At 42.1% G+C, this 60,948-nt stretch overlaps 1 protein-coding gene and 1 pseudogene across 2 annotated transcripts; both read right to left on the minus strand.

Annotated features, from left to right (window-relative positions):
• Positions 1-21,981: 21,981 nt before the first annotated feature.
• On the minus strand, positions 21,982-23,630 carry LOC115900727 (annotated as a pseudogene).
• Positions 23,631-38,548: 14,918 nt separating this feature from the next.
• LOC104676314 (pregnancy-specific beta-1-glycoprotein 8-like) lies at positions 38,549-60,467 on the minus strand. Of its 2 annotated transcripts, XM_030912986.1 has the most exons (6): positions 60,356-60,467; positions 58,781-59,140; positions 44,429-44,707; positions 42,669-42,947; positions 42,015-42,273; positions 38,549-38,615 (listed from the first exon to the last, which is right to left on the minus strand). In XM_030912986.1, the coding sequence occupies exons 1-6, from the start codon at positions 60,417-60,419 to the stop codon at positions 38,549-38,551; spliced, it is 1,308 nt and encodes a 435-aa protein (XP_030768846.1). In that variant the 5' UTR covers positions 60,420-60,467. The 2 variants fall into 2 exon arrangements, with proteins under 2 accessions (XP_030768846.1, XP_010379389.2); XM_010381087.2 differs by lacking the exon at positions 38,549-38,615 and having other exon boundaries at positions 41,981-42,273.
• Positions 60,468-60,948: the final 481 nt, after the last annotated feature.

The raw sequence follows: 60,948 nt of genomic DNA on the forward strand, positions 1-60,948 counted from the left end.
TTTTTTCTTCTCTTCCTTTGCCTCCAACCCTCCACTCTCAAATAGGTCCTGGTGTGTGCTGCTCCCGTTGCGTCCATGTATTCTCTCTATTTAGTGCCCACTTGTACATGCAATATTTCGTTTTCTGATTCCTACATTAGTTTGCTAAGTGTATTATTCTCTAGCTCCATTTATGTTCCTGCAATAGACAAGATCTCATTTTTTTTTTCATGGATGCATAGTATTCCATGGTGTATATGTACCACATTTTTAAAAATCGAGGTTCCATTGACTTGCATTTAGGTTGATTCCATGTCTTTTCTGTAGCAAATAGTGCTGCAATGAAAATTTGTGTGCATGTGTCTTTATGGTAGAATGATTTATATTCCTTTGGGTATATAACCTGTCATGAGATTGCTGGATCAAATGGTAGTTCTGTTTTTAGCTCTTTGAGGAATTGTCCCACTGCTTTCCACAATGGTTGAACTAATTGATACTGCCACCAACAGTATATAAGCATTCCCTTTTTTCTGCAACTTTGCCAGCATGTTATCTTTTATTTTTTGATAATAGCCATTCTGACTGGTGTGAGATGGTGTCTTATTGTGGTTTTGATTTATATTTCTCTAATGATAAGTGATATTGGTCTTTTTCATGTGCTGTAGGCCACATGTATAACTTCTTTTGAAACGTGTCTCTCCATGTCCTTTGCCCACTTTTTAATGGTTTATTTTCTTGTCAATTTATTTAAGTTTTGTATAGATGCTGGATATCAAACCTTTGTCCAATGCATAGTTTCTAAATATTTTCTCTCATTTCTTAGGTTGTCTATTCCCTCGGTTGATAGTTTCTTTTACTGGAAGCATGAGTTTTAGATTCAGAAATGTGAGTCTGAGACCTGGTTCCACCTTTAATGGGCTCTGAGATAAGGGACAAGTTTATCGATGTTTTGGGATAGAGGGATAATAGTAACTGATTAAAGGCTCATTGTGAGCATTATATGAGGTACAAACATAAAGGTCCCCAGTGTATAGCAAGGTTTTTCCTCTTCATTTTCATCTTCATCTTAAGCTGTATTTTCTCTCATCAAACAAGATCACATCAATTGTAACTTTAAGTGTGCAATCCAAGTCTAGCTCCTAAAACTGAAGTCTGTTAGGCTTTACACTGATAATGTTTTCTTTTCCTCTATATAGAATAAGGAGAAGATGAGACCCAATATTCTTCCCCCTACTTGTTTCTTCCTACCTGCCTTCCCTCCTTTAAGATGATGTATAAATGTCAGACCTCCTGAAAACCTCCTCAAAGACGTAACAAGCAACAGAGGTTTCTACAACTTGTATTTTTCCAGAGTTTGCCCTCAAGCTCTGGTCCAATAAACCTCAATTGATTCAGAAACTTGAATCAGGCACTCAATTTGGTTAATATTTTGCCAACCATGAAGGGATCCTCTTAATGGAGTTAGAACCTTTGACCTGCATTGCTTCTTTTTTTGTTCATGCTCAGTACCAATTATAGAGCTTTAGTTCTGACCAATCGTGTGACTTTCTGAGAATTGAATCCTACTTGCTCTTGAGGTCCCTGCTTTCTCTGATTTTTTTTTGTTTGTGATCTCAGTTTTGTTTTTTTCATGGAACTCCTCTTCTCATGGAGTCTTGCTCACTTCCTAAAAGGAACATGGGTTTCATGGTCCTGTGACAATGGAGAGCAGACTACAGCTTGGTCCCTGCTCAACTAAGGAGCTGGTTTGGGCTTTTGTTCTAGAATTTGGTAGCTGCAGGATAAAGCTTGTTACTACTTCATCCTAACCTCTCCTTATGCTTAGAATGTTCAACAGTATGTAAATAATGCAATCGCTAGTTGTGGTTTTGGTTTTTATCATTCTTCCTTTGGATTTGACCGACTCTTCACCCTGTCTAATGTCCAACACCCTTTCACTTGGTCAAATCCAAATCTAACAGGAGTTCTAAATCATGGTGAAGCAAGCCTTTAAATTGGCTAAAGTTCTGTAACTGCAGAACATCCAATTCCACCTCTAGAAACACCTGTTTGTTGAAGAACATAAGAATATTTTTAACCCACAACATATTTCTTTGACAAATTTTGACGTGTCTCTCAGAGGGCCAGCAAATAGAAGTGGCCCTGCACAGTTGCATTTTGTGGAAACAATCTACATCATAGAGAATCATTAGTAATGCAGGCATGTCTTCCCTTATCTGGATCTGGGAGAAATGGGCTGAATCTGATACCTTAAAGATAAAAAAATGTAGCGTTGATTTTTCTCTGAGGGCTGCTACGTGCAAGGTTTCACTGACACAAGACCAGCTTTCCTAACTGAACTTCCTTTCTTTCTCCCATGACCTGTATTACCACTAAAACCTGATTTACTGCCATAACCTTGTTTTGGACATGCAGAAATGCAGATAAATAATCAACCAGCTAAAGGGTAAAAATGTATCAGTCTCCAGGTCCTGGCATTCTTTCCAATAGGATGGTAAAAATCACTGTTTCCTCCACCAAATGTTGATCAATGGGAGAAGACTTGTATTGGACTAGTATTGGTGTAGTAATTCTGGTGTACTTTTTAGCGATGTTGGGGTATGAATATTTTGATTGTTTAATCCATTTCCTCCCAGAAATAGTCTTTTCCTTTACCTCTTTCCTTCAGTGTTGTTCATAAATGGAGGTACTGAATAAAGTTTTCTCTCATCTTGTCATATGTCCTTGAGGGCTTGATTTGTGATGGAGTCAGAGCACTCACTCTTGGTCTCCACCATCAGGGGGAGGAATCATTTTTGAGTCACATTAGTTGACTGCCTTAACATGATTGAGAACCTGAGGATTTTTTATTTTTTCTTTTGTTTTCCAAATGTGTGAATCTCCCAGGAGGGCTTGTCATAAGAAATCCCATCCATCTTGGACTTTTGCCATCCCAAGTCTTTTTGCTTGGATAGGGCTGTGGAAACACGAGTCTTTTGCTTTCCTAAGCCTATTCCTGAGAGTACATATTTTATTTTGTTGGGGTGGGGGAAAACATCATTGGGGTTGGTTTTTCACTGAAGAGGCTGTTGGATCGAGTCACTTAGAATCATTACATCACTGGAAATTCTAATTGTCCATGGCCAGAAGATGGATTCTTTAAATTGGGACTTCTAAGTTAAAATATATTTTAGAGCATTCTTATTCCAAACGGTTGATCAGAGGATTGAATTTCAAAGAAAGACACCTACCTAATAGTCTTAAAATTTCTTTTGACTAAATTGCAGACCAAAAATCTGATCTAAAACAAAGTTAATTTTTTTGTAAGCTCAAACTGCTTGCCTTAGAACCTCTGAGCAAATAACAATAAAATCCACTTTACCTTGTCATCGAATAGTTAAAAATTTTTATGCTTTTACTGCTGCATCCTGGATTTAATTTTGGATGAAGGAACCAGCCTTATTTGTTTTGATATTTATGTGATTTTTGAGTTTTTGAGGTGCTCCTTCACCTCTTTGGAGATGCCTCATAGATGCTTGGCTAAGCCATAATCTTGGTTAAGGCTTATTAGTTTCATTTGGGAACTAGTACTTTTGGTTAAAAAAAAAAATCAAAAGCCAGAAATATCAGCTGTTTGTCCTACCTAACATCAGATGATAAGAAATCTGAGGCCGGGCGCAGTGGCTCATGCCTGTAATCCCAGTACTTTGGGAGGCTGAGGTGGGCGGATCACTAGGTCTGGAGATTCAGACCATCCTGGCTAACACAGTGAAACCCCATCTCTGTTAAAAATACAAAAAATTAGCTGGACATGGTGGCGCAGGCGTGTAGTCCCAGCTGCACGGGAGGCTGAGGCAGGAGAATGGTATGAATCTGGGAGTAAGAGGTTGCAGTGAGCTGAGATTGTGCCACTGCATTCCAGCCTGGGTGACAGAGCGAGACTCTATCTTAAAAAAAAAAAAAAGAAAGAAAGAAAAAAAACCCTGAAAGTGTTACAGTAGGTATCTGGTCAGACATGAGCAGGGCAGGAGGAATCCTTCCACCTCCACACACTAGAAATGTCAAGTGTTCATCACCAGATGATGGTCAAGTCAAGTGGTTGTTAATTCTAAAGTAATATTGCTTGCAGTTAGGTACAGGGAGATACAGTCTCACAATAGATAGAAAACACCTGAAACAGGTGATCAGCAGCTTCCCAATAAGTTCTCAGAAGTTGAGGAAGTGGGCTCAAACATACGCATTAAGAGGTAACATAATAGAGTTTCTGGTATATGACCTTCAGGAACTTTTTTTTTTAATTTTAGAAGAATTTTTTAATAACTATGCTTTTAAATTTTTTTTTATTTTTTTATTTTTTATTTTTTTATTATACTTTAAGTTCTAGGGTACATGTGCATAATGTGCAGGTTTGTTACATATGTATACTTGTGCCATCTTGGTGTGCTGCACCCATCAACTCGTCAGCACCCATCAAGTCATCATTTATATCATGTATAACTCCCCAATGCAATCCCTCCCCCCTCCCCCATGATAGGCCCCAGTGTGTGATGTTCCCCTTCCCAAGTCCAAGTTTCCTCATTGTTCAGTTCCCACCTATGGGTGAGAACATGCGGTGTTTGGTTTTCTCTTCTTGTGATAGTTTAATAAGAATGATGGTTTCCAGCTGCATCCATGTCCCTACAAAGGACGCAAACTCATCCTTTTTTATGGCTGCATAGTATTCCATGGTGTATATGTGCCACATTTTCTTAATCCAGTCTGTCACAGATGGACATTTGGGTTGATTCCAAGTCTTTGCTGTTGTGAATAGTGCCACAATAAACATACGTGTGCATGTGTCTTTGTAGTAGAATAATTTATAATCCTTTGGGTATATACCCAGTAGTGGGATGGCTGGGTCATATGGTACATCTAGTTCTAGATCCTTGAGGAATTGCCATACTGTTTTCCATAATGGTTGAACTAGTTTACAATCCCACCAACAGTGTAAAAGTGTTCCTATTTCTCCACATCCTCTCCAGCACCTGTTGTTTCCTGACTTGTTAATGATTGCCATTCTAACTGGTGTGAGATGGTATCTCATTGTGGTTTTGATTTGCATTTCTCTGATGGCGAGTGATGATGAGCATTTTTTCAAACAGGAAGGACACCTATGAATTAAATTTTTTATTTTATTTTATTTTTAAATCTTTTCTTTCCATAGGTTTTTGGGGATTTGGTATTTAATTACATAAATTCTCTAATGGTGATTTGTGAGATTTTGGTGCACCCATCACCAGAGCAGTATACACTGAACTCAATTTGTATTCTTTTATTCCCTCTCCTCCTTCCCACCCTTTCCCCCAAGTCTATTTTATCATTCCCATGCCTTTGCATCCTCATAGCTTTGCTCCCACTTATGAGTGAGAATATACAGTCTTTGGTTTTCCATTCCTGAGTTACTTCACTTAGAATAATAGTATCCAGTTTCTTCCAGGTTGCTGCGATTGCCATTGATTCATTCCTTTTATGGCTGAGTAGTATTCAATCATATATATATATATACTACAATTGCTTTATCCACTCATTTATAGTTTATATTCCCACCAGCGGTGTAGACGTGTTCCCTTTTCACCGCTTCCACATCAACATCTACTATTTTTATTTATTTATTTTTGAGATGGATGGAGTCTTGCTCTTTCACCCAGGTTGGAGTGCAGTGGCATGATCTTGGCTCACTGTAACTTCTGCCTCCCAGGTTCAAGCCATTCTTCTGCCTCAGCCTCTGGAGTAGCTGGGATTACAGGCATGTGCCACCTCACCCAGGTAATTTTTTTGTATTTTTAGTAGAGACAGGGTTTCACCATGTTGTACACGCTGGTGTCAACTCCTGACCTTAAGTGATCCGCCCATCTTGGCCACTTTGGATTACAGGTGTAAGCCACCGTGCCTGTCCAACAACTATTATTTTTTCATTTTTTATTATGAACATTCTTGCAGGAGTAAGGTGGTATCACATTGTGGTTTTCATTTGCATTTCCCTGATCATTAGTGATATTGAGCATTGTTTCATATGTTTGTTAGCCATTTGTATATCTTCTTTTGAGAACTGTTTATTCACTTACTTAGCCCACTTTTTCATGGGATTGTTTGTTTGCTAATTTGTTTGAGTTTCTTGTAGATTCTGGCTATTGGTTATCTTTCAGATGTATAGATTGTGAAGATTTTCTTTCACTCTGTGGGTCATATGTTTAGTCTGCTGACTGTTGCTTTGCTCTGCAGAAACTCTTTAGTTTAACGAAGTCTCACCTATTTATTTTTGCTTTCGTTGCATTTGCTTTTGGGTTCTTGGTCACGAAGTTTTCGCCTAAGCCAATGTCTAGAAGGGATTTTCCAATGTCGTCTTCTAGAATGTTTATAGTTTCAGGTCTTAGATTTAAGTCCTTGATTCATCTTGGATTGATTTTTGTATAAGGTGAGATATGGGGATCCAGTTTTATTCTCCTACATTCGGCTTGCCAATTATTTCAGCACCATGTGTTGAATAAGGTGTCCTTTACCCATTTTATGTTTTTGTTTGCTTTGTCAAAGATAAGTTGCCTGTAAGTATTTAGGTTTATTTCTGGGATCTGTATTCTGTTCCATTGGTCTATGTGCCTATTTTTACACCAGTACCACGCTATTTGGTGACTATGGACTTAGAGAATTGTTTGAAGTCAGGTGATGTGACACTACCAGATTTGTTCTTTTTGCTTAGTCTTGCTTTGAGTATGTTGGCTCTTGTTTGGTTCCATATGAATTTTAGAATTGTTTTTTCTAGTTCTGTGAAGAATGATGGTGGCATTTTAATGGGCATGGCATTGAATTTGTAGATTGCTTTTGTCAGTGTGGTCATTTTCACAATAATTCTATTCATCCATGAGCAAGGGGTGCATTTTCATTTTATGCATCATCTATGATTTCTTTCAGCAGTGTTTTGTAGTTTTTCTTGAGGTCTTTCACCTCCTTGTTTAGATATATTTCTAGTTATTATTTCTTAATGACTGCTGTCATAAAAGGGGTTCAGTTCTTGATTTGATTCTCTGCTTGGTCATTGTTGGTTTGCAGCACAGCTACTGATTTGTGCACATTACTTTTGTATACTGAAATTTTGCTGAATTGGTTTATCAGTTCTAGCAGCTTTTTGGAGTAGTCCTTAGGGTGTTCTAGGTGTGTAATTATGTCATCAGCAAACAGCGACAGTTTTACTTCCTCTTTATCAATTTGGATGCCCTTTATTTCCCTTGTTTGATTGATTTGGCTAGGACTTTCAGTACTCTGTTGAATAAAAGTGGTGAGAGTGGCCATCCTTGTTTTGCTCCCCTGCTGAGAGTGAATGCTTTCAATTTTTTCTCATTCAGTATTATGTTGGCTGTAGATTTGTGTGCCAATTTTGCTGAGCGTTTTAATCATAAAAAGATGCTGGATGTTGTCAAGTACCTTTTCAGTGTCTATTGAGAGATTCAAGTGATTTTTAAATTCTGTTTATGTGGTGTACCACATTTATTGACTTGTGTATGTGGAACAATTCCTGGGTCCCTAATGTGAAACCTACTTGATCATGGTGCATTATATTTCTGATTCAGTTAGCTGGTATTTTGTTAAGAATTTCTGCATCTGTGTGCAAGAGGGATTTTGGTCTGCAGTTTTCTTTGTTATGTCCCTTTCTGGATTTGGTATTAGGGTGATACTTTCTTCATAGAATGATTTAGGGAGAATTCCATCTTTTTCTAGCATGTGGAATAGTGTCAAATGAATTGGTACCAACTCTTCTTTGAATGTTTGGTAGAATTCAGCTGTGAATCTGTCCAGTCCTGGAATTTGTTTTGTTGTTACTTTTCAAATTATCTTTTCCTTCTTGCTGCTTTTTGTTGGTCTGTTCAGGGTTTTGAATTCTTTCTGATTTAATCTAGGAAGGTTTTATATTTCCAGGAATTTATTCATCCGCTCTAGGTTTTCTAGTTTATGCACATAAATGTGTTCATAGTACCTTTGAATGATCTTTTGTATTTCTGTGGCATTGGTGGTAATGGCTCCCATTTCATTTCTGAATGAGCTTATTTGACTCTTCTCTCTTATTTTCTTGGTTATCTTGCCAATGGTCTATCAATTTTATTTATTTTTCCAAAAAGCCAGCTTTACATTTTATTTATAGTTTTTATTATTTTGTTTCAACTTCATTTAGATCTGCTCTGATCTTGGTTATTTTCTTTCTTCTGCTGGGTCTGGATTTGGTGTGTTCTTGTTTCTTGAATTTCTAGAAATGTAACCTTAGATTGTCTATTTGTGCTCTTTCAGTCATTTTGATGTAGGCATTTAAAGCTATGAACGTTTAGCACACTCTTTGCAGAATTCCAGGTGTTTTGATAGGATGCGTCACTATTGTTCAGTTCAAAGAGTTTTTAAATTTCCATCTTGATTTCATATTTGACCCAGTGATCGTTCAGGAGCAAGTTATTTAATTTCCATGTGTTTGCATGGTTTTGAAGGTTCCTTTTGGAGTTGATTTCCAGTTTTATTCTACTCTTGTCTGAGAGAGTACTTCATATAATTTCAATTTTCCTTTTTTTTTTATTATACTTTAAGTTCTAGGGTACATGTGCACAACGTGCAGGTTTGTTACATATGTATACTTGTGCCATGTTGGTGTGCTGCACCCATCAACTCGTCAGCATCCATCAACTTGTCATTTACATCAGTATAACTCCCAATGCCATCCCTAACCCCTCCACATAATAGGTTCCGGTGTGTGATGTTCCCCTTCCAGAATTCAGTGATCTCATTGTTCAATTCCCACCTATGAGCGAGAGCATGCGGTGTTTGGTTTTCTGTTCTTGCGATAGTTTGCTGAGAATGATGGTTTCCAGCTGCATCCGTGTCCCCACAAAGGACAAGAACTCATCCTTTTTTATGGCTGCATAATATTCCATGGTGTATGTGTGCCACATTTTCTTAATCCAGTCTGTCACTGATGGACATTTGGGTTGATTCCAATTCTTTGCTATTGTGAATAGTGCTGCAATAAATATACATGTGTATGTGTCTTTACAGTAGCATGATTTATAATCCTTTGGGTATATACCCAGTAATGGGATGGCTGGGTCATATGGTATTTCTAGTTCTAGATCCTTGAGGAATCGCCGTACTGTTTTCCACAATGGTTGAACCAGTTTACAATCCCACCAACAGTGTAAATGTGTTCAAATTTCTCCACATCCTCTCCAGCATCTGTTGTTTCCTGACTTTTTAATGATTGCCATTCTAACTGGTGTGAGATGGTATCTCATTGTGGTTTTGATTTGCATTTCTCTGATGGCCAGTGATGACAAGCCTTTTTTCATGTGCCTGCTTGCTGTATGCATGTCTTCTTTTGAGAAATGTCTGTTCATATCCTTTGCCCCCTTTTTGATGGGGTTGTTTGTTTTTTTCTTGTAAATTTGTTTGCGTTCTTAGTAAGTTCTGGATATTAGCCCTTTGTCAGATGAGTAGATTGCAAACATTTTCTCCATTCTGTAGGTTGCCTGTTCACTGTGATGGTAGTCTCTTTAGCTGTGCAAAAGCTCTTTAGTTTAATTAGATCCCTTTTGTCAATTTTGGCTTTTGTTGCCGTTGCTTTTGGTGTTTTTTTTATTTTATTTTATTTTATTTTTTTATACTTTAAGTTCTAGGGTATATGTGCATAACGTGCAGGTTTGTTACATATGTATACTTACGCCATGTTGGTGTGCTGCACCCATCAACTCGTCAGCACCCATCAATTCATAATTTATATCATGTGTAACTCCCCAATGCAATCCCTCCCTCCTCCCCACTCCCCATGATAGGCCCCAGTGTGTGATGTTCCCCTTCCCGAGTCCAAGTGATCTCATTGTTCAGTTCCCACCTATGAGTGAGAACATGTGGTGTTTCGTTTTCTCTTCTTGTGATAGTTTAATAAGAATGATGGTTTCCAGCTGCATCCATGTCCCTACAAAGGACGCAAACTCATCCTTCTTTATGGCTGCATAGTATTCCATGGTGTATATGTGCCACATTTTCTTAATCCAGTCTGTCACAGATGGACATTTGAGTTGATTCCAAGTCTTTGCTATTGTGAATAGTGCCGCAATAAACATACGTGTGCATGTGTCTTTGTAGTAGAATAATTTATAATCCTTTGGGTATATACCCAGTAGTGGGATGGCTGGGTCATATGGTACATCTAGTTCTAGATCCTTGAGGAATCGCCATACTGTTTTCCATAATGGTTGAACTAGTTTACAATCCCACCAACAGTGTAAAAGTGTTCCTATTTCTCCACACCCTCTCCAACACCTGTTGTTTCCTGATTTTTTAATGATTGCCATTCTAACTGGTGTGAGATGGTATCTCATTGTGGTTTTGATTTGCATTTCTCTGATGGCGAGTGATGATGAGCATTTTTTCATGTGTCTGTTGGCTGTATGAATGTCTTCTTTTGAGAAATGTCTGTTCATATCCTTTCCCCACCTTTTGATGGGGTTGTTTGTTTTTTTCTTGTATATTTGTTTGAGTTCTTTGTAGATTCTGGATATTAGCCCTTTGTCAGATGAGTAGGTTGCAAAAATTTTCTCCCATTCTGTAGGTTGCCTGTTCACTCTGATGGTAGTTTCTTTTGCTGTGCAGAAGCTCTTTAGTTTAATTAGATGCCATTTGTCAATTTTGGCTTTTGCTGCCATTGCTTATGGTGTTTTAGACATGAAGTCCTTGCCCATGCCTATGTCCTGAATGGTACCACCTAGATTTTCTTCTAGGGTTTTTATGGTATTAGGTGTAACATTTAAGTCTCTAATCCATCTTGAATTAATCTTCATATAAGGGGTAAGGAAAGGATCCAGTTTCAGCTTTCTACTTATGGCTACCCAATTTTCCCAGCACCATTTATTAAATAGGGAATCCTTTCCCCATTTCTTGTTTCTCTCAGGTTTGTCAAAGATCAGATGGCTGTAGATGTGCGGTATTATTTCTGAGGACTCTGTTCTGTTCCATTGGTCTATAGCTCTGTTTTGGTACCAGTACCATGCTGTTTTGGTTACTGTAGCCTTGTAGTATAGTTTGAAGTCAGGTAGTGTGACGCCTCCAGCTTTGTCCTTTTGACTTAGGATTGTCTTGGCAATGAGGGCTCTTTTTTTGGTTCCATATGAACTTTAAAGCAGTTTTTTCCAAGTCTGTGAAGAAAGTCATTGGTAGCTTGATGGGGATGGCATTGGATCTATAAATAACCTTGGGCAGTATGGCCATTTTCACGATATTGATTCTTCCTATCCATGAGCATGGTATGTTCTTCCATTTGTTTGTGTCCTCTTTGATTTCACTGAGCAGTGGTTTGTAGTTCTCCTTCAAGAGGTCCTTTACATCCCTTGTAAGTTGGATTCCTAGGTATTTTATTCTCTTTGAAGCAATTGTGAATGGAAGTTCATTCCTGATTTGGATCTCTGTTTGTCTGTTACTGGTGTAAAAGAATGCTTGTGATTTTTGCACATTAATTGTGTATCCTGAGACTTTGCTGAAGTTGCTTATCAGCTTAAGGAGATTTTTGACTGAGACAATGGGGTTTTCTAAATATACAATCGTGTCATCTGCAAACAGGGACAATTTGACTTATTCTTTTCATAACTGAATACCCTTGATTTCTTTCTCTTGCCTGATTGCCCTAGCCAGAACTTCCAAGACTATGTTGAATAGGAGTGGTGAGTGAGGGCATCCCTGTCTTGTGCCAGTTTTCAAAGGGAATTTTTCCAGTTTTTGCCCATTCAGTATGATATTAGCTGTGGGTCTGTCATAAATAGCTCTTATTATTTTGAGGTACGTTACGTCAATACCGAATTTATTGAGCGTTTTTAGCATGAAGGGCTGTTGAATTTTGTCAAAAGCCTTTTCTGCATCTATTGAGATAATCATGTGGTTCTTGACTTTGGTTCTGTTTATATGCTGGATTACGTTTATTGATTTGTGAATGTTGAACCAGCCATGCATCCCAGGGATGAAGCCCACTTGATCATGGTGGATAAGCTTTTTGATGTGCTGCTGAATCCGGTTTGCCAGTATTTTATTGAGAATTTTTGCATCGATGTTCATCAGGGATATTGGTCTAAAATTCTCTTTTTTTGTTGTGTCTCTGCCAGGCTTTGGTATCAGGATGATGTTGGCCTCATAAAATGAGTTAGGGAGGATTCCCTCTTTTTCTATGGATTGGAATGGTTTCAGAAGGAATGGTACCAGCTCCTCCTTGTACCTCTGGTAGAATTCAGCTGTGAATCCACCTGGTCCTGGACTTTTTTTGGTGGGTAGGCTATTAATTGTTGCCTCAATTTCAGAGCCTGCTTTTGGTCTATTTAGGGATTCAACTTCTTCCTGGTTTAGCCTTGGAAGAGTGTAAGTGTCCAGGAAATTATCCATTTCTTCTAGATTTTCTAGTTGATTTGCATAGAGGTGTTTATAGTATTCTCTGATGGTAGTTTGTATTTCTGTGGGGTCGGTGGTGATATCCCCTTTATCATTTTTTATTGCGTCTATTTGATTCCTCTCTCTTTTCTTCTTTATTAGTCTTGCTAGCGGTCTGTCAATTTTGTTGATCTTTTCAAAAAACCAACTCCTGGATTCATTGATTTTTTGGAGGGTTTTTTGTGTCTCTCTCTCCTTCAGTTCTGCTCTGATCTTAGTTATTTCTTGCCTTCTGCTCGCTTTTGAATGTGTTTGCTCTTGCCTCTCTAGTTCTTTTAATTGTGATGTTAGAGTGTCAATTTTAGATCTTTCCAGCTTTCTCTTGTGGGCATTTAGTGCTATAAATTTCCCTCTACACACTACTTTAAATGTGTCCCAGAGATTCTGGTATGTTGTATCTTTGTTCTCATTGGTTTCAAAGAACATCTTTATTTCCGCTTTCATTTCGTTATGTACCCAGTAGTCATTCAGGAGCAGGTTGTTCAGTTTCCATGTAGTTGAGCGGTTTTGATTGAGTTTCTTAGTCCTGAGTTCTAGTTTGATTGCACTGTGGTCTGAGAGACAGTTTGTTATAATTTCTGTTCTTGTACATTTGCTGAGGAGTGCTTTACTTCCAATTATGTGGTCCATTTTGGAATAAGTGCGATGTGGTGCTGAGAAGAATGTATATTCTGTTGATTTGGGGTGGAGAGTTCTATAGATGTCTATTAGGTCTGCTTGGTGCAGAGATGAGTTCAATTCCTGGATATCCTTGTTAACTTTCTGTCTCGTTGATGTGTCTAATGTTGACAGTGGAGTGTGGAAGTCTCCCATTATTATTGTATGGGAGTCTAAGTCCCTTTGTAAGTCCCTAAGGACTTGCTTTATGAATCTGGGTGCTCCTGTATTGGGTGCATATATATTTAGGAGAGTTAGCTCTTCCTGTTGAATTGATCCCTTTACCATTATGTAATGGCCTTCTTTGTCTCTTTTGATCTTTCATGGTTTAAAGTCTGTTTTATCAGAGACTAGGATTGCAACCCCTGCTTTTTTTTGTTCTCCATTTGCTTGGTAGACCTTCCTCCATCCCTTTACTTTGAGCCTATGTATGTCTCTGCATGTGAGATGGGTCTCTGAATACAGCAGACTGATGGGTCTTGACTCTTTATCCAGTTTGCCAGTCTGTGTCTTTTAATTGGAGCAATTAGTCCATTAACATTTAAGGTTAATATTGTTATGTGTGAACTTGATCCTGCCATTATGATATTAACTGGTTATTTTGCTTTTAGTTGATGCAGTTTCTTCCTAGCCTCGATGGTCTTTACATTTTGGCATGTTTTCGCAATGGCTGGTACCAGTTGTTCCTTTCCATGTTTAGGGCTTCCTTCAGGGTCTCTTGTAAGGCAGGCCTGGTGGTGACAAAATCTCTAAGCATTTGCTTATTCGTAAAGGATTTTATTTCTCCTTCACTTATGAAACTTAGTTTGGCTGGATATGAAATTCTGGGTTGAAAATTCTTTTCTTTAAGAACGTTGAATATTGGCCCCCACTCTCTTCTGGCTTGTAGAGTTTCTGCCGAGAGATCTGCTGTTAGTCTGATGGGCTTCCCTTGTGGGTAACCAGACCTTTCTCTCTGGCTGCCCTTAGGATTTTTTCCTTCATTTCAACTTTGGTGAATCTGGCAGTTATGTGTCTTGGAGTTGCTCTTCTCGAGGAGTATCTTTGTGGCGTTCTCTGTATTTCCTGAATTTGAATGTTGGCCTGCCCTACTAGGTTGGGGAAGTCCTCCTGGATGATATCCTGAAGAGTGTTTTCCAACTTGGTAGTTTGTATTTCTGTGGGGTCGGTGGTGATATCCCCTTTATCATTTTTTATTGCGTCTATTTGATTCCTCTCTCTTTTCTTCTTTATTAGTCTTGCTAGCGGTCTGTCAATTTTGTTGATCTTTTCAAAAAACCAACTCCTGGATTCATTGATTTTTTGGAGGGTTTTTTGTGTCTCTCTCTCCTTCAGTTCTGCTCTGATCTTAGTTATTTCTTGCCTTCTGCTCGCTTTTGAATGTGTTTGCTCTTGCCTCTCTAGTTCTTTTAATTGTGATGTTAGAGTGTCAATTTTAGATCTTTCCAGCTTTCTCTTGTGGGCATTTAGTGCTATAAATTTCCCTCTACACACTACTTTAAATGTGTCCCAGAGATTCTGGTATGTTGTATCTTTGTTCTCATTGGTTTCAAAGAACATCTTTATTTCCGCTTTCATTTCGTTATGTACCCAGTAGTCATTCAGGAGCAGGTTGTTCAGTTTCCATGTAGTTGAGCGGTTTTGATTGAGTTTCTTAGTCCTGAGTTCTAGTTTGATTGCACTGTGGTCTGAGAGACAGTTTGTTATAATTTCTGTTCTTGTACATTTGCTGAGGAGTGCTTTACTTCCAATTATGTGGTCCATTTTGGAATAAGTGCGATGTGGTGCTGAGAAGAATGTATATTCTGTTGATTTGGGGTGGAGAGTTCTATAGATGTCTATTAGGTCTGCTTGGTGCAGAGATGAGTTCAATTCCTGGATATCCTTGTTAACTTTCTGTCTCGTTGATGTGTCTAATGTTGACAGTGGAGTGTGGAAGTCTCCCATTATTATTGTATGGGAGTCTAAGTCCCTTTGTAAGTCCCTAAGGACTTGCTTTATGAATCTGGGTGCTCCTGTATTGGGTGCATATATATTTAGGAGAGTTAGCTCTTCCTGTTGAATTGATCCCTTTACCATTATGTAATGGCCTTCTTTGTCTCTTTTGATCTTTCATGGTTTAAAGTCTGTTTTATCAGAGACTAGGATTGCAACCCCTGCTTTTTTTTGTTCTCCATTTGCTTGGTAGACCTTCCTCCATCCCTTTACTTTGAGCCTATGTATGTCTCTGCATGTGAGATGGGTCTCTGAATACAGCAGACTGATGGGTCTTGACTCTTTATCCAGTTTGCCAGTCTGTGTCTTTTAATTGGAGCAATTAGTCCATTAACATTTAAGGTTAATATTGTTATGTGTGAACTTGATCCTGCCATTATGATATTAACTGGTTATTTTGCTTTTAGTTGATGCAGTTTCTTCCTAGCCTCGATGGTCTTTACATTTTGGCATGTTTTCGCAATGGCTGGTACCAGTTGTTCCTTTCCATGTTTAGGGCTTCCTTCAGGGTCTCTTGTAAGGCAGGCCTGGTGGTGACAAAATCTCTAAGCATTTGCTTATTCGTAAAGGATTTTATTTCTCCTTCACTTATGAAACTTAGTTTGGCTGGATATGAAATTCTGGGTTGAAAATTCTTTTCTTTAAGAACGTTGAATATTGGCCCCCACTCTCTTCTGGCTTGTAGAGTTTCTGCCGAGAGATCTGCTGTTAGTCTGATGGGCTTCCCTTGTGGGTAACCAGACCTTTCTCTCTGGCTGCCCTTAGGATTTTTTCCTTCATTTCAACTTTGGTGAATCTGGCAGTTATGTGTCTTGGAGTTGCTCTTCTCGAGGAGTATCTTTGTGGCGTTCTCTGTATTTCCTGAATTTGAATGTTGGCCTGCCCTACTAGGTTGGGGAAGTTCTCCTGGATGATATCCTGAAGAGTGTTTTCCAACTTGGTTCCATTTTCCCCCTCACTTTCAGGCACCCCAATCAGACGTAGATTTGGTCTTTTTACCTAATCCCATACTTCTTGCAGGCTTTGTTCATTTCTTTTTCTTCTTTTTTCTTTTGGTTTCTCTTCTCGCTTCATTTCATTCATTTGATCTTCAATCGCTGATACTCTTTCTTCCAGTTGATCGAGTCGGTTACTGAAGCTTGTGCATTTGTCACGTATTTCTCGTGTCATGGTTTTTATCTCTGTCATTTCATTTGTGATCTTCTCTGCATTAATTAGTCTAGCTGTCAATTCTTCCACTCTTTTTTCAAGATTTTTAGTTTCTTTGTGCTGGGTACGTAATTCCTCCTTTAGCTCTGAGAAGTTTGATGAACTGAAGCCTTCTTCTCTCCTCTCGTCAAAGTCATTCTCTGACCAGCTTCGATCCGTTGCTGGCGATGGGCTGCGCTCCTTTGCAGGGGGAGATGCGCTCTTATTTTTTGAATTTCCAGCTTTTCTGCCCTGCTTCTTCCACATCTTTGTGGTTTTATCTGTCTCTGGTCTTTGATGACGGTGACGTACTGATGGGGTTTTGGTATAGGTGTCCTTCCTGTTTGATAGTTTTCCTTCTGGCAGTCAGAAGGACTGTCTGTTGGTCTGTTGGAGATTGTTTGAGGTCCACTCCAGACCCTGTTTTCCTGGGTATCAGCAGCAGAGGTTGCCGAAGATAGAATATTGCTGAACAGCGAGTGTACCTGTCTGATTCTTCCTTTGGAAGTTTCCTCTCAGGGGTGTACTCCACCCTGTGAGGTGTGGGGTGTCAGACTGCCCCTAGTGGGGGATGTCTCCCAGCTAGGCTACTCATGGGTCAGGGACACACCTGAGCAGGCAGTCTGTCCGTTCTCAGATCTCAACCTCCGCGTTGGGAGATCCACGGCTCTCCCCAAAGCTGTCAGACAGAGTCGTTCGCGTCTGCACCAGCCCCCGCTGCTTCCCCTGTTGGTCTTCAGCTGTGCGCTGTCCCCAGAGGTGGAGTCTACAGAGACAGGCAGGCTTCCTTGAGCTGCTGTGAGCTCCACCCAGTTCGAGCTTCCCAGCGGCTTTGTTTACCTACTTAAGCCTCAGCAATGGCGGGCGCCCCTCCCCCAGCCTCGCTGCTGCCTTGCTGATAGATCGCGGCAGACTGCTGTGTTAGCAGTGAGGGAGGCTCCGTGGGCGAGGGACCCTCCCGGCCAGGTATGGGATATATTCTCCTGGTGTGCCTGTTTGCTTAAAGCGCGGTATTGGGGTGGGAGTTACCCGATTTTCCAGGTGTTGTGTGTCTCAGTTCCCCTGGCTAGGAAGACGGATTCCCTTCCCCTTTGCGCTTCCAGGTGAGGCATGCCTCGCCCTGCTTCAGCTCTCGCTGGTCAGGCTGCAGCAGCTGACCAGCACCGATTGTCCGGCACTCCCTAGTGAGATGACCCCAGTACCTCAGTTGAAAATGCAGAAATCACCGGTCTTCTGTGTCGCTCGCGCTGGGAGTTGGAGACTGGAGCTGTTCCTATTCAGCCATCTTGCTCCGCCCCCCTGGTAATGTTGTTCAGTGTTTTGGATTTCTAACTTCTTTTTTTATTTTGGAATGTTTGTAGTAGATGTACTGGTTTAGCATCCCAAATCTGAAAAATTAAAAATCCAAAATGCTCCAGTGAGCACTTCTTTTCAGCATCACATCAGGAGTCAGAAGTGTTGGATTCTGGAGCATTTCAGATTTTGGATTTCTGGATTTGGGATGCTCAATTTGTAATACTGTAATTTTCCCATAAAAAGCTCTCCGGAGTTTAGACCTCATGTTATGTTCTGACTCTAGTAAAAAGACAAAAAAAAATTTGGAGGAATCATTGAAATGTTGTCATAAGTGGAAATTTTTACTGATGGTCCAAATATCTAAGATCAATTGCTGGTAGTAGTATTTCTCTTGATACCCAATTAAGGTTGAGGTGTGGGGTGAATTCCAGCAGGATCAAATTCCAGCATGCTCGAAGAAGGATGCCAAAGGTGATTTGAAATTAACAAGTCCTTAAGTAGAGAGAGTCCCGTTAAAAGGACAGAACTGGTCAGTGTGTCAATTAAATAAAGGGAGGAATGATGCCAAATTAAAGGAAGTGAGTGTGTTATGTTAGTAAATATAGAAGGAACTCCCTGTTTTTAATTTCTGTGCTTAGTTAGGAAAAATGCGGAGGAGCCCAAAACAGGTATGTGAAATGCTTTCTTCATTTTCTCTTAACCTCAGGAAATACAACTAGAGTTTCAGTTTGTGTGAATTAGGAAGAGTCTAAGTGAGACGCCAATAGCTCATGTGTCCCCCACACGAAGAACCCCACCTTATGAAAATGTCATCATCATGAGGAAACAATTGTATGTGGCCCAGGCAGTAAAACCACCAGATAGCAATCCCTGGCCACCTCCAACAGGTTCCCAAAACCCCCAGTATTCCCGTTACGTGTGTGTCACAGCCTTGGTAGTTGTCCCACAACTACAACATTTAAAAATTGCTATTGTCAATACAAACTGTTAAATGTGAAGTAGAGTATGTTGTACCACTTTTTTCCCCCCACTCTTTTTGAACTTTCCTATTTCACTTTTGGAAGTTTCTATTGACACATCCTCAAGCTAAGGAGTCTTTACTCAGCTGTGTGCATTCTACCAGTAAGCATTAAAAGCATTCTTCATTTCTCTAACAGCACTTTATTTTATTTTATTTTATTTTATTTCTGAGATGGAGCCTCGCTCTGTTGCCCAGGCTGGAGTGCAGTGGTACGATCTTGGCTCACTGCAAGTTCACGCCATTTTCCTGACTCAGCCTCCCATGTAGCTGGGACTACAGGCGCCCGCCACCATGCCTGGCTCATTTGTTTGTATTTTTAGTAGAGGTGGGGTTTCACCGTGTTTGCCAGTATGGTCTCGATCTCCTGACCTTGTGATCCGCCTGCCTCGCCCTCCCAAAGTGCTGGGATTACAGGCATGAGTCACTGTGCCCAGCCATCTCTGAGGGATTTTAATGAGGTGTTGACTTTTGAGTTTGTTCAGGTGTCTCTAGGAGGTGACTGGAGAATGTGAGCTCCATAGTAGGCTGAGGATGGAGTCACTAGTGAAATGGGTGAAATGAGCCCATTACCTTTGAAGACCGCAGGCCTGTCCAGCCTCTGACACCTTGGTGAGTCAGTGCAAAGATTCCAACAGTGACAGCAAACTAGCATGGCTGACTCCATCTGGCATCTAGTCTCAGGCTGGCTGTCCTCACTCATTCCTGGACATGGGCCAGGCTAACCATAGGAGGAATGTAGTTTATGGTTTAACTTTGAAGAAACAATGATAATAGTTCCTCGATAAAACTAATACCCTTATTTTGCCCAGAGATTGCCTTTGTAAAACTGGTAAAAGACCATGGGAGTAAGATTATAGGAGGGAACTGAATTCTGCTAAAATGTAGGCACAGTTTCTATAATCCCTTACTGCTCAAATGTCATTTGGCCAGAGTTTACAAAATTTTTAAGTAATTGCTCCAACAGACAACATCACTATTGTAGAACCTGAGGTTGGTCTTTTGAGATGTTTCTCATTCTTTGCATTCTGGCAACCCGCTGACCTCATCCATACCCATGACTAATGGCTCAGCCAGTCACTTGGTCCCCACCTAGAGGCGGATTCAAGCACTAACAGATCATTTCCCTCTGCCCTCATGATCTCATCCCCAAACAGTCAGCAGTACCCATTTTTTAGTCCTGTGCCCCTGAAACTATCCTTGAAAATCTCTAACCCGTGATCCACTAGGGAGGCTGATTTGAGTAATAATAAACCTCTGTCCTCCTGTTTGGCAGATTTGGCATCATTAAAATCTTTCTTTACTGCCAATCACCATCTGGATCAATTGATTTTGTTTGTGCAGGAGGCCAGAAGAACTTGTCTGGGAATTATAAGAGTGGATGGAGGAGCTGCCTATCCCTGTCCTATGGTGTTGTCCACAGAACAGCCTAACAAAGGGACAGAGCCCTGGATGGGGATACAGTGGAAGCTCATTCTCTTAGTGACCTGGGGACATTGGCTCGAAATGAAGCCTGGCAGGAGTGGCAACTCCAGGTGATTTCTGTGCCTTTCCTATTTCCTGGGAGGTGGGCCAGGCCACAGTGTTAGCAGGAAGGGAACAGAACAGTCAGCCTAGTTAGAGGGAGTATCTGGGGAAGGCCTAGCGGTGAAAGAAGAAGCTGTGCAGGACAGGGCTTGCCAGTTAGAATGAAGTGGGAGGAAGATGAGGGACACAGAGAAGCAGAGAGGGGCAGAGGCAGCATGGCGGTGAACAGTGGGACCTACAGTGACTTCAGAGACCCCAGGGACCAGGTGCCCCAACTTCCAGTCCAGGACCAGGGAGCCCTCAAAACCCTCCAGTGGCCAAAGAGCTTAAGAGTGACACATGAGGTGGGATGGCTTTAGGGGCAAGAGGAAGTGGGGAGATGAATCATGAGTGTCAGCCTCTGAAGGACAAGGGACAGGTGTGGCTAAAACTTTGTAGGATTCTGCATCCAAGATCCAGTCTCTAAAGATGTTATGGATCATTCATTTCTTCATTCAATTCCTTCATTTGTTATGTGAGACCTCCTGAATGCGTGTCTCTCACTGTACTTGTGCTGTGTAGGGTGTGAATGGGGAAGGAAAACAAAGTCTTCTCTTTTATCCTGTCATGCCAGTGACATGGACACTTTGGGAAACACAGGATTTCAGGTTCAGTGATAGGGGTTAAGATCTGAGGGGGTGGCCTAGACATTTTTTGCACTGACTCTGATGGTTGAGGCAGGTGATTTAGTTCTGGAGTACAGACTAATCAGCTGAGCATTTGCTCTCACTCCTCTGAGGTTTGGATGCCTAAGAAGAGAGGATTTCAGCCAATTAATGACTACAGGGTCCTTGGAACTGAATAAGCCCTCAATTCTGGTGGAAGAGAGGATGGGCCTGTGACTAGAGACAGACCTCATGGGACCCTGATCTGCCTTTTGCATTTGTGTGACTCTGGTTCAGTGACTGTGCCTTCCTGTGCCCCAATTTTCTCTCAGTCAAATAAGCTAAATGACAAATGGACTGGGGCTTTTCATGCTATCTGTGAATAAACTGTAAATTATTCACAGTCACCTGACCTAATGCTTGGCACAGTGGAGGTGTTCACACAAACAGCATTTATTATTATTCACTTCCATGAGAGAACACCTTTAGGTCAGATCCCTGTGGAGAAGCTGCTGCCAGGTAAATTTTCTCTCTTCTCTTTCTGCTTCTGGGGACATTAGACTTCCTAGGGTGTGTCCTAAGCCTCGCAAGGCAGTTGGCCAATGGCCTACAAAGCTTGTCTTTCTGTCCTCTCCACTCTGAGTCTCAGGTGAAGAAAGTTCTGTCCTTGCCCAGATGAGGCTCTGAGGGCTGAGCCGTAGCAGTGAGCAGCTCCAGGAGACACAGTCCTCAGACAGCTGGTGAATCCTTGGTCCCAGTAAGCCCTGCCAAAACCCAGCCCTGGCACAGGCTCCTCAGCTTTATCTGGAGTAAGGATTTAGGGACAGGGGTCTGGGGTTGAGGCTTCTTGGGCTGAGTTTCTCTGAGAGTATCTCAGGGGTCCTCTTAGGCAAAGCCCTACTCAGTTCTCCAGGGTCTTTCTCAGGGTCAAGTTTATGAAGAGGACATGAGGTGCTTGGCTGAGACTGATCTCCTCCTGCTGAGCACCCCCCATCAGACTGTCCTTCCTGTGCAGCAAGTGTCTGCAGGGTCTGGAGGCAGGAAAGGAATTCTGATCTGCTGAAGTTTGTCTCTTCTGTGTGTGTCCTGCACTAAATGCCGAAACCCCAACCTGGGACATAACGCAGAGTGGGACACAGGCACAGTCTAGGCCTGACAATCCTGTGTGTGCAAAGTAGAAGTGACCCCCACCTCCCAACACCCAGGGATCATGTGGAATCACTCACGGTATAAGGTGAAATGTCCAGTTACTCCTTCAGTCCTATCACCTCGCTTTATGATTTCTACGGTGTAGGATCCTGCGTCCTTCTGGGTGACACTCTGGATCAGCAGGGAAGCATTGGAATATACTGTTTCTCGTCCACTGTATGCAGGCCCAAATATAACTCTTTCAGTGTCTATTGTATATGCTGAATGTAATGGTGGAGGTCCATTATTTGCCCTTTGTACCAGAAGTAGGCAGCAGGATTCTGGGGCAAATTGTGGATAAGTAGAAGAACATCCTTCCGTTCAGAAACTTTGGTTGGCTGAGCTTCAATCGTGACTTGGGCAGTGGTGGGTGGGTTCCAGAAGATTCAAAGTGATGCTAGGAGGTGGAGAGAGTGTCAGTCAGTATTGAGACCTATGTATTGGCGTGAAAAAATGGGGCCCTGGGTCCTGAGATGACCTCTTCAATCATCAGCCTTGAAGACACACACACACACACCCCTTTTTTGTGTGTTTGTGATTGTGTGTTTGTGTCCTGCTGTCCTACTGGGTCAAGGTCAGCAGCATGACCCCCATTCCTTCAACACTTCTGACCTCGGCATTTTTCTGTTTGGAATCCTCTTCCCCAGAGGTCTGCACAGCTTCCTCCAAAATGCCCTCAGGTCCTGCTCACATCAGGGCATCCTTAGACTTCTATCCGGACACCTCCTTCAGGGACCCTGGGTCTTCCCTTTCTAACCTTTCCCTGCTCTGCTCCCTCCGGAGCTCTTGTCAACACCTGACCTCACATTCCAGATCTCTTTGCATGTCTGTCTTCCTCCCCATGAGAGCATGAGCTCCATGAGGACAGGGACTTTTGTGATCTTGTTTGTACCCCAGTGCCTGGGACAGGCTTCAGACTCCTGTAGATGTGAGAGTTCCCAGGACCCTCCATGCCCGGGGGGGGGGGTGGGGGGGTATTTTTTTTCTTTACCCAATGGTTGAGGTTTTTTGCTGATGACAGTGTTTCATGCCCTGCTTATATTTTCATTTGAAGTGTCATTTGATAATAGTTTTTATTATCATATTTCAAAATGTAGTGGCCAGTGATGTTTAACCAGGAAAACAGAACACTTGAGATTTTCCTGCCTCTTACCACTTCCAGTTCAATGTGATTTTCCTGTTTTGACCCCTATTCCTCTCTGGTATATTTTCCCCTATCCAGGCTCCAACAGAGCCTTCTTTCCTGTACTTTTTTTTTTTTTTTTTTTTTTTGAGACGGAGTCTCTTACTGTTGGCTAGGTTGGTGTGCAGCGGACAGTCTCCGCTCACTGTAACCTCTGCCTCCTGGGTTCATGCAATTCTCCTGCCTCAGCCTCTTGAGTAGCTAGGATTACAGGAGCACACCACCACACCTAGTTAATTTTTTGTATTTCTAGTGGAGACGGGGCTTCCCTGTGTTGAGCAGACTGGTCTTGAACTCCTGACCTGATGATCCACCCACCTCAGCCTCCCAAAGTGCTGACTTTTACTTTTAAGGACCCCGTTCTCTCTAGGAAACCCCATCCAATCATTCTACTTCCTCCTCCTGTCCTCTCACAGGAAGTTATCTCCTCACCTGTGAGCAGTAGCTCCTTCCAGGTGATGTGTAGTGTATAGGGTGGGGCTGAGAGGGGCCCCATGGCCTGTGCTGCCTGTGTGTTCTCCTCTGTGGAGATGAGCCTGGGATCCAGAAACTTTCTGAGCACGGCTGTCAGCTGTGCTGTCCTTCCACCTTCTGTGCTGAGCCTCTTCCCGAGGGAGGAGCACTTCTCGGGCTCATGGGTGGGGTCTGTGCCCAGGACACCTCTCTGTCCCCTCCCCTCTCAGTCCTGCCTCCTTGTCCCTCCTTCTCTTTTTCTTTTGTCTGTGTGTCAGGTCCCTGGGAATTGTGGAGGCCTCTGCCTCTTTCCAGCAGTGATTCTGTCACCAAATCTCAATGCACACTATGTGTAGAAACACAAACACAAAAGAGACACAAACAGACACACACAGTCACACACATACCCTGTAGGTTGGGCAAGCACGGTCCTGGGCCTCAGCCTCCTGCTGTCCCCATGGCTCTGGATCAGGGTGCACATCTGCACCCTTTGCCCACTTTCATCCCCATCTGGCTCTCCCCTTCAGTGCAGGAAGCTGGAGCTGCACCAGGTCCCTGTCACAGGGATACCCCATAATGCTGTGGGTGAGCTGTGTGTTGCCTGGTGTGAGGGACCCTTCGTTTCTCTAATTGTGTCTAGCTTGGCTGCAGCTTCCAAGGATGGACATTCAGGACCTGGGTGTCCCAGAGGAAACTGTCCTTCCTGGAGGTGTGCAGGGTGAATCTCTCATGTCTCTTGGGAGGAGAGGCCTGTGCTGGTTGCTCAGTGGGGGCTGTGAGTCCCATGGTCAAAGGGACAGTTCTCAGTCACGCTATTGTTCCCTGGGGACTGGTGGCTGAGCTGGGGCTCAGGGTTTCTCATTTCTTCCTGACCATGCTTGGTGTCCTCTTTTCTCTGCACATCGGATTGTACTGTAGTCACCACAGTACACTTCCCCATGGTGGTGCAGGAGGAAGTGGGGCGTTACCCAGGAACCCCGTGGAACATGGCTCATGGAGACTCAGGAAGGAGAGCCTGGGACAGAGCAGGGTTCAGAGCTAGAGAGATTCATCCCGACTTACTGCGTGGCTGTGATGGGCGCAGCCCTCCATGTGCTGACATACCCAGGAGTCTGTCCTGAGGGTTTTGACCTGGCCAAGCTGCTCTCTGTAGAGAAGGAACAGGCAGTCGCCAGAGATCCTGTTTGGAGGGACGTTGCTCACCCCTGAGAAGGCAGGTGGGAGTGAGTTGTGTTCTGGGAGCAAAGAGCAATAATACCCCCTTCTCCCGGCAGGGACACAGGAGAGGTCTGTCTTCCCAAGGGACTGAAGGGGGTAGGTGGCCACATCCTGGATGGTGCCTGTATGTGACCATCACACGTGCTCTGAGCCCCATGGGGTGCAGCGGGCAGGCAGGTCAGGGTGTCTGACTGATTCTCGGGGAGGCTGTGGGCCCTCAGGCAGCCGCTGTTCTGTGTCAGCGCTAGCCTTGGCCTGGGATGCCTCTGAAAACAGGACAGATGGAGCAGGGGCAGGCATTTAGGGAGCAGTGACAGAAAGAGTTGATGAGGATGGAGGGAGGTCATCAGGGGAAAGCGGGCAGTGTGGTGTGGCCTGCACCATCGCTGCCCTGGGAGATGTCTTTTTAGCTGACCCCAGGGAAGGAGCAGGTGTGTGAGGCAGGAGCTGCCTGCAGAGGGAGTGGTATTAGGTTGGCGGCCGCCATGTCAGGGAGGAGCTGACAGAGTCCGTGTGGGGAGCATGGAGGACGTTGAGGACTTGGGCCGAGGTGACCTTGGTGAGGGTGGACCCTGCTTGGCTATGGGTTCTGCTGAGGGAGGTCTGCATCCCCTGGGAAAGCTTCAGGCTGGAAGGACTCTGCTGCCCTCTGGTGGACTGGAAGAGAAGTGTGGGTGACCAAAGTCCTGGGCCAGGCTGCGTGTTTTATTCCACAAGGATCTGCACATTTCACGCGAGGTCACACATATGTTATGTTACAGCTCCATCACCTTCCAGCCCCGTGAGTTCCAGTCTCTGTGGCTCCACGTTCACTGTTCTCCCTCTTTCACAATCAGATATTCCGAATGCAGATTTTTGTCGCCTTCTGTGACTGTATGTTTGCGTGCAGTAGGCGGCACTGTGAATACCCTGGTGGCAGTGATGTCTGGGGCTGAGCACTGCACATGGACTTGGGAGCAGAAAATGGAGCAGCAGGGCGGGAGGATCAATGCCGGGGAAGCAGGGACAAGTCACTTTCATTTTCTCACTCCCAGGGACCAGAACCCAGCACTCTGACTCCAGGACGCAGTACCACACCTTGCTGGTGTCCTGGGATGTCATGAGTGCTCATAGTGTCATGGTACCTTGGCATTCATTTTTTGTGGTGTAAATTTATTTGCCTACCATCAGAGGCAGGCCTTGCTTACCATGGCTGTTTTCAATACTGTATCTGGTTCAAGTGGCTCCAGTTGGTGGCCAGAGATAAGATCTTAGAGGCATCTTTCCTGCTTGGTGTACTGGGCTACTCTCTCTCTATCTGCTTTCTTTAAACTGGTAATTCTGACATTTGCCCTAACATTTAAATTGACCACTTGTCAGTCACAGCATTATCTCCTGGTCCCAGTGTTTGCTGCTTGCTTTAAACAAATTCAAAAAATTTTTTGCAATCTACTCATCTGACAAAGGGCTAATATCCAGAATCTACAAAGAACTCAAACAAATATACAAGAAAAAAACAAACAACCCCATCAAAAAGTGGGCAAAGGATATGAACAGACATTTCTCAAAAGAAGACATTCATACAGCCAACAGACACATGAAAAAATGCACATCATCACTCGCCATCAGAGAAATGCAAATCAAAACCACAATGAGATACCATCTCACACCAGTTAGAATGGCAATCATTAAAAAATGAGGAAACAACAGTTGATGGAGAGGATGTGGAGAAATAGGAACACTTTTACACTGTTGGTGGGATTGTAAACTAGTTGAACTATTATGGAAAACAGTATGGCAATTCCTCAAGGATCTAGAACTAGATGTACCATATGACCCAGTCATCCCACTACTTGGTATATACCCAAAGGATTATAAATTATTCTATTACAAAGACACATGCACACGTATGTTTATTGCAGGACTATTCACAATAGCAAAGACTTGGAATCAACCCAAATGTCCATCTGTGACAGACTGGATTAAGAAAATGTGGCACATATACACCATGGAATACTATGCAGCCATAAAAAAGGATGAGTTTGCGTCCTTTGTAGGGACATGGATGCAGATGGAAACCATCATTCTTAGCAAACTATCAGAAGAAGAGAAAACCAAACACCGCATGTTCTCACTCATAGGTGGGAACTGAACAATGAGATCACTTGGACTCGGGAAGGGGAACATCACACACTGGGGCCTATCATGGGGAGGGGGGAGGGGGGAGGGATTGCATTGGGGAGTTATACATGATATAAATGATGAATTGATGGGTGCTGACGAGTTGATGGGTGCAGCACACCAACATAGCACAAATATGCATATGTAACAAACCTGCACGTTATGCACATGTACCCTAGAACTTAAAGTATAATAAAAAAAAAAGAAAAAGAAAAAAAAAAAAAAAGCTCTTTGCTTGAAAGCTGTCAGATAATACCTGGACTTACTAAAGCCATTGGGTAATCTGTCTCTTTTCTCCTCTCTTCCTGGGCTCACTGACCTCTGTATCTGTGGTCTCCAGGTATGCCGAGTGCTCCCTAGTGTCTGTAAGTAGTAAAAACACTTACACTTTCACGTTGTGGTTGTATCATTATAGCCTCACATGTCATCCAGGGCCTGACATCGAGGCCATCTATGGGACCTGTGCTGGTTGAAAGCAAGACGAGGAAGGGCAGGTTGAGAAGGAAGTAAGAGGCCAACACCGTGGAACGTGGCAAGTGAGGCTGTCATTGTTCAAAGCAACACTCCCTGGATGAATTTTATGAGTTTTTCTGGATTTGGCATCTTTTCCCTGTGTGTCTATCTAGAAACTCACCCTCCTCCTACTTTCTTCTCTTTACACTTTCTTTTTCTAGAGCACTTGTTTATGGCCAGAGAATGGTCATGCAAAGAGTTGACAATAGAATAAAAAATGACTTTTTGTGTGACTTGGAACGTGGCCTTTCTTTTTTCCAAAAGTGATTGAGGTTTCTAAAAGCTAGCTTTTATTCAGGGCTGTGCAGTTGTGAAAACAGTGTTAGGGAACAGGTGCATAAGTGAAGGATGAGACAGAAAACAAAATGCTGGCTGTCAAATCTTGAAAGCAAATGGGACAAAAATCACTTTTGAAGGTGGGTGTCATTCAGGAGACCTTGTTAATTTTAGAGTGTCGTCTTAGCAGATGAAGTGGAGGATGAGGTTAAATTATGGAGTTAGGTGACAGTGGGTACATACTTCCTTGCCACAGTTTTTTTTTTTTTTAATCTCTAAAAATGGAGTGGTGGCACTGAGGGTATTTTTGTCAGGACTGTAGCTACATGAAAAGCTCTTAGGATAGTGCCTGGTCATAGTGAGTGCTGCATCAGTGTGTGAGCTATTATAATTATGGGAATAGGTGAAAGTGCCACCCTGGCCATCCAGAGTGGGGAGGTACTTTCCAGTCAGGGTCCAAGCAGGCCAGCTGGAGATGAGGCTGGTTAGTGGGGAAGCTTAACTTCCAGGAGTAGAAGAGTTTAGGAGGAGTAACTCATGCACAACCTTCTGTAAACATTTGTTTACCTAACAGTAGGAATGCTCAGAGTGGGTGTGGCTTCCGTGACAATCATTATCTCCTGGGAATCTAAGAACGTGTCCTAGAGTGGAGTGGCTGTGATGTAAGCCAAACCCAGAAATGGGCTTCAGGACTGCCTTGCAGATAGCATTCATCTTGAGAAAGGAAAGCTTTCATCTTGCTAAAGGAATACCCTCTTCTGGCCCAGGCCATTACTATTGCTTTTGTACTATCCTAATTTTTAAGGTGTAAGGAGAAAGTCTGAAGAATAAAATAATGAAGTGCATGTATGAAATAACAGGGTAGAACTGAGACTGGTATGTGTAAGTTAAAACAAATCGTGTATAAATTTTGTGTGAACATAAAAAGGATTTCTTGTTGCAAACAGACCTCTTCATATACATAATACCATTGCCTTGAGTGGATAACAGACTCTGTCACAAGAACATAACATCAGAATCATGAGAGAATGGGTTCTGTGGCTTCTTTAATTGGTAGGATAGACTGAGAAAGTTATTGAAGAGAAAGGAGTTGAAGGAAAAGATGAGTGAGGGCAAGAAAAATGGGATAGTGAAAGGAAAGGACTGAAAGGAATGTTCACCGACGGAGCATCAGGTACGAGGTTCTGTGACTAATGTCTTACACATGTTAATTTACTCTTCCACTGTCATTTTATGATGTAGTAAGTCAGCCTTAAACTGCAGATGAGGAAAGAGGCTTAGGGAGGTCAAATGAGGGACCTAGGGTCATCCAGCCACTTCATAGCAGAGCTAGTATGTTTCACTGTGGTTTGTGTAGACAGAAAGTGAGACATGGAAGGAAGGCAAAACCTATTTTTGTTGTGGGTAATGTTTATGAAAGTGACCTGTATGAGGCAGAATGATAGCCTCTTAAAAATGTCCACATCCGGGCTGGGTGCAGTGGCTCACGCCTGTAATCCTAGCACTTTGGGAGGTCGACACGGACAAATCATGAGGTCAGGAATTCGAGACCAGCCTGGCCAACATGGTGAAACCCTGTTATTACTAAAAATGCAAAACTTAGCTGGACGTGGTGGCGGGCACCTGTAATCCCAGCTACTTGTTAGGCTGAGGCAGGAGAATCATTTGAACCTGGGAGGTGGAGGTTGCAGTAAGCTGAGATCACCCCACCGCATTCCAGCTGGGGCAACATGAGTGAAACTCTGTCTCAAAAAAAACAAAAAATTCCCATCCTAACCCTTGGAACACATGCATTTACTTTTCTTGGAAAAAACACTGTTCAACGGTGATGCAGTTGAGTATCTTGAGATGGAAAGTTTATTATGGATTATCTGGGTGACTCCTAGTGTCATCATAAAGGTCCTTGTAAGTGAAAGAGAAAGGCAGGAAGGTCAGAGGGAGAATGATGCAGCCTGAGAGACTCCACTGGCCATTGCTTTCTGTGAACATGTGTGACAAGACAAAATTTCAATTAATTTAGTTATAGATGTAGTTGGGTTTTATTTGTGATTTATGATTTGGGGCAGCTCTCCCTCTACAGATACAGTGATAACTCCCCCTGGGCAATACAATAACAAAACAGTGGGTTTTGTCAAATGTGAATCAGTAAACAAAGCCATAGAAATAAATTGATTGATTAACATCAGGTACTTCAGGTCACTTATTTTGGTAAAAGTTAAAGCAGAGGGGACTTCCTTTTTATGCTCTCTCATGTAGACTGAAATCTTCTATTTACGGGAAAACATGATCTGTTTTGAGAGCTATCTGCTTCCTTAGAATTTCAGTGGGAGTGTATAACATCCAGCGTGTGAGGCTCTATTTTGAAGTGTCTGTACTCTCACTTAGGTGAGAATATGATCAAAACTTAAAGAATTATCATTAGTCTCAATAACCATAGTTTTGGGCTTCCATTATTTCTCTTCTTTTCTTTTTGATTTCCTTTGCCTTTATACAATTTTTTTTATACTTTATGTTCTAGGGTACATGTGCACAATGTGCAGGTTTGTTACATATGTATACACGTGCCATGTTGGTGTGCTGCACTCGTTAACTCGTCATTTACTTTAGGTATATCTTCTAATGCTATCCCCTCTCTCCCCCCATCCCACACAGACCCTGGTGTGTGATGTTCCCTGTCCTGTGTCCAAGTGTTGTCATTGTTCAATTCCCACCTATGAATGAGAACATGCGGTGTGTGGTTTCCTGTTCTTGTGATAGTATGCTGAGAATGATGGTTTCCGGCTGCATCCATGTCCCTACAAAGGACATGAACTCATCCCTCATCCCTTTTTTTATTATTATTATACTATAAGTTCTAGTGTACATGTGCACAACGTGCAGGTTTGTTACATATGTTTACATTTGCCATGTTGGTGTGCTGCACCCATTAACTCGTCATTTACATTAGGTATATCTCCTAATGCTATCCCTCACCCCACCTCCTCCCCACAATAGGACCCTGTGTATGATAATCCACTTCCTGTGTCCAAATCCCATTGTTCAATTCCCACCTATAAGTGAGAACATGTGGTATTTGGTTTTCTTTTCTTGCGATAGTTTGCTGAGAATGATGGTTTCCAGCTGCATCCATGTCCCTACAAAGGACATGATCTTATCCTTTTTTATGGCTGCATAGTATTCCATGGTGTATATGTGCCACATTTTCTTAATCCAGTCTGTCACTGATGGACATTTGGGTTGATTCCAAGTCTTTGCTATTATGAATAGTGCTGCAATAAACATATGTGTGCATGTGTCTTTATAACAGCATGACTTATAATATTTTGGGTATACCCCTGGTAATGGGATCTCTGGGTCAAATGGTATTTCTAGTTCTAGATCCTTGAGGAATCGCCACACTGTTTTCCACAATGTTTGAACTAGTTTAGAGTCCCACTAACAGTGTAAAAGTGTTCCTCTTTCTCCACATCCTCTCCAGCACCTGTTGTTTCCTGACTTTTTCATGATCACCATTCTAACTGGTGTGAGATGGTATCTCATTGTGCTTTTGATTTGTATTTCTTTGGTGGCCAGTGAGATGAGCATTTTTTCATGTGTCTGTTGGCTGTATGAATGTCTTCTTTTGAGAAGTGTCTGTTCATATCCTTTGCCCACTTTTTGATGGGGTTGTTTCTTTTTTCTTGTAATTTTGATTGAGTTCTTTATAGGTTCTGGATATTAGCCCTTTGTCAGATGAGTAGATTGCAAAAATTTTCTCCCATTCTATAGGTTGCCTCCTCACTCTGATGGTAGTTTCTTTTGCTGTGCAGAAGCTCTTTAGTTTAATTAGATCCCATTTGTCAATTCTGGCTTTTGTTGCTGTTGCTTTTGGTGTTTTAGACATGAAGTCCTTGTCCATGTGTATGTCCTGATTAGTATTACCTAGGTTTTCTTCTAGGGTTTTCATGGTATTAGGTCTAACATTTAAGTCCTAATCCATCTTGAATTAATTTTTGTATAAGGAGTAAGGAAAGGATCCAATTTCAGCTTTCTACTTATGACTAGCCAATTTTCCCAGCACCATTCATTAAATAGGGAATCCTTTCCCCATTTCTTGTTTTTGTCAGGTTTGTCAAAGTTCAGATGGTTGCAGATGTGTGGTATTATTTCTGAGGGCTCTGTTCTGTTCCATTGCTCTATATCTCTGTTTTGGTACCAGAGCTATGCTGTTTTGGTTACTGTAGCCTTGTAGTATAATTTGAAGGCAGGTAGCGTGATGCATCCAGCTCTGTTCTTTTGCTTTAGGATTGTCTTGGCAATGCGGGCTCTTTCTTGGTTCCATATGAACTTTAAAGCAGTTTTTTCCAATTCTGTGAAGAAAGTCATTGGTAGCTTGATGGGGATGGCATTGAATCTATAAATTACCTTGGGCAGTATGGCCATTTTCACGATATTGATTCTTCCTATCTATGAGCATGGTGTGTTCTTCCATTTGTTTATGTCCTCTTTTATTTCCCTCAGCAGTGGTTTGTAGTTCTCCTTGAAGAGGTCCTTTACATCCCTTGTAAGTTGTATTCCTAGGTATTTTATTCTCTTTGAAGCAATTGTGAATGGAAGTTCATTCCTGATTTGGCTCTCTGTTTGTCTGTTCCTGGTGTATAAGAATGCTTGTGATTTTTGCACATTAATTTTGTATCCTGAGACTTTGCTGAAGTTGCTTATCAGCTTAAGGAGATTTTGGGCTGAGATGATAGGATTTTCTAAATATACAATCATGTCATCTGCAAACAGGGACAATTTGACTTCTTCTTTTCCTAACTGAATACCCTTTATTTCTTTCTCTTCCCTGATTGCTCTAGCCAGAACTTCCAACACTATGTTGAATAGCAGTGGTGAGAGAGGGCATCCTTGTCTTGTGCCAGTTTTCAAAGGGAATGCTTCCAGCTTTTGCCCATTCAGTATGATATTGGCTGTGGGTTTGTCATAAATAGCTGTTATTATTTTGAGATATGTTCCATCAATACAGAATTTATTGAGAATTTTTAGCATGAAGGGCTGTTGAATTTTCTCAAAGGCCTCTTCTGCATCTATTGAGATAATCATATAGTTTTTGTCTTTGGTTCTCTTTATATGCGGTATTACATTTATTGATTTGCATATGTTGAACCAACCTTGCATCCCAGGGATGAAGCCTACTTGATCATGGTGGATAAGCATTTTGATGTGCTGCTGGATTCGGTTTGCCAGTATTTTATTGAGGATTTTTGCATCGATGTTCATCAGGGATATTGGTCTAAAATTCTCTTTTTTTGTTGTGTCTCTGCCAGGCTTTGGTATCAGGATGATGTTGGCCTCATCAAATGAGTTAGGGAGGATTCCCTCTTTTTCTATTGATTGCAAAGGTTTCAGAAGGAATGGTACCAGCTCCTCCTTGTACCTCTGGTAGAATTCGGCTGTGAATTCATCTGGTCCTGGACTTTTTTTGGTTGGTAGGCTATTAATTATTGCCTCAATTTCAGAGTCTGCTATTGGTCTATTCAGTGATTCAACTTCTTCCTGGTTTAGTCTTGGGAGAGTGTAAGTATCCAGGAAATTATCCATTTCTTCTAGATTTTCTAGTTTCTTTGCGTAGAGGTGTTTATAGTATTCTCTGATGGTAGTTTTATTTCTGTGGGGTCGGTGGTGATATCCCCTTTTTCGTTTTTTATTGCATCTATTTGATTCTTCTCTCTTTTCTTCTTTATTAGTCTTGCTAGCGGTCTATCAATTTTGTTGATCTTTTCAAAAAACCATCTCTTGGATTCATTGATTTTTTGGAGGATTTTTCGTGTCTCTATCTCCTTCAGTTATGCTCTGATCTTAGTTATTTTTTGCCTTTTGCTAGCTTTTGAATGTGTTTGCCCTTGTTTCTCTCATTATTTTAATTGTGATGTTAGGGTGTCAAATTTAGATCTTTCCAGCTTTCGCTTGTGGGTATTCAGTGCTATAAATTTCCATCTACACAGTGCTTTAAATGTGTCCCAGAGATTCTAGTATGTTGTATCTTTGTTCTCATTGGTTTCAAAGAACATCTTTGTTTCTGCCTTCATTTCGTTATGTACCCAGTAGTCATTCAGGAACAGGTTGTTCAGTTTCCATGTAGGTGAGCGGTTTTGATTGAGTTTCTTAGTCCTGAGTTGTAGTGTGATTCTACTGTGGTCTGAGAAACAGTTTGTTGTAATTTCTGTTTTTTTACATTTGCTGAGGAGTGCTTTACTTCCAAGTATGTGGTCAATATTGGAATAAGTGTAATGTTGTGCTGAGAAGAATGTATATTCTGTTGATTTGGGGTGGAGAGTTCTGTAGATGTCTATTAGGTCCACTTGGTGCAGAATTGAGTTCAATTCCTGGATATCCTTGTTAACTTTCTGTCTCGTTGATCTGTCTAATGTTGACAGTGGGGTGTTGAAGTCTCCTACTGTTATTCTATGGGAGTCTAAGTCTCTTTGTAAGTCTCTAAGGGCTTGCTTTATGAATCTGGGTGCTCCTGTATTGGGTGCATATATATTTAGGATAGTTAGCGCTCCCTGTTGAATTGATTCCTTAACCATTATGTAATGACCTTCTCTGTATCTTTTGATCTTTGATGGTTTAAAGTCTGTTTTATCTGAGACTAGGATTGCAACCCTGCTTTTTTTTTGTTCTCCATTTGCTTGGTAGATCTTCCTCCATCCTTTTATTTTGAGACTATGTGAGTCAAAAACCTCTTGAGACTAGGAAGCCAAACCAAGGCCAACTTCAGAGTTTGCGTGCATTCCCTATGGGTTTGTTCTACATATATTCTCAAATAGAACATCCAGTCAAAACCTTGGTAATATAACCAATGTTTTCAAATGTGTCCTGTTATAAAAAGAGAAAATTCTTACTGAACTTGTGCAAATAACTTTATTACCATAAACATATGAATACACATGAATAGTTTTCCAATTCTGAGTCACTCATATTGGGAGCAAAAGCAAATGTTTCTATTTTTGTTTACAAAAGTATACTTTACCAAATTGTTGTGAGTATGAATAGCTTAAAAGAAAAAGTTCATAAATCTGGAGAATAAAACATTCAAAGAATCAGCACATTTTCAAATAAAAAGTTATGAAAACATTATCCTTTTGATTGTTTAGTTCAATAAAACTGAGTTCTTGTCTTCTTCTTTGTCTTGAATTTCGTGAAGGTAGCATCCTGTTCATTAAAATTTTGAAAGTTCTCAGAGAGTCCAGTGGTATGATCTTGAAGTTATCAGAAACTTGTATTCAAGAGTCGTTGTCAGAGTGTTTTCCATATATCTCCTCGAAGAAAAAGCAATTTTGGACTGTAGCTGATTATAAACACTTCAAGGAATAACCAAAGCAACTATCTGGGAATGACAAAGATTTAAAATGACTATGGTTAAAAATCTAATGAGACTTTTATTAGGTTTATTATGGCAAAGACACAGCTCACATAGAAATCTAGTTACTTCTGTGGCATATGACACTATGACTGATAACGTATTCAATTTCCAGAAATGTTATATAGTTTTTAGAATACTCATTTTTTAAATTTTATTTATTTATTTATTTTTGACACAGAGTCTCACTCTGTCGCCCAGGCTGGAGTGCAGTGGCACAATCTCTGCTCACTGCAACCTCCGCCTCCCAGGTTCACACCATCATCCTGCCTCAGCCTCCGGAGTAGCTGGGGCTACAGGCGACTGCCACCACCCACAGCTAAGTTTGTTTTTGTATTTTTAGTAGAGACGGGGTTTCACCATGTTAGCCAGGGTGGTCTCGATCTCCTGACCTCATGATCTCCCCACTCGGCCTCCCAAAGTGCTGGGGTTACAGGTGTGAGCCACCGCTCCCAGCCTAGAATACTCATATTTTTAACATTCCCATAAATATTATTTAGAGAAGGTTTAGCATCACTTATCCCTCATTTGAAAGTGCTTTATATATTTTTTAATATATCAAAGTGCTTTTTCCATTCAGCTTCTGTTTCCCAACTGGATTACTGAGTTCTTGGTGTAGCCCATTAACAGGTAGGGCCAAAAAAGTGTAGTCTTACATATGTTGAAAACGGTCCTTAGGTAATTCCAGTACTTCTACCTGAAAATCATTGATTTAGTTTTAAGTTCTACCTATTACAACAAGAGTTTTCCATTTTCGTTACATGTTTGTAGTATCAGGGAAGACTTAAAAATTACCAGTGTCTCTGTCCCTCTCCAGACCTTTAAACTGGAACTCATGGGTGAGGCTTGAGCAGCCACTTTTAAAAATGTTTTCCAGTGATTCCAATGTGTAGCTATATTTCCCATCAGATTTCTCTGATTTCTTGTGGCCTCCACTTTTTTTTCTATTTTGGTATCATGATTATTCTCAGGTCTCATTTCCTGTCTTATGCTTTATGTCCCCTGAGTTAGGGACCTTGCCATTTTCATTTCTGTATCTTTTCTGAACACATGAATTGGTCATCAGGAAAGTGTCTCAACCACACACAGATTGTGTTTTGAGTCTTAGGTTCACAGGTAAATCCTAAAGTCTTTTTTCTCCATGAGGTCAGAGATTGCTTGTGATGAAGGGTGTGGTTAAGTCTGTAGTGCAGATGGTGGAGGGGAGTTCACCCTGTTTTTAGGCATAACATTGGAACTAAGAATTTTTTGTCTATGTGGGTGAAGGGGCAGGATGTGTAGGAAAACAGTTCTAGTTAGGATGGAGGCATTATACTAGGAAATAGAGGTAAAGGGAGTGAGAAGGATTAGTAAATAGAAGAAATGTGAACTTACCAAATAGGCTAGAGTAGACCCCTGGAGATTCTCGATTAAGTGAATTAACTAGATTTTAGAAAGTTAATGAGGCAATCATATGCAAGGTAGGTTTCAAAATCTGGAGACAAGAAGTCAAGCAGCACTTTGAGAAGTGGTTGAGCTTTATGGAATGGAGAGAATTACACTATTGAGAGATGTTAAAAATAATGAAAATGGTTTCACAATGTGAAATTGTGTTTCTCATTTGAATCTGAGAAACAAACAGGCAGAGGCTGAAGATAATTATGTCTAAAAGACAGTGGGGTACAGGGAGCATAAAGGCCAGGGAGAAAGGGAACTGCAGGAATTAGTGCTGAGAAGCAGGAGTTTGGTGGAGGAAGGAGGAGATCCAGTCCCAGATATAGGCCAATAAGTCTTTTCCCTCTCCCAAGCATGGCAGTCAGCCCTGGAGGACACAGGACAAGAGAAAAGCCCATCATACCTGCCAGTCTTCCTGAAATACAGAAATGACATCACGGTTGCTATATCGGATTAACCCAGGGTAGATGTCCTCTTCTTAAAGGAGCTGTCGTGGAAAGAATGGAAAAGAAGGAATGGAGGTGATGTCATTTTACTGGGGGAAGCCTCAGAGCAAGCATGCAACATGAGGTGCTGTATAATTGTTTCTTCAAGGAATATATTATTTCTGTTGGAAAGTTGATGGGAGATGATCATATTCTTGCAGTTGATTCCCCCTCTCACCAAGTTTCTCAGTTGGTGATCAGTCCTCTGTCAATTCTCTACTGCATTCAGATATTTCAGAAAGCTTTCAGATGTGAGAAAGGCTGATTGCTATTTTCTATGTCATTGGAAATTTCCGCTTTTCCACCTTTTCATGGTTGCATATTTTTCTCAGTGTCTCTGTGGTGGCAGCCGTGAATGAGACCCTGCCAGGTTTTCATGGCAGGGACATGATTGACAGAAGGCCCAGGTCAGTGCATTTCAAATTCCCCACCTCCTTTGCACAGAAAGCTTCCTTCCCACAGGCTCCCAGCAAGGGCATGAAAGTAAATCTAGTTCTCTGAGGCTGTCTTTTACTTTAATGTGTAACTGGTGGAGGACTCCCCATCAGCCTTGCAAATACTCTCTTAGAACTGCATTGATACCTAAAATTTCTTTCTCTTTCTTTTACACAGGAGTCAGCTTTGCATAGTGGTCTGTGAGTTCTCCCACACTACCTTCATGCCTGCCCCACATTCCCTCACAGGTGTCTTCCCTGATACATTATCTTATATGTCTAATCCCATCCTGGATGCATCTCAGCTGGTAAAAACTAACATACCAGGCTTGATTCTTTGCACTTAGGTTTTTTCCTTTCTCTCCTACAAGTTGTCAGTAACCATGTCCTAGAGTTTTATGTATTACCCCTTGTTCTATATATGTGTGTAAATAGGTACTGTTGAGGGGCATGTCCTATGTGCCAGGCCCTGTGCTAAATACTTTACCTGTACTTCATTTAATTCTCACACTACCCTGTCAGGTAGACATTATTTCCATTTTGCCAATGAAAAGACAGAAGCTTAGTGTAGTGTGAAATCTTTCCTGATGTCATATGGCTAGTAATAGCTGGATCTGAGAATTCATTCTAGGAGTATTTGACCTCAACGGTAATGACGATGGTAGTAATATAGCAGCTGACATTGGTTCGTCAGTGTGTGGCATCTTGTTTCACTGACTACATTAAACCTTTAAAAGAATGGTAAGAAGCAAGCTGTCTCATACTTCAGGGTATGAAAGAAGTAGAAACTAAACCCAAGCACAATGAATGAAGGAAACAATAAGGATTAGAGTGGATAAAAATAAAATGGAGAAAGGAAAAATAATAGAGAAAATTAATGAAACAAAAAGTTGATTCTTCAAACTGAAATCAAGAAAATTGATGACCATTTACTAGACTGACTAAAAAGAAAAGAGAGAAGATTAAAATTACTAAAATCAGAAATGAAAATGGAGTCTGAGCATGGTGGGTTATATTTTAATAGTAGCACTTTGGGAGGTCACAATGGGAGGATTTCTTGAGGCCAGGTGTTTGGACCAGCGTAGGTAACATGGGGAGACCTGTCTCTATAAAAAAAAAATTAAAAACCAATTAGCTGGGCATATTGGCATGCATCTGTAGTCATGGTATCTTGGGAGGTTGAAGAATGAGAATTGCTTGAGCCCAGGAGGTTGAGGCGGCGGTAAGTCATAATCACGCCACTATATTTCATCATTGGCTGGCCTACAGAGTAAGAGCCTGTCTCTCTCTCTTAAAAAAAAAAAAAAGACAAAAAAAATGAAATTATTATTACCAATTCTAATAAAATGATTTTGAAATTACTGTAAATAATTGTCTGCCAATAAATTGTATAACGTAGATGGAATAGACAAATTCCTAGAAAAACACAAAAATATGAAGAGAACTATAACCAGTAATAAGATTGAATCAATAAAAGCATTTGATGAAACTCAATGTTTTTTCATAATAAAAACGTTCTAACTAAGAATGGAAGGAAACCACCTCAACATAAAGGCAATATGTGAGAAACCCAATGTTAATATCATACTCAATGGAGAAAGACTGAAAGCTTTCCCTGTATGAGCAGGAACAAGACAAGGATGCTGCTTTTGACACTTCTATTCAATATAGCTTTGAAAGGTCTAGTCAGAAAAACTAGGTGAGAATTTAAAAAAAGACATTCAAATTGGAAGAAAGGAGTAAAATTATTTCTGTTAGCAGATAACTTGAACTTATATGTAGAAAATCCTAAAGATGGAACAAACTTATTAGAATTAATATATGAATTCAGTAATGTTGCACAATACAAAATCAACATTCAAACATCAGTTGTATCTCAATACACTAACCATGAACAATCTGAAGGGAAATTAAGAAAAAAAATTTAATTTGTATTAATATCAAAAAGAATAAACTATTTAGGAATAAGTTTAACCAAAGAGCTGAAATGATTATACCTGAAATCCATAAAATATTGCCTAATGATGACATCAATAAAATGAAAGATATTCTGTTTTCATGAATTAGAAGACTCAGTATTGTTAGGAGGACAGAGCTACCCAAAGTGAGCTGCAGATTCAACACACTTCCTATCAGAATCTCAGTGACATTTTTGCAGAAAAAGAAAAATCTGTCCTAAAATTTACATTGAATCTCATGACTCTAAATAGACAAACAACCTTGAAGAGGAGGAAAGAAGCTGCAGGATTCACACTTCCTGATTTCAGCATTTACTACAAAGCCCCAGTAACCACTACAGTGTGGTACTGGCATAAAGGAGGACATAGAAATTAGTGCAATAGAACAGAGAGCCCAGAAAGAAATACTTGCATATATGGCCAAATGATTTTCATCGAGTGTGCCAAGATCGTTCAAAGGGGAAAGGACAGTGCTTTCACCAAATGAATTGGGAAAGCTGGATATCCAAGGGCAAGAATGAGTGGAACTTTAACCTAACAACATATACAAAAATTAACCCACAATAGATCAAAGATCTAAATGTAAGAGCAAAATCTATACAACTCTTAGAAGAAAGCATAGGAGAAAAGCTTCATGATACTGGATTTCACAATGATTACTTGGTTGTAACAACAAAAGCATAGGCAACAAATAAAATGGATAAATTGGACTTCTTAAAAATCGAAACCTTTTATATATCAAAGAATAGTATCAAGAAAGTAAAAAGGCAACCCATGAAATGAGAAATATATTTGCAAATTGCATGTGGGATACAAAATTAATTTCCAGAATACATGAAAAACTACAAGTCAACAACAGCAAACATCCAAAAACCCAATTAAAAAATGAGCAAAGGATTAAAATTGAGTTTTCTCCAAGGAAGATATACAAATATCCAGTAAGCCCACAGAAAGTTCCTCAGCGTCATGAATACTTAGAGATATGCAAATCGAAACCACAATGTGACACCACCTCACACACTTTAGGATGATTTTGATAAACAACAACAACGACAACAACACAAAACAACAAGTGTTTTCAAATAGATGGAAAAATTGGAGCTCTAGTGCATTGCTGATGAGAATGGGAAATGTTATAGCCACTGTAAAAAGTGGTGTGGCTGTTTCTCAAAAAATCAAACAATAAATTACCATTTGATCTAGCAATTCCACTTCTGGACATACTGCCTATAGAATTGAAAGAAATTTGAACAAATATTTGCACATTGATGTTCAGAGAAGCATTACTCACAATAGCCAAAAATGGAAACAATGGAAATGTCCATTGAAAGATAAGTGGGTAGGCAAATGAGGTATATCTATACATCGAAATGTTAGTCAACCTTAACAAGGAATAAAATTCCAATACATCGTGCAAAATGGATGAACCTTGAAGACATTATGCTAACTGATATAAGCCAGACACAAAAGGATAATTATTATATAATTCCATTTATAAAAGATAGAATAACCAGTTACATAGAGACAGAAAGTAGAATGATGGGTGCTAAGGGTTAGGGGGAGAAGGATTGAGAGTTACCGTTTCTTTTGTGCAGAGGTTTAACATGGTAAAAGGAAAAAGTTCTGGAAATGGATAGTGTGATGGTTACACAATACAAAATTGCACACTTAGTAATAGTTAAAGTTAAGTCTTATATTAGATGTATATAAAGTGTCCTGGTAGTCTTACACTCTATAAATACACACTTTTTGGTATTGCCCCTTTCCTGCCATGCAGAGCCCCAGAGGTGAAGCTCCCTGTTTCTACAAGTGTGCATCACTCACTGTCCTCTGTGCTGTGTCCCACGTGCTGAGTCAACAGTCTCATACAGCCGCTGACTTCAGAGCCATGACACAGCTAAAGAGTCTGCCCCAAGGCTCCTTCTCTTCTAATTTCCCTGCAACCTAGCCTTCACTTCAACTGGCAGTTCGATTTAGCCGAATCCAGGAGGGGCCACCAGGGCTCTTTCTCTACACATGCTGGTCCCACACCAGGTGGAGTCAGGAAGAGCCAGTCACTGGAGAAGCCCAGAGCAGAGCAGGGAGCAATCTGAGCTGCTCCTCTCTCATCCAAGGGGCTTCCTCCTCTCATTTGGGGGGAAAATGTGAGCTTATTTCAAAGCCTCAGATGTTCCTTGTAGCTCATGGAGTAAGTAAAAGAAAACAAAGACGTGGTAGAAAGGGATGTGTTGGTGACAGCAAGAAGCAACTTGATCTTGAGGACTCTCCTTCTTGTCCCTCTATGAAGACTCTTCCACCACATAGGGCTCAGGGCTGACAAAGTCCCCTCCCTACCTTTCTCAGGCTGGACACAATGTCAGCCATGAGAAAACAGAAAAACAAAGAGAAAAGAGTCTGTAGAGACAAATTGGGAGGGTTCGAGAGGAGAATTTAGGATTTGCTTCTGCTCATGGGACACAGGCTGGGAATAAAAATGTTTTCAGGCTCTTCTCTGAAAGCCAGATAGACTCTACCTAAAACCCTATTGCCAGTGATGCAGGGATCCACTTACCAGAGACTACGATCATCTTGAATGTGGAACGTTCCCTGCCAGTGGCTGAGTTACGAGCAAAGCAACCATAGATCCCGGTATGCTTTGTAGTAATTTGCGGGATAAAGAGCTCTTGTCCTGATTTCAGAAACTTCCCATGCATTGACCAAGTATACTCTGCCAGTGGGTTAGAATCCGCGAAGCAGGACAAGTGGAGGTTTTCTCCTGATTGGTAATCGGTGAGTGAAGGGAAAATGCTGGGGATGTCTGGACCATCTGGAGTAAAGAGAATAAAGCCACAGGTGAAGTCGTCCAAGGGAAGGGGATGCTCCTGGTCTCTTAAAGGGACACAGTGTCCCTCTGAGCCAAGATACACCCTCAAGGCCCAGCCCAACGCTTGTGTGTTCATTGAGACGAGGCCTGAGGTATTCACCTGTTTCTCCCATCACAGGCCGTAGATGCCAAGTCTCCCGTGACAAAAGCATCCCCTCCCCTTGTATTGTTGGTTGAGGCTGTGCCTACCCAGATTTTCCCAGGGCAGGGAGTCTTGGTCATCTCGGGTGTCCAGAAATAAAAGTGTCCATACTTGTTCCTGAGAGAGACAGAGATGCCTGATCTCTGGTCGTTTGGATTTTATCTGGTGGCCTGGCCCACAGAGGAACTAAAAATACAAAGGACATCCAGGGTGACTGGGTCACTGCAGATGCTACCAACTCGGTCCCGTATTTCACATTCATAGGGTCCTGTGCCATTTCTTGTGACACTGGTTAGAATGAGGATTCTGTTTTTACTGGGTTGCTTTAGCCTGGGACTGACTGGGAGGCTCTGACCATTTACCCTCCCCACATAGGTGTAGCCCTGAGTCTTAGGTTCACAGGTTAAGGCTACAACATTCTTATTCTCCATGGGGTTGAAATTGTTGCTGATGATGTAGGGCTCAGGCAGTTCCACTGTGTGGATAACAGAGAGAAGTTTGTCCTGTGTGGCAGCTTTGATTCCTCCACAGGCATCCTTCAATCACGGTTGGCATCTCCCACAACTCAGCCTACCCGAGCCCTTGAAAGTCAATAGCTGGTGCGTGTGTCACAAGACAGACTCATGATGATCTAATGGCTCAGACTATGAGGCCACCTGCTGCGTCTTAGGGAAGCACAGACTTTCTCAAGTGCAAAATGAACAGCAGTGTTGGGTCACAGACAGACACGTCAGTGGGAACCACAGCCCCTGTTACACCTCCCAGTGCCTCTCTAATCAGCTGACTGACTGGCTCACCTTGGGTTCCTTACTTGGAATGTGCAACCGCTGAGCCCCTTCCAAATTCCATCCTACTTTGCCCTCCTAGATGTGATTTCTCTGCAGCTTCAGTTTCCAAGGACATTCTAGAGATGAGTAATAATGGGACTTCCCATTGTCCTGAAACCCTGAAGATACTGAGCAGCCTGGCCTGGGACTGGATGTTTCAGCAGAAAGAAGACAGGGGAGACCAGAGTCAAACCTGGAGGTCAGTTCAGTCATCAGGCTGTGGTGGCACAAGGTGGGGCAGTTTTTTGCAGGTGTTTCATGATGACTTACTTGAGCCAGTGACCTCCAAAGATAGAACAGAGTGCAAGGAATGAAGTAGAAAGAGTGAAGGGGACAGGCAAAAGCTGGTCATTTTTGAGCAGAAACACATTCCCTGTCCTGGGTTTTTTATGTTCCCTCTCCCTTTGCAGAGGGCAGGTGGCTCTTCCCTGATAGCCAGATAGACTTCACTGGAAAACATATTGTCAATGCGTCAGGGATCCACTTACCAGGGACTATGAACCTCTTGATTATGAGATTTGTTCCACCAGTGACTGAGCTATGGATGAAACTGACATAGACCCCTCTATATATTTTGGTGATTTGGGGGATAAAGAACACTTGTGCTGATTTCTGGAACATGCCATCAACCAGCCAAGAATGCTCTGCCAGTGGGTGAGAGTCTGTGAGGCAGGAGAGCTTGGAGAATTCCCCTGGATGGTAATAGGTATATGAAGAAGAAATGGTGAAGGCATCCAGGATATCGGGAGCAAAGAGAATAAAGTCACAGGTGATGTTGTCAAAGGGAAGGGAAAATCCTGGTCTGTGGAAGGGCCACAGTGACCCTGTAAGCTAAGTCACAACACTGAAGTCCCAGCCAAATCCCTGCTGTGTTCACTGATCTGCAGCTTGAGACATTCACCTGTTTCTCCCATCATAATCTGTGGACCGTGAGTCTCCCATGACTGGAGCAGCCTCTTCTCTCCCATTGTAGATCAAGCCTAAGCCTACTCTTAGTAGTCATGGCCAGCTTTGATGTCCAGGGGTAAAGTTCTCTGTACTTGCACCTGAGAGGGACTGAGAGGCCAGGCCTCTGGCCATTTGTGTTTGGAATGGCAGCCTGGCTCACAGAGGAACAGAAGATACTCACAGAGGAGATTCAGGGTGACTGGGTCACTGCGACTGGAACTCACTGGGTTCTTCATTTCACATTCATAGGGTCCTGCAGTATCCTTTGTGACACCAGATAGAACAAGGGTCCTGTTGTTTTCAGACAGCTGCAACTTGCGACTGATAGGGAGGCTCTGACCATTTATCCACCACAGGTAGCTTACGTCCTGAGTGTCAGGATCACAGGATAAGATCACAGTCTCCACGGCCTCCCTGGGACTTAAGTTGCTGCTGTTGATGGAGGGCTTGGGAGTCTCCACTGTGCAGATAACAGAGAGAAGATTGCCCTGTGTGGCACCTTTCATTCCTCCAAAGACATTTGTCAATCAGAGATGGCATTTCCCACTTCTAGTCCACCCAAGTCCTTAAAAGCCCATGGAAGGTGTGTGTGTTACAAGACAGATGCATAGCAATCTGAGGGCTCATAGATTGTGAGGCTGCCTTCTGTATGTGGGAGAAGCACACTCTTTCTCAAGTGTGAATTGAGCAGCAGCATTATGTTATGGAAACACATGGGACCAGCAGTCACAGCCCCTGGTGCCTCTCTGAGTCCCTCCCTCTCCAACTGCATGCGTGGCCCACCTTGTGATCCTCACCTTGAGCATGCAGTGCTGGAATCTTCTCAGTTTCAGTCTTACTTTGCCCCCCAAGGTATGTTTTCTCTGCAGCTTCCCTTTCCAAGGGCATTCTAGAGATGGATAATGGAACTTCCCAGTGTCCTTAACCCCTTTGGGTACTGGGAAGCCTGGCCTGGGACTGGGTACTTCAGCAGAAATAACACAGGGGAGACCAGAGTCAAGCCTGGAGGTCAGTTCAGTCATCAGGGAGTGGAGCCACAAGGTGAGGCAGCTTTCGCAGCTGTCTCATAGTGACTGACTTGAGCCAGTGACCTCTAAAGATAGAGTAAAGTCCAAGGAATGACCTACAAAGAGTGAAGGGGACAGGCAAGGGCTGACAGCTTTGGACCAAGACCATGTTCCCTATTCTGTGTCCATTATGCTCCCTTCCCCCTGTAGAGGGCAGGTGAGGACCATGTGGATCTTTCTAGAAATACATGTGGATGTTTGCAAATGCAGAACTGACTGGTGGAAAGGGCGAGCATGAACTGATGATGGAAGTCTGGCCCTCATGGACCGTATGTGTTTGGTGACTGTCCTGCAGATACTTTCTCTCATTAGACATTCTAATTTCTGGTCTTGTGAGTTTGACTACTCTATGTACCTCATCTCAGTGGATTCCAGAGTGAATCATAGAGTAGAATAGTAGTTTCCAGGAGCTGGCATCGGGGAAATAGGGTATTGTTCCGTGGGTGTGCGGTTTCAGTTATGCAGGATGAGGAGGTTCTAGAGATCTCCTGTGCAGCTTCATGCCTATAGTTCATACAGATAAAGTGTTCCTTATGCAGAAAGCTTAAAACCAGGTGTTTTGGAGTTCTAACTTTTTTTATTTTGGAATATTCGCAGTAGATGTATTGGGTTAGCATCCCAAATCTGAAAAATTTAAAATCCAAAATGCTCCAGTGAGCACTTCTTTTTAGCATCACATCAGAGGTCAGAAGTGTTGGATTTTGGTGCATTTCAGATTTGGGATTTCTGGATTTGGAATGCTCAATTTGGAATATTGTAATTTTCCCATAAAAAGTTGTCAGGATTTTAGACCTCATGTTATGATCTGGCTCTAGTAACAAAACAAAACAAAACAAAACAAAAAATTGAAGGAAATATTAAAATGTTGTCATAAGTGGAAATTTTTACTGATGGTCCAAATATCTAAGATGAATTGCTGGTAGTAGTATTTCTCTTGATACCCAATTAAGGTTGAGGTGTGGGGTGAATTCAGCAGGATCACATTATGCTCAAAGAAAGATGCCAAAGGTGATTTGAAATTAGCAAGTCCTTAAGTAGAGAGAGTCCTGTTAAAAAGACAGAACTGGTCAGTGTGTCAATTACATAAAGGAGGAATGATGCCCAATTAAAAGAGGGGATGTGTGTTATGTTAGTAAATATAAAAAGAACTCCCTGTTTCTAATTTCTGTGCAGAGTTAGGAAAAATGGGGAGGAGCCCAAAACAGGTATGTGAAGTGCTTTCTTCATTTTCTCTCAACCTCAGGAAATACAACTAGAGTTTAAGTTTGCGTGAATTAAGAAGACTCTAAGTGAGATGCCAATGGGTCATGTGTCCCCCACACGAAGAATCCCAAGTTATGAAAATGGCATCATCATAAGGAAACAATTGAATGTGGCTCAGGCAGGAAAACCATCAGATAGCACCCCCTGGCCAGCTCCAACAGGTCCCTGAACCCACCAGTATTTCCATTACGTGAATGTTACAGCCTTGGTAGTTGTACCATAACTACAAAATTTAAAAATTGTTATTGTCAATACAAAATGGTAAATATGAAGTTGAATATATTGCTCCACTTTTTGTCCCCTACTCTTTTTGAACTTTCCTGTTGCGTTTTTGGAAGTTTCTATTCACACATCCTCAAGCTAGGGATTCTTTGCTCAGCTGTGTGCATTCTACTAGTAAGCATCAAAAGCATTCTTCATTTCTCTCACAGCACTTTTTTTTTTTTTTTTTTTTTTTTTCTGAGATGGAGTCTCGCTCTGTTGCCGAGGCTGGAGTGCTGTGGCACAATCTTGGTTCACGGTAAGCTCTGCCTCCCGGGTTCACGCCATTCTCCGGCCTCAGCTTCGCGTGTAGCTGGGACTACAGGCACCCGCCAGCACGCCCAGCTCATTTGTTTGTATTTTTAGTAGAGATGGGTTTTCACCGTGTTCGCCAGGATGGTCTTGATCTCCTGACCTCGTGATCCGCCCTCCTTGGCCTCCCAAAGTGCTGGGATTACAGGCGTGAGCCAGTGTGCCTGGGTATCTCTGAGGTATTTTAACGAGTTGTCGACTTTTGAGTTTGTTCAGCCGTTTACTTACTGTTAGAACCGAGTGACAAATTTCAAGCTTGTTATATGCCTGACAGGAAACCAGAAGTCTCTAGGAAGAGACTGGAGAATGCGAGCTCCATAGTAGGCTGAGTATGGAGTCACGAGTGAAATGGGTGAAATCAGCCCATGGGCTTTGGAGATTACAAGCCTGTCCAGCCTCTGACACCCTGGTGAGTCAGTGCAAAGATTACAACAGTGACAGCAAACTAGCATGGCTGACTCCATCTGGCATCTTCTCAGGCTGGCTGTCCTCACTCATTCCTGGAAATAGGCCAGGCTAACCATGGGAGGAATTTAGTTGATGGTTCAACTTTGAAGCAAGAATGATAATAGTTCCTCCATAACACTAATACCCTCTCAGTGGCTTCAGATACGCAGTTGGTGGCTGGAAGATGCTAAAAAACAGGCCCGCCGTATTGCTGCTAAAAATCCTCCACGGCCAACAGAGGAGCAATTGACAGATACTGGTCAGTTTGCTACCGAAGCGGCTCAATCTGGACTCGATGAAATGGCATTATCACAAGTTAAAGGACTGTTTTTAAAGGGTTGGTGTAAAGTAGAATCATCGGGGAAAGCTGCCTTGTCTTTTGTTAAGGTTTTGCAGAGTGCCAATAAACTTCATCTTGATTTTGTTGCTCGGCTCCAAGATGCTGTAATAAAGACTGTGGGTAACGGGGCAGCAGGCAAAATCCTGGTAACCACACTAGCTTTTGAGAATGCTAATCAGGAATGTCAGAGGCTGTTGCGTCCTTTAAAAGCTGCTGGAAACTTACAAATAGAAGATTTCATTAGAGCCTGTGCAGGAGTGGGAGGGGCTGCCTACAACGCTCAGTTGTTTGCTGGAACTTTATCTAAGGCATTCATGGGAAAAAAGGGAGTTTGCTTCCAATGTGGAAAGGCCGGTCATTTTAAAAAGGAGTGCCGTAAGTTCTCTAATAGAAGCGACTCCTCTAAAGTAGAATTTAAAAAGCTTCCTACTGAGCCCTGTCGTAGTTGCGGTAGAGGACGGCACTGGACTAATGAATGTCACTCTAAGGTGGATAAAAACGGTAACTCTCTCATTTCCAACTTGGGAAACTTGCAGAGGGGCCCTTCAGCTTGGGGCCCCAACAACAATACAAGCCCTTTTCAATTGCAATTTCCAGTCAGCTCAGGGGTCCAGCATCAGCAGACCAGTCAGCCAATGTTAACCCCCAATTTTCATTAGCTCAGCTTTTCTCTGCTACTTCTGGTAGTGCCACTGCTGATGTGGCGATTTTACAGGCTGTTGAACTTACTCCAGAAATGGGAGTTGTTAAATTGGCTACAGGTGTTTTTGGGCCATTACCTCCACATACTGTTGGATTGCTTATAGGACGAAGTAGTAGCATTTTACAAGGTTTACAAGTTCATTTGGGTGTTATAGATTCTGATTATAAAGGGGAAATTCAAATTATGGCTCAGGCTCATAAACCTATATTTCTGAAAAAGGGGCAACGAATTGCACAACTCCTTGTACTACCCTATTTTCAATTTCCTTCACGGAGGCAAGAAAGAACTGGAGGTTTTGGAAGTACAGGTAAACATATTTTTTGGGAAACTTTAGTAACTCAACAGAAACCTTTGTTTCCCCTCGAAGTGGAGGGAAAAATTTTTCAGGGCTTGGTCGACACTGGAGCTGACGTTTCTATTATTGCCTCTGATCAATGGCCTTTTCAGTGGCCTAAATGGCCTGTTGCTGTTTCTCTTACAGGATTAGGTTCTGCCTCCGAGGTGTATCGAAGTTCTCAATCTTTAAATTGTCGAGGGCCGGATGGTCAAGTGGCCCAAGTTCAGTTTTATATTGTTCCAATTGCCTTAAATTTATGGGGGCGAGATTTATTGCAACAATTTGGAGCTTTTGTTTCTATTCCTCATGTCTCTAATTCTGCCAAGAATATGATGTTCCGCATGGGCTACAATCCTCTTGAAAAATCTTTAAACATGTAGCCACTGTTCAGCAGCCTCAAGCCCTTCCCTTGACATAGAAAACTAATATTCCTGTGTGGGTTGAGCAGTGACCTTTAACACATGAGAAGCTTAAGGCCTTGGAAAACTTGGTTCAGGAACAATTATCCTTAGGCCATATAGAGCCTAGTACTTCTCCATGGAATTCCCCTGTCTTCGTGTAAAATAAATAAATAAATAAATAAATAAATAAATAAATAAATAAATATAAATAAAAATAAAAAACAAATGGAAACTATTAACAGATCTTCGTACTATTAATGCATGTATTCAACCCATGGGATCCTTACAGTCTGGCCTTTCTAACCCTTCTATGATTCCTCAAGATTGATTGCTTATGGTTATTAATTTAAAAGATTGTTTTTTTTTTCTATTCCTTTGTATCAAAAAAAAAATTGTGAACATTTTGCCTTCTCTGTCCCTGTTTTTAATAATTCTCAGCCACTTTCTCGATATCAATGGAAGGTTTTACCTCAAGGAATGTTAAACAGCCCTACCTTGTGTCAAGAGTTTGTTCATCGAGCTCTGGATCCTGTTCGAAAATGTCATCCTTCTGTTCTTTTATATCATTATATGGATGACATTCTTCTTGCTGCACCCACTAAAAAAGAGCAGCAAGATACTTTTACATCCTTACAAACCCAACTCTCTTTATACTCACTTAATATTGCCCCAGAAAAAATTCAAATAGATTTTCCTATTCAATATTTAGGTTATACCTTGGGAGCGCAGAATATTCGGCCCCAAAAGATTCAAATTCGACGCGATCATCTAAAAACATTAAATGACTTTCAAAAGCTTTTAGGAGATATTAATTGGATGTGTCCTGTTTTGGAAATACCAACGTATCAGTTACAACATCTTTTTTCTATTCTAGAAGGAGACAATCACTTGGACAGCTCACGTCATTTAACTCCTTTGGCTTTACAGGAACTCCAGCTGGTAGAGGAACAACTTCAAAAGGCTCATCTACATTATATCCTTCCCAACGTTCCCCTTTCCTTTTACATATTTCATACTTTACATTCTCCTACAGGTATGATTCATCAAACAAATCGACCGTTAAAATGAATTTTTCTATCCAACAAAACATCTAACCGCTTGACTACTTACATTGATCGTTTAACTAAATTAATCATCAAAGGACGGCATCGCTGTCGACAACTTTGGGGAGAAGACCCTTCTTTTATTATCTCTCAATTTACTCATAGTCAAATTACTTATCTTCTTGCTACTTCTGATTCTTGGCAAGTTACTTGTGCCTCATTTGTCGAACAATTTTCTACCCAATATCCTAAGTCTCCAATTTTTTCATTCTTCAGACAACATTCTGTGTTGCCTTTTTCACCCATATCTTTATTTCCTGTTCAAGGCCCTACCTTTTTTACTGATGCTAGTAGCAATGGTAAAGCTGGATATTGGAGTGTTCATCAATCTCGAGTTACAGTTTACCCTTATCCCTCGGTGCAACAGGGAGAACTGTTTGCTATTCTCAGGGTCTTACTTGATTTCCCTTCCACCGGTTGTAACATTGTTAGTGATTCTCAATACGCTGTCTATGTTACTTCTTATATTTCTCACGCCACTTTACCTCTTTGTGCTACTTCTTTTCTTCAAAAACTCTTTTCTTTATTGTCTTCTACTTTGAGCCGACGTCGAGCTCCTTTATTCATCACTCATCTTCGTTTCCATTCTCAACTTCCTGGACCATTAGTTCATGGTAATGCTCAGATTGATTTACTTTTAATCAGCCACCTACAGGCTGCAGAACAAGAACATGCTCTACATCACACTAATAGTTCTGGCCTTCAACGACAATTTCCTTTAACTCATAAACAAGCTCGTTCAGCTTGTCCTTCTTGTGCTCCTTTGAGCATTCCATCTTTCCATCCTGGGTTTAATCCACGAGGTACTCAAGTTAATCAAATCTGATAAATGGACGTCACACATGTCTCTTCTTTTGGACGATTAAAGTCTGTTCATCATACCATTGATACTTTCTCTCATTTTCAATGGGCAATTCCTTTGCCATCTAAAAAAGCTGATTCTGTTATTACTCATCTCTTAACTTGTTTTGCCATCATGGGCATTCCTCTAATACTCAAAGCTGATAATGCCCCTGCTTATGTTTCTCATAAATTATAAGTTTTCTTACAGCAATGCAATATTCAACATCTCATCGGTATCCCGGGCAACAGTCAAGGTCAAGCCATCATTGAGCGCACAAATTTAACCTTAAAAACTCAACTGCTAAAACAAAAAAGGGGGAAATGAGTCCCCCAGAAATCAGATTTTAAAGGTTTTGTTTACCTTAAATTTTTTGAATCAATGGAGACAATTGCAGGACTCCGCTGCCGTAACTCATCTTTCCTCACCTCCCTCGACGATAGTCCCCGTCGATAATTTAAAGGTTTGGTATCCTAATGAAGAAGGTAAGTATGCACAGGGACAAGTTCTAAAACAGGGACGGGGTTATGCTTTTATCCTTACAGGGAGCGGACCTGAGTGGTTTCCTACAAGGCGATTGAAACCCTGTTGAAAAGAAACTGGACTCAGCATGCATCTCTTCCTTTGTTGGATGTGTTTCAGCGGGGGACTTATTTCCCTTAGTGAGGCTTTGTATGAATATTGGACTTATATTCCCTTTCCACCCTTGTATCAGGGAGTTGCCTGGGGGGAGGCAAAAGTTAAGGTTTTCACCAATAACACTACTTGGATGCCGTCCCCCTATATGGACAAGGACAACATAGAACGGGAAACGGAAATAATAAACAGCACATACCAATTTGGAGTGGAAGGACTTCCAATTTGCATGGGAAATAGTCCTCATTGTTTCCAGAAATCGCATGAAGCTTGGGCTGTTCGCTATAATTATAGCCATGTGGCTGCTAATACTGTTATTATTGTAACTAGAAGTTTTCATTATAATCATACTGTATATATTAATGAGACTATCCCTAGTTCTTTACCTTTTTGTCCAATTCCAGAGGTTTCCCCTAATATAGAGGTCTTGGAGTGGCAACATTGTCGGGGAATTAAGCCCCGGATTTTATTAGAATATAATGGGTTACAAGTAATTGATTGGAGTGTGCATGGTGATTTTCAAACAAAATTTAGTCACATACCTTTGAGATGGCACCGGGTAAATAAAAGTATTGTTGCTGATGGCAATGAAACTTTAGTATGGTGTGAAGGAGGCTTGTCGCCGCCTATGCCTCATCTTAGATACTCTTTACAAGTACAAAGTCATCTTTGGAAGTTATTGGCTGCAGGTGATGCCATTAGTACTTTTGTGGGAAATATGTCCCTTAATCTTTCTAACCCGAATAACCCTTTTCATATTCAATTACGGCGGAATGTCTCCCGATATATTATTGCTTGTGTCCGAAAGCCTTACCTATTGTTAGCAGGACATTTAACATGGGATAATGATACGGGGATTGTTAATTGTAAAGATACGTGTACATTTTTGTCTTGCCTCAATCATTCTTGGTGGCGCAGTTTTACGGGGGATATTTATATCCTCAGGGCTCGTAAGGAAATTTGGTTACCTGTCAACCTTACGCGACCATGGGGGACATCACCTCTTGAGACTTATATTTGGACTTCTCTTCAGCGGACCCATCGTGCCCTTGGACTTATGATTGCCTTGGTGATGAGCCTTGTTGCCATTGCCTCCACTGCAGCTGTGGCAGGGCTCGCGCTACATCAAAGCATAATAAATGCTAAATTTGTGCAGCAATGGCATGAGCAATCTCATTGGTTGTGGCTTCAACAACGGAACATTGACTCTCAACTCGCTGAAAGATTGGACAACGTAGAGCAAGCCTTAACGTGGCTTGGAGATCAGCTCACTGTCCTCAGTACTCGAATAACATTGCAATGTGATTGGAACTCCACGCAATTTTGCGTAACACCTGTGTCTTTTAATGTTTCTCAAAATTGGACCAAAATCCAAAGATTATTAATAGGCCATAAAAATATTAGTTTGAACATCCAAGAACTCACTCGAAACATTTCTGTAGCGTTTCAACAACAATTACATGTATTGTCCGGAGCAGCTACCATGCAGGAGATGGGTCAACGCCTTGCTGCTCTTAATCCATGGACTCAGATAAAAACATGGATTTCTACAATCTCTGGAAGTATATTGCTTTGGGCACTTGGATTGAGTCTACTTCTCCTGATACTCCGATGCTCCCTCCGTCGCATCCAAAAACAAAAGAAAAACCAGGAACAAGTATGGACTGCCTTTCTAAGATTGAGGCAAAACAAAAAAGGGGGAAATGCAGGGGCCATTGAAAATAATATGCTGAGAATGGATAAGGCTCAAGGACAGTATCTCTAGCTAGTTGCACTTTCCATGAACTTCAGTAGTCAAGGATACTATCTCTAGTTGAACTTTTAATGAACTCTAGTAGGCGCCAAGAAGGCAGACAAAATAAGAAAGAACTTAGAAACAAAGAACTAAGCAGTAGGTTATATTTGGGTGCAGAAAGTTTGTTTTGTATTATGTCATTTTTGCTGACGTGGGATTTGTGGGGTATAAATAAAGTGAGGCAGAGGCCCTAGGGGCGGCCGCCATGTTCTCTGTTTGTCTTTGTCTTTCGTGTCTGTGTCTGTTCATTCTCCACTACCCCCGGCACGGGCCCCAAGACTCTCTAACTCATTTTATGAGGCCAGCATCATCCTGATACCAAAGCCTGGAAGAGACACAACAAAAAAAAAGAGAATTTTACACCAATATCCCTGATGAACATCGATGCAAAAATCCTCAATAAAATACTGGCAAACCGAATCCAACAGCACCTCAAAAAGCTTATCCACCATGATCAAGTGAGCTTCATCCCTGGGATGCAAGGCTGGTTCAACCTACACAAATCAATAAATGTAATCCAGCATATAAACAGAACCAAAGACAAAAATCATATGATTATCTCAATAGATGCAGATAAGGCCTTGGAAAAAATTCAAAAGTTCTTCATGCTAAAAACTCTCAATAAATTCTCTATTGATGGAACGTATCTCAAAATAATAAGAGCTATTTGTAACAAACCCACAGCCAATATCATACTGAATGGGCAAAAACTGGAAGCATTCTTTTTGAAAACTGGCAAAAGACAGAGATGCCTTCTCTCATCACTCCAATTCAACATAGTGTTGGAAGTTCTGGAGGGTGATCAGGCAAGAGAAAGAAATAAAAGGCATTCAGGTAGGAAGGGAAGAAGTCAAATTGTCCCTGTTTGCAGATGACATGATTGTATATTTAGAAAACCCCATCATCTCAGCCCGAAATCTCCTTAAGCTGATAAGCAACTTCAGCAAAGTCTCTGGACACTAAATTAATGTGCAAAAATCACAAGCATTCTTATACACCAGGAACAGACATACAGAGAGCCAAATCATGAATGAACTTCCATTCACAACTGCTTCAAAGAGAATAAAATACCTAGGAATACAACTTACAAGGGATGTAAAGGACCTCTTCAAGGAGAACTACAAACCACTGCTCAGTGAAATAAAAGAGGACACAAAAAAATGGAAGAACATACCATGCTCATGGATATGAAGAATCAATATCGTGAAAATGGCCATACTGCCCAAGGTAATTTATAGATTCAGTGCCATCCCCATCAAGCTACCAATGACTATCTTCACAGAATTGGAAAAAACTGCTTTAAAGTTCATATGGAACCAAGAAAGAGCCCACATTGCCAAGACAATCCTCAATCAAAAGAACTAAGATGGAGGTATCAAGCTACCTGCCTTCAAACTACACTACAAGGCTACAGTAAGGAAAACATCATGGTACTAGTACCAAAACAGAGATATAGTACAATGGAATAGAACCGATCCCTCAGAAATAGTACCACACATCTACAGCAATCTGAACTTTGACAAACCTGACAAAAACAAGAAATGGGGAAAGGATTCCCTATTTAATAAATAGTGCTGGGAAGATTGGCTAGCCATAAGAGGAAAGCTGAAACTGGATCCTTTCCTTACTCCTTATGCGAAAATTAATTCAAGATGGATTAGACACTTAAATGTTAGACCTAATACCATAAAAACCCTACAAGAAAACCTTGGTAATACCATTCAGGACATAGGCATGGGCTAAGACTTCATGTCTAAAACACCAAAAGCAACGGCAACAAAAGCCAAAATTGACAAATAGGATCTAATTACACTAAAGAGCTTCTGCACAGCAAGAGAAACTATCATCAGAGTGAACAGGCAACCTACAGAATGGGAAAAAATTTTTGCAATCTACTCATCTGACAAAGAGCTAATATCCAGAACCTACAAAGAACTCAAACAAATTTACAAGATAAAGACAAACAACCACATCAAAAAGTGGGCAAAGATATGAACAGACATTTCTCAAAAGAAGACATTCATACAGCCAACAGACACATGAAAAAAGTCTCATCATCACTGGCCTTCAGAGAAATGCAAATCGAAACCACAATGAGATACCATCTCACCCCAGTTAGAATGGCAATCATTAAGACGTCAGGAAACAACAGGTGCTGGAGAGGATGTGGAGAAATAGGAATATTTTTACACTGTAGGTGGGATTGTAAACTAGTTCAACCATTGTGGAAAACAGTATGGCGATTCCTCAAGGATCTAGAACTAGAAATACCATATGACTCAGCCATCCCATTACTGGGGATATACCCAAAGGATTATAAATCATGCTGCTATAAAGACATATGCACACGTATGCTTATTGTGGCACTATTCACAATAGCAAAGACTTGGAATCAACCCAAATGTCCATCAGTGACAGACTGGATTAAGAAAATTTGGCATATATACACCATGGAATACTATGTAGCCATAAAAAAGGATGAGTTCGTGTCCTTTGTAGGGACATGGATGCAGCTGGAAACTATCATTCTCAGCAAACTATCAAAAGAACAGAAAACCAAACACCGTGTGTTCTCACTCATGGGAATTGAACAATAAGATCACTTGGACATCGGAAGGGGAACAACACACACGGGGGCCTATTATGGGGAGGGGTTGGGGGTAGTGTTGCAATGATAGTTATACCTGATATAAATGATGAGTTGATGGGTGCCGACGAGTTGATAGGTGCAGCACACCAACATGGCAAATATATACATACGTAACAAACCTGCACGTTGTGCACATGTACCCTAGAACTTAAAGCATATTTTTAAAAAAGAAGATATTAAAATTAAAAAAAAAAATTTCTAACCCTTGATCCACTAGGGAGGCTGATTTGAGTAATAATAAACCTCCGTCCTCCTATTTGGCAGACTTGGAGTCATTAAAATCTTTCTTTACTGCAAATCATCATCTGAATAAATTGGTTTTGTTTGTGCAGGAGGCCAGAAGAACATGTCTTGGAATTATAAGAATGGATGGAGGAGCTGCCTATCCCTGTCCCATGGTCTTGTGCACAGATCAGCCTCACAACAGGAAAGAGCCCTGGATGGGGATACAGTGGAAGCTTATTCCCTTAGTGACTTGGGGACATTGGCTCGAGATGAAGCCTGGCAGGAGTGGAAACTCCAGGACATTTCTGTGCCTTTCCTATTACCTGGGAGGTGGACCATTTCACAGTGTTAGCAGGAAGGGAACAGAACAGTCAGCCTAGTTAGAGGGAGTGTCTGGGGAAGGCCTAGGGGTGGAGGAAGAAGCTGTGCAGGACAGGGCTTGCCAGTTAGAATGAAGTGGGAGGTAGATGAGGGACACAGAGAAGCAGAGAGAGGCAGAGACAGCATGGCAGTGAACAGTGGGGGCTACAGTGACTTCAGAGACCCCAGGGACCATGTGCCCCAGTTCAACAGTCCAGGACCAGGGAGTCCTGAAAACCCTCCAGTGGCCAAAGGGTTTCGACTTACATGAGGTGGGGTGTCTTTAGGGGCAAGAGTTAGTGGGGGGATCAAAGATGGGTGTCAGCCTCTGAAGGACAAGGGAAAGGTGTGGCTAGACCTCCTAGGATTCTGCAACTGAGATCCAGTCTCTAAAGAGGTTATGGATCATTCATTTCTTCATTCAATTCCTGCATTTGTTATGTGAGAGCACCTGAGTGTGTGTCTCTCACTGGGTCCGTGCTGGTGCAGGGTGTGAGTGGCAAAAGAAAACAAGGTCCTCTCCTTTATCCTGTCATGCCAGTGACATGGACACTTTGGGAAACACAGGATTTCAGGTTCAGTGACAGGGGTAAAGATCTGAGGGGGAGGCCTGGACATTTTTTGCACTGACTCTGATGGTTGAGGCAGGTGATTTAGTTCTGGAGTACAGACTAATCAGCTGAGCATTTGCTCTCACTCCTCTGAGGTTTGGATGCCTAAGAGAAGATTTGAGCCAATAAATGACTACGGGGTCCTTGGAACCCGGTAATTCCTCACTTCTGGTGGAGGAGAGGATGGGCCTGTGGCTGCAGACAGACCTCATGTGACCCTGATCTGCCTTTTGTGTTTGCGTGATTCTGGTTCAGTGACTGTGCCTTCCTGTGCCTCAGTTTTCTCTCAGTCAAATAACCTAAATGGTGAACGGACTGTGGCTTTTCATGCTATCTATGAATATATTGTAAATTCTTCACAGTCACCTGACCTAATGCTTGGCACAGTGGAGGTGTTCACACAAACAGCATTTATTATCATTCACTTCCATGAGAGAACAGCTTTAGGTCAGATCCCTGTGGACAAGCTGCTGCCAGGTACATTTTCTCTCTTCTGTTTCTGCTTCTGGGGACATTAGACTTTCTATGGAGTGTCCTAAACCTCACAAGGCAGTTGGCTGATGGCCTACAAAGCTTGTCTTTCTGTCCTCTCCACTCTGAGTCTCAGGTGAAGAAAGCTCTGTCCTTGCCCAGATGAGGTTCTGAGGGCTGAGCCCTGGCTGGTGAGCAGCTCCAGGAGACACAGTCCTCAGACAGCTGGTGAATCCTTCATCCCAGTAAGCCCTGCCACAACCCAGCCCTGACACAGGCTCCTCAGCTTTATCTGGAGTAAGGATTTAGGGACAGTGGTCTGGGGTTGAGGTTTCTAGGGCTGAGCATTCCTGAGAGTATCTCAAGGGGCCTCTTAGGCAAAGCCCTACTCAGTTCTCCAGGGTCTTTCTCAGGGTCAAGTTTATGAAAAGGACATGAGGTGCTTGGCTGAGACAGATCTCCTGCTGAGCACCCCCCTTCAGACTGTCCTTCCTGTGCAGCAAGTGTCTGCAGGGTCTGGAGGCAGGAAAGGAATTCTGATCTGTTTAGTTTGTCTCCTCTGTGTGTGTCCTGCACTAAATGCCGAAACCCCAACATGGGACATAAGGCAGAGAGGGACACCGGCACAGTCTAGGCCTGACCATCCTGTGTGTGCAAAGTAGAAGTGACCCCGGCCGCCCAACACCCAGGGATCATGTGGAATCACTCACGGTATAAGGTGAAATGTCCAGTTACTCCTTTAGCTCCATCACCTCGCTGTGTGATTTGAATGGTGTAGGATCCTGTGTCATTCTGGGTGACATTCTGGATCAGCAGGGATGCATTGGAATATACAGTTTCTCGTCCACTGTATGCAGGCCCAAGTATAATCATTTCAGTGTCTATTATATATGCTGTAATGTAATGGCGTAGGTCCATTATTTGCCCTTTGTACCAGATATAGGCAGCAATATTCTGGGGCAAATTGTGAACAAGTAGCAGAACATCCTTCCCCTCAGAAACTTTGGTTGGCTGGGCTTCAATCGTGACTTGGACAGTGGTGGGCGGGTTCCAGAAGATTAAAAGTGATGCTAGGAGGTGGAGAGAGCATCAGTCAATATTGAGACCTATTAAAAAGATATTGAAAAGATGGGGCCCTGGGTCCTGAGACGATCTCTTCAATCATCAGCCTTGAAGACACACACAGACAAACACACACACCCCTTAGTGTTTGTGTTTGTATGTGTGTGTGTGTGTTTGTCCTACTGTCCTACTGGGTCAAAGTCAGTGGCACAACCCCCATTCCTTCAACACTACTGACCTCGACATTTTTCTCTTTGAAATCCTGTTGCCCGGGGTCTGCATGGCTCCCTCCACACTGCCCTCAGATCCTGCTCACATCAGGGCATCCTTAGACTTCTTTCCTGACACTTCTTTCAGAGACCCTGGGTCTTCCATTTCTGACCTTTCTGTGCTCTGTTCCCTCCGCAGCTCTTGTGAACACCTGACCTCACATTTTAGATCTCTTTGCATGTCTGTCTTCCTGCCCATGAGAACATGAGCTCCGTGTGGACAGGGACGTTTGTGATCTTGGTGCACCCCAGTGCCTGGGACAGGCTGCACACTCCTGCAGATGTGAGAGTTCCCAGGGACCTCTATGCCAGGGCTATTTATTTTTCTTTCCCCAATTGTTGAGGTTTTCTGCTAAGGACAGTGTTTCATGTCCTCCTTATATTTTCATTTGAAGTGTCATCCCATAATAGTTATTATTATCATTTTTCAAACTGTGGTGGCCAGTGATGATTAACCAGGAAAACAGAACACTTGAGATTTTCCTACCTCTTACTAATTCCAGTTCAATGTGATTTTCCTGTTGTGACCCTGTCCCTCTCTCGTATATTTTCCCCTATCTAGGCTCCAACAGAGCCTTCTTTCCTGTATTTTTTTCTTTTTCTTTTTGAGACGGAGTCTCCTACTGTCTCCCAGGCTGGCAGGCAGTGGCGCCATCTCGGCTCACTGCAACCTCTGCCTCCCAGGTTCATGCAATTCTCCTGCCTCAGCCACCCGAGTAGCTAGGATTACAGGAGCACACCACCACACCTGGTTAATTTTTTCTGCTTTTAATAGAGACGGGGCTTCACTGTGTTGACCAGCCTGGTCTTGAACTCCTGATCTCATGAACCATCCATGTCAGCCTCCCAAAGTGCTGGCTTATTTTATTTTTTAGAACTCCATCCTCTCCAGTAGACCCAATCCAATCATTCTGCTTCCTCCTCCTGTCCTCTCCCAGGAAGTTCTCTCCTCACCTGTGAGTAGAAGCTGCTTCCAGGTGATGTGCAGTGTGTAGGGAGGCGCTGAGAGGGGCCCCATGGCCTGTGGTGCCTGTGTGTTCTCCTCTGTGGAGATGAGCCTGGGATCCAGAATCTTTCTGAGCACGGCTGTCAGCTGTGCTGTCCTTCCTCCTTCTGTGCTGAGCCTCTTCCCGGGGCAGGAGCACTTCTCAGGCTCATGGGCGGGGTCTGCACCCAGGACACCTCTCTGTCCCCTCCCCTCTCAGTCCAGCCTCCTTGTCCCTCCTTCTCTTTCTTCTTTTGTCTGTGTGTCAGGTCCCTGGGAATCGTGGAGGCCTCTGCCTTTTTCAGCAGTGATTTTGTCACCAAACCTCGGTATACACTATGTGCAAAAACACAAACACACACAAAAGAGACACACACAGACACACACAGTCACACACATACCCTGTAGGTTGGGCAAGCACAGTTCTGGGCCTCAGCCTCCTGTCCCAATGGCTCTGGGTCGGGGTGCACATTCACACCCCTTGCCCTCTTTCATCCCCATCTGGCTCTCCCATTCAGTGCAGGAAGCTGGAGCTGCACCAGGTCCCTGTCATAGGGACACC

Source organism: Rhinopithecus roxellana, chromosome 12 (genome assembly GCF_007565055.1).
Source record: "Rhinopithecus roxellana isolate Shanxi Qingling chromosome 12, ASM756505v1, whole genome shotgun sequence".
NCBI classification, from domain to species: Eukaryota; Metazoa; Chordata; class Mammalia; order Primates; family Cercopithecidae; genus Rhinopithecus; species Rhinopithecus roxellana.

Bases quoted from the DNA above. Each gene is read 5' to 3' on its own strand.
- LOC104676314 (XM_030912986.1), bottom strand. From the start codon at position 60,419: ATGGGGCCCCTCTCAGCGCCTCCCTACACACTGCACATCACCTGGAAG. The intron at 59,141-60,355 runs GTGAGGAGAGAA...TCCACCTCCTAG, and splicing joins GAAGCAGCTTCTACTCACAG to CATCACTTTTAATCTTCTGG. The intron at 42,948-44,428 runs GTGAGTATCTTC...TTATCCACACAG, and splicing joins AGTCACCCTGAATCTCCTCT to TGGAACTGCCTGAGCCCTAC.